General features: G+C 39.6%; 2 protein-coding genes across 2 annotated transcripts; one reads left to right on the top strand and one right to left on the bottom strand.

Moving 5' to 3' along the window:
- Positions 1-2431: 2431 nt before the first annotated feature.
- LOC135475075 (E3 ubiquitin-protein ligase MYLIP-like) lies at positions 2432-14154 on the top strand. Its single transcript, XM_064754819.1, has 6 exons — positions 2432-2455; positions 2964-3154; positions 7185-7592; positions 8593-8855; positions 9360-9553; positions 9848-14154. Exons 1-6 carry the CDS (start codon positions 2432-2434, stop codon positions 10127-10129), a joined length of 1362 nt encoding a protein of 453 aa, XP_064610889.1. The 3' UTR covers positions 10130-14154.
- A 2674-nt stretch (positions 14155-16828) lies between these two features.
- LOC135475074 (organic cation transporter protein-like) lies at positions 16829-30667 on the bottom strand. Its single transcript, XM_064754818.1, has 10 exons — positions 29221-30667; positions 27013-27391; positions 26227-26457; positions 24262-24458; positions 23826-24059; positions 23028-23162; positions 21842-21924; positions 19848-19962; positions 18957-19029; positions 16829-17133 (listed from the first exon to the last, which is right to left on the bottom strand). Exons 2-10 carry the CDS (start codon positions 27319-27321, stop codon positions 16936-16938), a joined length of 1575 nt encoding a protein of 524 aa, XP_064610888.1. The 5' UTR covers positions 27322-27391; positions 29221-30667; the 3' UTR covers positions 16829-16935.
- Between the last annotated feature and the right edge of the window lie 26018 nt (positions 30668-56685).

Below are 56685 nucleotides of genomic sequence, written 5' to 3'. Positions count from 1 at the left end.
TTAACCGACTGAGCCACGGAGGCCCCGACCGGTTTTGAACCCGCACCTCCTGTAGCCTACGTGTCCTAGCGATAAGCGCCTTAACCATGCGGCCACGGCCAACTCCCCAGTATAGTGTTGAGACCATCTTATAAATGGATTCAAGCTGGGAAGAGCATTGGAATGCTCTTTCAGATCCAAGGTCCATCCACAGCCGTTGGGTAAACCTATTCGGAAAGTCAAAAATCCAGAAAAAAATATACTAGGAAAGGACGTTAAACTACATTTGTCGGAACTATAAGCCTTCTTTACCAAGAAAAGGCTGATTTCATCCCCTTAGTCTAAATATAGTATTCAGGTCCTTTCTTCATGATCTGGGACAAGCAGTTGTGACTGTACAAAAGTAAACTAGGTCACGACAGATTGCTCAAACCAGCTGTAATGTTGTAAACAAATGTCAGAATAGGCTCCGCCCATGACCTGTATATCAGTGAAATTTAAGATCTGATTGGTCAGCGATGAGGTAAGAAAAGCTGCGCTTGGTGAAAACGAGGTCAGGTTTGCACGTGACCAGCAAGTGAAGTGAAAAAAGGGAGACAAAAATGGTGGAATACTTTGCGGGCTGTTCAGATTCTTTTAGTTTGTCTTGTGGCAACTGAAGATGCAACGTTAAATTCTGCAGGATGTGGTGCTTTGTGTCTCAGCCGAACTCAGTTATTCTTGAGGTGGAGGTAGATCAGAAGGCGGATGGACAGGAGAGTGTTTGGATCAGTAAGTTTGTGTGATGAAAAGTGAAGCTCAATTTGTTTTCAGCTGTTCATTTTGTGTTTATTACTCAGCTGTCCCGATTTAAATTGAAAGGGTGTTAGCACGGGAATAATTTTGGACAGTAGTGTGACGTGCTAATAAACGAGTAAGAATCTTACTGTGTTCACAAGCAAAGGTTTAAGCTAGGTGAATGGTTGCATGCTTACCGTACGTAGTGAAATGTCTTTGTGATCAGGCAATCCGTCAGTGCCTCGATCAGCTGGTCGCTCAGCTGGCAGTCCTCGTAGCCTGCAGGCTGCATGGCTTGTTGACACGATCGACGAATGCAGGCTGATGTCATTTAACAATTTACAAACGAAACTCTCATGAAACATTTCATTACATGATGAAATTAGTCCATTTAGGTAGACTTAATGTGCTGTTTTAAAATTCTGACTTTATTGTATTAAAATCTACAATACTACAATACTATGGACTATTAAATGATCAAATGTAGACCTATGCATGCAAGTACATACGTACATCTATACATATGTAGCCTTCGTGTAGTCCATCTAGATGGACTCTGTGTGCTACTCTAAATTCTAACATTCATTGTAACATTGAATGTCAGAATATTAAAATACCTGGTAGAGTTTATAATACAGTGATCATCAAGATGGACTAATGTAGCCTACATGAACATGTTCCTAAATAGAAGGCTCGTAATAGATCTGAGTCGCATACAGTGCCACCCCCCCCCCCCCCCCTCCCCCATCCTCAACAGAATCTGCCTGCAGTTTAGGGCATGTGGGACGAGTTAGAGAAAAGAAGTTGTAATTTTAATTTATTGGCGACTTGCAAAAGCTTGTGAGAAATATATGTTACGGGTTTGTTCTGCTGCCAATTTCAGTATAGAGCTTGGCAGGAAATGATCACTGTTCAGACTTTTGTAACAAAATTAATATTGAGCACATAGATTTTCTCTACTGTTAACAAGTAGGTGTGAGCCATATTCTTTTTGTTTAATTCCTTATGTATTGTTGTTTTAAACTGTTAAAAGACTAACCTACACGTCCTTTGTTGGAGTGTAAAATATACATGTACACATTATTCATGCGTTTTGTGCCTGTAACAGTATGTAAGGGTTACATTAGATCAGGCATGTGCTAAATAGGCCAGGCATGTAGGCCTACAAAAGTGGTGTCTTAACAAAGGGTCGGAGTTTGATTTTCCATTTGTCAAGCTGTTCTTTACTTACACTCAGCCATTGTTCATTATATCTTTTATCTGGAGGATAGAAGGATGTAAGGGTGGATTTCACCCTTGTATGTAAATATCAAGATGTGATAGGTTGGCCTGTACTAAACATGAACTTCCCTTTCAAGTTAAGACGTATATCAGTATAATTGTAACATTTGGCAGTCTGTAGTGAGTTAAGGTCAGCACTTGATGTCTGCATAAAGTCTTCAATTACTCAACTTAAGTGGATTTCCTGTACTTGACCTGCTAACTTTAGGCTTCTCTATCAGCATAAGGCAAACTTCCAGCTTAAATAACAAAAATGGCACAACTGCGAAGGTCTCCAACCAAGTGTGCTTGTAAAGGCTAAAGTTCATACTCTGGGTAATGTTGCGAGTCTAGATATGGTAACACTGTGCATAGGTTTTCAATGAAGTGTTGCCCTGCTTTAGTACCAGTGAACATGCACCTTGCTCATGAGTTCAATGTAAGGATTGACTTTTCTTGCATTATCATTTAGCTTGTAACTGTAACACGCGATGATGTCCATTTTGTAAATAATAGCCAATAATGAACATGAAAGCTCATTCGTCTTATAGTGGTATGTACTGTATATAATGTACATTTACATGTTGATGTGCAAGTTTTTGAAGTTGGTTACAAAAACAAAAAAATAGTGGACAGTAGACTATTAAGACCATCCTTCTTTGTTGAGGGTAACCAAACCCTTTCAGATAAAAAAGGGTATATCTGTAGGAAAACTCATATAAAAACTTGTTTTCCAGAAGTCTACCACTAATGATTTACACCTGGACATGCATCTGTATATTAAATTCTATTAAATGTGTAGTATGGGTGTTATTTGATCACGTATTTATGAATGATGTGGCATTGGATTTGCTACCTATACATATACATGTATGCCCTTGTGTAAAATGTGTGTCATACCATACATGTATTTGTAATTCAGGGCTATATGTCTGTTAAATTTGAAGGTCTGCCAACAGCTGGGTATCATCGAAGTGGACTATTTCGGCCTTCAGTTCTTGGGTAACAAAGGGGAACGACTCTGGCTGAACCTGCGTAACAGAATAGATGAACAGTTGGGAGGAACTTCTCCCTTCCGCCTTCAACTGCGGGTCAAATTCTTCGTTAAACCACACCTGCTTTTACAGATCTCTACCAGGTATGTTGTGTACATGAATTTGCAGTTAATAGCCTGCCACAGAATTTGACCTGGAATAAGAAACAAACCAATTACTGCACTAGTTTAGAGTATCTGTGTCTACCAGGCCTTTATTTCTTGGTGCTTCTCTATGTATTCATGCCTGAACAGACTGCTTGGTGAACCACTTGAATTAGACAATATTATATTGGACTAATATCATTGTACTTGATGCTCTGGCTTTTTGGCTTTAGGCCTACTGCCCATTTCACAAAGTGATTTCAGGCATTTTTTTTTTTTCAAAATGCATCCAATCAGTTAGATTTTAACTGCTGCTTCTGTGCAGTGATTGTACAGTTTTGTCCTTGTTTGAGCCTGCGCCTTCAAATAATTTGTTTTATAGGAAGATTAAAGCAGCTGTGTAAAGCAGGCCCCCTAGCTAGAATCCTGTCAGGTTGTATAAGAACTGCAGCTTTGTAAAGCAGGCCCCCTAGCTGGAATCCTGTCAGGTTGTATAAGAACAGCAGCTTTGTAAAGCAGGCCCCCTAGCTGGAATCCTGTCAGGTTGTATAGGAACAGCAGCTTTGTAAAACAGGCTCCCTAACTGCAATCCTGTCAGGTTGTATAAGAACAGCAGCTTTGTAAAGCAGGCTCCCTAGCTGGAATCCCGTCAGGTTGTATAAGAACAGCAGCTTTGTAAAGCAGGCCCCCTAGCTGGAATCCTGTCAGGTTGTATAAGAACAGCAGCTTTGTAAAGCAGGCTCCCTAACTGGAATCCCGTCAGGTTGTGTAGGAGCAGCAGCTTTGTAAAGCAGGCTGTCTAGCTGGAATCCTGTCAGGTTGTATAGGAACAGCAGCTTTGTAAAGCAGGCTCCCTAGCTGGAATGCTGTCAGGTTATATAGGAACAGCAGCTTGTAAAGCAGGCCCCCTAACTGGAATCCCATCAGGTTGTATAGGAACAGCAGCTTGTAAAGCAGGCTCCCTAGCTGGAATGCTGTCAGGTTGTACAGAAACAACAGCTCTGTAAAGCAGGCCCCCTAACTGGAATCCCATCAGGTTGTATAGGAACAGCAGCTTTGTAAAGCAGGCCCCCTAACTGGAATCCCATCAGGTTGTATAGGAACAGCAGCTTTGTAAAGCAGGCTGTCTAGCTGGAATCCTGTCAGGTTGTATTAGAACAGCAGCTTTGTAAAGCAGGCTGTCTAGCTGGAATCCTGTCAGGTTGTATAGGAACAGCAGCTCTGTAAAGCAGGCTCCCTAGTTGGAATCCCGTCAGGTTGTATACGAACAACAGCTCTGTAAAGCAGGCCCCCTAACTATGTCCCATCAGGATGTACAGGAACAGCAGCTCTGTAAAGCAGGCCCCCTAGCTGAAATCCCGTCAGGTTGTACAGGAACAACAGCGTTGTAAAGCAGGCCCCCTAACTGGAATCCCATCAGGTTGTATAGGAACAGCAGCTTGTAAAGCAGGCCCCCTAACTGGAATCCCGTCAGGTTGTGTAGGAACAGCAGCTTTGTAAAGCAGGCCCCCTAGCTGGAATCCCATCAGGTTGTATAGGGACAGCAGCTTTGTAAAGCAGGCCCCCTAACTGGAATCCCGTCAGGTTGTATAGGAACAGCAGCTTTGTAAAGCAGGCTGTCTAGCTCGAATCCTGTCAGATTATATAAAAATAGCAGCTTTGTAAAGCAGGCTCCCTAGCTGGAATCCCGTCAGGATGTATAGGAACAGCAGCTTTGTAAAGCAGGCCCCCTACCTGGAATCCCATCAGGTTGTATAGGAACAGCAGCTTTGTAAAGCAGGCCCCCTAGCTGGAATCCTGTCAGATTATATAAAAATAGCAGCTTTGTAAAGCAGGCTCCCTAGCTGGAATCCCGCCAGGTTGTATAAAAAAATAGCAGCATTGTAATACTTGTACATTTTGCATGTATACTGTCTAGTTCATGCCTCATGCCCAGAATGAAATAAGTTAACATAATCATAAAGGTACTCTATATCTATGAACTGCAATCTCCGTAAGAATTTATTTAGTTTTGATCGGTGTATGCTTGATGCCATGTTTAGGAATATCACTTCTAGACTAGGCCTAGCCATTGCATAGTTTATAAATCATGGATGAAGGAATCCATGCAGAGCCTGAGAATAAAACCATTGGACCATAACAGAGAGGTTTATGTATATATATAAATATACACACATTACGTGCACAGTTCTAAATTACTCCATGTATATAAAGTATTGCGTATAGTAGTATGTCTGTGGTAATACTCTGATTACAGCATATTTTGAAGTGTCTGTTAGGTTTTAAAATAATGGCAAGTCAAGAATGTAGGATTGTGTGAATGGGGAGGGGACTGTCTATAGTTGTCAGGTTACTGTGTTTATTAGACATTGTTGAAACTGTTGGATTAATTGAAGTTTGCTCACTGCACAGCATAGTTGTAGGCCTACACTCACTGTTTCAATGCCATATACAGACATATATGCCATATGTAGGACTGTCCGTAATAATTCATAGGAAAACACACAATCAGCCAAGTGTGGCAGTAACACATATGACGTTTGTGTTATTATTATATTATATGTATAGGTGTACCTACTACATGTATGTCAGCGTAGCTTTGAGCAGTCAGTTGTCATGACCTGTTTATGTTGTGACTAACATTCACCTGAGGCTCAAAGGAATTGGCCTGCAGAGAGGTATATGTGGGTGTACGCCCCTGGTGGGTAAAACCAAGTCATCGTAAGGATTCGTCCTGACTTGTTCAACCTTTAAAGGGGAGTGTGGAGGCAGGGGAAAACCCAGAGTCAGGTGCTGCTGCGTCAGGCTGAATAGTGTGGGCCGGAAATTGTTAGATATTGTGTCAAATTCTGTACTCTAATGTGCTATTCTCGCTGTGTAGGCCTCTATTGACTTGAAAGTACAACACTGAACCCCAAGCACTCACTCACTCTATTAACTTGAACAAAATTGTTTAGGGATTGATACCTGCATTAGGACTACATGGCCACCAGTGTGTAACACATTTAGGCAGACCTGTATCTTTGTTCTGGAACAGGCATGATAGGTGTTTGATTAAAAGGTTGAGTGGGATTTCCAGGCTTTTGATTTTGTCAGGTGTGTTTAACCAGCACAATTAGTCTTTCTTGCAGCACTGCACTAGTAGTGGGATGTGAAATATACTTTAGAACAGCAGCACTGATATACTGAAGACCAGACGCAAATATTTTGACCTTGTGTTTTTACATAGATGTCTAAGTAGTTCTTTCAACTGTATATATTTAAGTAGCAAAATATTATACAGGGCACCTCACCAGGCATCCTGCTCAAAATCTCCATCTAGTCATTTATTGTTTCAAAAGAACCATATTTTAATAATTTTCCACAATCTTTTTGACAAACTATGCTCCAGATCAGAAATCAATACTTTTACTAATCTGTAAACATGCAGGACAGTAAATATATAGGCCTACACTGTGCATAACACAATTAATAGAAATGAGCAACAAACATGTACGCAGCCAGGGCCTTTGTAGCAGAGGTGGTTAGTGTGCCAGATTGGCACAATGTCCCAAAAGCCTCTGGCTCTAAAAGCTGTGATTTTAAGTAAAGCCCATGTTGACTTTGAACCTTTCTCTAGAACCGTACTCGAGAAGGTCTGCCAGCGACCAGCAGACAGTCGTTGGTTTCCTACGGGCTCTGCCCAATTTCCTCCCACCATAATGCTGGTCGTTGTGATATAAATGAAACATTCTTGATTATGTGCATAATTAAAATTGTGTTACTTGAGGTACGGTGCAATGCTACATTGCTTGTAATTTTTATATATACACATACATGTGGAATACTTTAACAAGGGGTTTCATTGATTCAGCACTATAAATATGACAAATATAATGACAAATATACTTGTCAATCAAACAAATACATGTGCATCATGCTGTACAGGCCGTCAATGAATGCATCAATGATAGTGGATAAATACACAAGCTGATTTGTATCCATCTTTGTACATACTTTTATTTATACCTACTGTATATGTTTGTTTCAGACACCAGGTGTACCTCCAGGTACGTCAGGAGGTACAGAATGGCAGGTTAGAGCCCGTGGACCAGGAACAGGCCATTCAGCTGATGGCTATGATGGCCCAGGCCGATTACGGTGATTGCGACCGTCACAGTCTGTCCAATCAGTGGGCTCTGTACAAAACCCTCCTGCCCATCTCGTATGGCTCTTCGGAGGACTTCTGGCATGCGGTCATTAATGCTCACTTGACCCTACATGGTCTGGCAAGAGAAAATGCAGAGTACAAGTTCCTGGCCGTAACTTCTGACCTTTGTAATTATGGTGTGGAAGAACATGTGGCTAAGTCAATGGATACCACGCCAGTAACTGTGCGGATTGGTGTGGGACCAGAGGGTATCCTCCTGCAATACGAGGACAGGACAGAATGCCAGAGGTGGGTACCTATAGGTGTTTCTTATGGCTGCGACAGAAGTGGGGTCTGCTATATGTGTTCACATGCTGTCCTTGATCAGTGAATCAAGAATTCTGTATTTGAATGGGTCCCTGAATGTACAGGTATTGTAATTTTAATGAACAGTGCCTTAAAAGTAAATTCCCCCCCAACAGTGTTTGACATTTACCAAAGTATTTACCCAATCTTTGAGAAATTTTGCACAGAACATCTCAGTAATCAAGTGAACACACTATAGCAAAGATTACCCTATAGATACAGATGTGCTCCAATGAGCATGCGCAAACGCATTATCGTTTGGAGTGTGGAAATTTTACAAACAGATTGAAGATAAGTTTGACTACGTGTAAGACCAGATATTAAAAATGTTAAAATCTGGTGTAACCACCATGCTTTTGTATCACACGTAGGCAGCGAGCTTGCATCTTGTTAATGAGGTGGGTGATCCGAGTTTGAGGGATGATTTACCACTCCTCCTGAAGCAGATGTCTAACATGATTAAGATCGGACAAAATCGTAACACGGTCATACACCGCCTGTTTCAGCTGATCCTACTCAGTGTCTAAATGTTTTCATGTTGATAGAAGATATTATCACTCTGGCTCGATGTGGACGAGCATTGTTGTCCAGACAATAAAATTGCCATCTTGAATCTGTGAAATATCGAAAATCCAACTGATAATGCATATGCGCATGCTCATTGGAGCACATCTGTATCTACAGGGTAATCCTTGCTACAGTGTGTTGACTTGAGTACTGAGATGCTGTGTGCAAAATATCACAACTATTGGGCCAGTATCTTGGTATGCACTTTGATGCACTGTTTATTTTGTATGATTTCTGTGGTAAAGAGAACCTTATAATACTACATGTATAACATCGTAACATCGCCAGCAGTTGAAGTAAATTTTTGTGATTGTGATACAGGTTCTGTTTTTCACCTACATGTTTGTGAGCTGTAACATAATATTGTCATTTGCAGGATTGAGTACCCCATGATAAAGGAAGCAACTCACGCGGGGAAGTGCTTGTTCCTGACTGTCTTTAACAGCAATCTGGATGGAGAGGACAGCGTGGTGGCAGTGCGGTTAGTGAGTCAGCGAGGAGCGAACGCTCTCTATAGGTGTGTCACAGAGATGCACTCATTCTACCGCTGTGACACAGTTCGCAATGTGGTGCTCGACCAGTATAGTCGAGACTTGAAGGGGATGCTGGCATCTTTCTTCAACGAGAACACCACTCTAGGTAAGAAAACAAGTGGCGCATATGCATGCACAGTTTGCCAGGTATTGGACAAACCTTTGGGTGTACATGTAAAGTGCATCCTAAGCATCAAGAGCTAGATTTGAGTGTGTCCTGTTTGGTCAATGGCTCGACAGTCACAGCCAGCCAGCTCTTTATCGTTATGAGCCAGGAAGCTAATGCATGCTGATTTTTAAGTGTTAAATCACACCACCTTACTAAGATGGTGACCAATTATCATTAATTCAGGATTGATTTTCCCTAAACTACATACCTCTAAATTTCTCATAACTTTTTTTCTTAATGACATTATTTAACAAATGCTGTAATGAAGGAGTTTTTGTGAAATCAGACCCAGTGTGTTGGTGCATATTACTTTGTGATTTGTATATATGGATTGCCAGGATTTTAATGAATGGAATTTGATATGTAATATGTAATTTGACTGCTGTATGAAGACGCCAAACAATATCAGAATTCAGTTAATTCTCTTCATTGTTTTCACAGGTAAAAAATATGTGTTTGATATTCGGCGGACATGTCGTGAGGTGTATGACCATGCCAGAAGAAAACTGTACGCAGACGGCCTGTGTCCTCATGCTGAGCAGGCCTTAGCCAAGGGGACAGAGACGTCACCCCTTCAGCAGGAGGCAGGGCACGGGAAGATGGAATGTGCCACACCTGACCAGTGCAAGGTACATGTAAGTCTGCTTCCATATCTGAGGCTTTTGATGTCTGACTGTGATATTAAACTTTTTTTTTCTCTCTGAAAGTTGGTTTACCTGTGACAATTTCATAACAGATGTTGGCAGGCCAAGGGGAAGTGGACATATACATGTAGTTTATATTTGTAAATGAAAGCAAAAATGATTTGTAAGGGAGACAACTTGTCATGAGTTTCAACAAATTAAATGTGGTTGTCTCCCTTGATGCTCATAGCCATTCAAACAAGTGTTCGTAGTTTATGATTTCTTTATGTGTTTGTTGATGCACAGGATTTGAAGGAGAGACTGGATTCTCTTCAGGATGCCCTAACCTGTCGTGTGTGCATGGATGCTGGCATGGACACAGTTCTCTGTCCATGTGGTCATGTGGTGTGTTGTGGAGCTTGTGCCCAGTGCCTGGATCGCTGCCCCATCTGTAGGGCTCCCATAGAACAGGTACAAACAGTCTACCTTCCCTTACTGCCGCACCTCTCCCCGCAGACAACGGTGGAACAGTGTGTGAGATTAGACACTGATTTCGGAGCAACAGACACTGAATTCAATGAAGCTTAATTGAAAAGTTCCAGGCACATTTTTTTGTTTGGTTATTATGTCATTGAAGACTGATCATTTTTCACTGGAAAGATTGCGTGGTATTATGTGCATGTGCTTTATCATCAGAATCCACAGAGAAGTTTTGTGACTTTTACATGTATCACTACCACAAAGACTATATCACAATCTTAAACATTTTATTACATGTACCGTGTAAAACACTTGCCACAGAGACTACATGTATATCACAATCATCAACAAAATATCACAAACACTATATCACTAGTATCACAAAAACTTCTTGTGTCGCACTCACAAGCACCACCACAAAAACTGTATCACAATCATAAACACTTCATTGCAAGCACTGTATCACAAACGCTTTGTGGCAAAGACTGCCTCATAAACACCATTGCAAACACTGCATCACAAAGACCATTACAAACACTTCATCACAAAGACCATTGCAAACACAACATTACAAAGATCATTGCAAAGACTGCATTACAAATAACATTGCAAACACTGTGTCAACAGCACCAATACAAACACTGTATCACAGTCCCAAACTATGAAGATGCGAAACAATTTATCATTATCAATAACACTATCACAATCATAAACTCTATCACGGTCATAAACACTGTATCACAAGGCCAAGCATTTTGTCATAATCACAAACACTATCACACACTCTATATCACCAATCGCACACTCCGTATCACCAATCACACACTCAGTATCACCAATCACACACTCCGTATCACAATCACACACTCTCTGTCACAGTCACGCTCTGAATCACATAAGGACATGTATTTTTAAATCTGTGCATAGACATGAGTTGTATTTTATATTGAAGTTTTACAGAATACATTTTACGTGGTTGCAGATTTATTGTATGTGATCTCTGGTGTGGGGAGGTTTCTCAGGAGCTGATGCAGTTGAACATACTGCACATTCAGATTTTTGAGCGTTGTATAGGAGCTCAGTTTAACTGGGTTGTATAGGAACTCAGTTTGACTGGGTTGTATAGGAACTCAGTTTGACTGGGTTGTATAGGAACTCAGTTTGACTGGGTTGTATAGGAACTCAGTTTGACTGGGTTGTATAGGAACTCAGTTTGACTGGGTTGTATAGGAGCTCAGTTTAACTGGGTTGTATAGGAGCTCAGTTTAACTGGGTTGTATAGGAACTCAGTTTGACTGGGTTGTATAGGAACTTAGTTTGACTGGGTTGTATAGGAACTCAGTTTGACTGGGTTGTATAGGAACTCAGTTTGACTGGGTTGTATAGGAGCTCAGTTTGACTGGGTTGTATAGGAGCTCAGTTTGACTGGGTTGTATAGGAGCTCAGTTTGACTTCGTTGGACCATGATGTTCACCCTACTCAATGGTCACACTGCAGCATGTGCTGAGTATATTAGTGTCTGAAGCCCACATTCATCCACATTCCTTTGTTTGTATGTACATGTATAAGGCAGACATTTTGGATCTCAGATAGAATTTTAGGATGTATTATGTAGTGATACAAAGACTGGTTTGATCATTTGTCACATTCCTTCAGATAAAGATCTACCATATATAAAGGTACATGATAAAGTATAGTAAAATGACACAGTCTGAGGTTGTGCATACCCCAGAAGACCTTTCATAAAGATGTGTGCAGCATCTGTGTGCCATTTTAATCCAGTACAGCTTCATTGCTTTGCATGAAGCAGTAACTGACCTGATAATGTGTGAATACCATGTGAATACCAGTCAGATGGTTAACTTTCTGTGTAAATCACATCACCGTGTAGCGCTTTAACATTTGAGACAAAGTCAGTTAGCAGAAAGTTATGAGAAATTTTGCTTGAAAAGGTTTGGTGAAAGTGGTGAATAGATTGGTACATACTTGTACCTATTAAAATGACAGCAGTCCAGTGTGTACATTCCATGCAGATGAAAGGATAAGATAGATATACATATTATATTTACAACATATTGCTGCTGTTGTGTGGTAGGGCAGCTGTTTCCTGGGAACCTCGGCTATGGCTGCTGGCAGTTGGTTCCTAGATCACCCAAGAATCTCAGTATCCTGAAGAACTGAAAGGCCAAAAGAGTTTTGCTAGGGCTGCACATACAGAGAAAAGCCAAAAAAATTCTGTTATCTTTGAATGAAAAGAAGTAATTAAAATATGATGGTGAAAAAATAATATAATTATGCTATAGCAATATACTGTAAAATTGTTATTAATATAGATTCAAGTGTGTTGTTAAATCTATATTTTTATTGATATGCACAAAATAAGAATTAAAAAAAAGCCGTGTGAGAGTAGTAACATTCTTGCCATGTTGAAATGTTTGTAAGGCCTATAGAGATATGTTAAACATACCAGTCTTATTGTTAAACATTGAAATGCATACATTGTGTGGAAAAAATGTTATAGTTTGTGTACATCTAGGATGTGTATAAATTATGTGGTGTAAATAGTCAATTCATTGGCCATCACCTTAATTGTCAGTTGTTGAGAATTTTGCAAACGTTGTTGTTGTGATTATGTAACAGTGTAAACATGGCCATGCTATTGTTTATTTGCCAGCTACTCCTATAGCCTGTTGTGATAAGGCTTACACAAGTTGACTGCCTTGAAATTCTTACGGGCCTCTCATGGAAACCTTCCAGAAAAACATACTTCATTAGATGAAGATTATATCTCATCTGTGTCTATTGCATTTGATTGTTAAGGTTTTACATATCAAAGTTTGCTTTTAATATTTTCCCCAAAAATTTCTTCATTGTGGGAGACAATTTCATTCCTGTAATCTTTACATATTAAAGTAAACTTTTAGTAGTTCTTACTAAAATATTACAGAATTGAAAGCATCTGACATGTTTTATGAGTTCTGGTAGAGAGCACACACCATGAGAAATTTATGTGTTATAACACGAGTACAGGTACTCAGACTGGCATGTCAGAGTTACTGTTACTTCCTGCTCTCTGACAAAGTAAATCCCAGCTAGTTGAAACTTGTGTTCAACTTTGCAATGGTATTTCTGGATGGACTCAACTTTTTACAGGTCAAGTTATGTTTTAACACCCTAAGTGATCTATGTACGTATTTTTGATGGTCTCGGATGTGTAGGCATGTATGTGACAAAAGATACTGGTTCTTTTTCAGCGAATTAAATTTAAAACTATAACAGTGCATGTACAAGCTTCCGGTGTGCTTGCTTTTCCTGGTGCAGGCTTTTTGATAAAATCCATGTTGTACAGAATACTTAAAAAGGTTTAACAAAAAAAAGTTAAATTGTCGTGAGAAAAATTGGTAATGGGGAATTCTTGTGATATATTCATGCGTGTATATTATGAACTAAAATTTGACTAAGTCATTGAAAGATCATTGTATAGTTGGTGATGAAACCAAGATATGTGAAGGTGAACAGAAAACAAGAAAACAAATGTCTAATTTATGAATGTGATGTTTAAAGGTACAGGTGTTCGTCAGAAGTCATTGCGTGGTTATAGATTGCAATCTTACTAAATTTTATCATGTGTGTGCATTGGTGAGGAACAAGAATATGTGCAGAGAAAGTCTTTCATGCCCGTAGCGTATGGTTATAGAGTACAAATTGTGTTATTGTATAAAATGGACTTGTACACATTAAAATGACAGACGTCATTGATACGGGTTTTGAAGGCCACAGAAAATATTATTGTTATATCCTGATAGTGTCTCTCTCTCTCTCTCCTTTTTAGACCGTGCACGTCTCTGTGGCAAAACTCAGCAGTTTTAGGCTACTGTTGTACCTGTTAGTGAAAAATGTTGGGCGACAGAGATGCGCAGGGTCTAGTCCTTTTAGTCCTTGGTGGTCGCATTAAGTTGTGTACTGCCAGGAACCGCTGTGTGTGTAATGTATGTACGTGTCTATGAAACCCTCGCTGTTTTCTCTATCTTTGTCTCATTACATCCTTTATGAAAGAAATTGCCTGTGATATTTTGCGTTGGACGACATCGAATTGTTGGTATCAGACAGCAATAAAAATTGAAACCTCTGAAAACGTGTTACCGTGCTCGTGTGGAAATTCTTTGATCTAACACAGGTGTTGTGTTTTGTGTGTAAAATGCTCTATTTACAAGTACACCAACCATTGTTTCCCTTTAGCTACAAAAAAAGACATTAGATAGAATCCTGTTTTTTTCAGAAGTGTGCAAATCCATATTTTGTGAAGCGAGCGGGTCGTGACAAAGCGGTTGAAGGCGCTTATCTTTCAAGCCCAAGTACACACTTGGTCTGGGTTCGATCCCTCGTCCATTCCCTCGGTCCCTTTCGATTGCTCAGACCTAGGTGGCATTTGCGTTTGTCACATATTTCCCTTGGGCCATGTACGGATTGCTATGGACGTTCACGGATATATGTCAATCGGGGGTATCTCAGGGGACTCTGGAATCCTTGTGCAGCCGTCACATCTTTGACCGGGTCTCCGCGGTACCGTTTGAAGTTTTCTGGACAATAATCGCTTTGTCCGTGTGTGTAAGCCGGAGTTGGGGAACCACAGCGTAATCCTGCGAACTCTACTCTTGAGTGAGATACTATTTAAAATCCATTGTACCAGAGGTACTTGACTGTGTACCAGGGGTACACGAAAGTAAAACAAAAATGAACATCGAGGCCCTACACTTTTGTGTAAAGTCTCTACAGGCCTATAGTCTATTTCTTTTAGCGAGTCGCCAATATTCATCTGAGCGCCTCCTTGGCTCAGTTGGTTAACGCGCTGGCGCAGCGTGATGACCCAGATGTCTCTTACCAATGCGGTCGCTGTACCAGTTTCGTCCAGCTCATGATGGCGCCCTCTCCGGCCGTAAGTGTGAAGGTCTGTGCCCGGTTTCCTCCCACCATAACGCTGGCCGCTGTGGTATAAGTGAAATATTCTTGAGTACGACGTAAAACACCAATCAAATAAATAAATAAATATATTCAGCTGTCTGTAAAGTCAGTCATACTCCCCACTAAAGTGGCATGATGCATAATGGGCATGTAGAGTAATTTGTTTTACAATAGGCGCACGATATGTTGTTAGGACAAACTGCATCCAGCGACACAGCCTTCACTACTATCTCCGGAATCGACCGCATTGTTTTATTTTTTAAATAGAATTTCCTGACATGCAACTCTAAAATCACATACTACTAGATATAAAATATAACTTACCTATTGAGGTTATATTATACTAAAACCCGTAAATAATTTCACATATGGCCGAGCCAGAAACAGGGTTTAGAGTGAAGTCAATAGGAACATACAAAGCTGGTGTCACTTTCTCTCAAAACATACTGGATCCCCCATTCCCCAGGATGCCACATGTTTTTGAATAATTATGACGTATGACGAGGCAATGCGCTGTTGCCGTTGAAACTGCTTATTCAGTTTAACATTATGTTCTAACTTGATTTTCTTTGCAAGGATATGACTTTTCAACATATGGATGTGTAGAGCTTGAGTTGTTACGTGGCACTGGATAAAAACAATTTCTGTGGTTGATATGACTGATTTTACAGACAGCTGAATATAGGCGATTCTGTAATAGATGTAGACTTTACCAATACACACGGTGTTTGCCCAAGTACCGGTACACGTGTTGTGTACGCCCATCACACAAAAGACATTCAGTTTTGTCAGAGTTGTGTCGACATACTTAATTACATAGTGGTTTTAACAGAGCACTCGTACGGTTTTTATATTGCGCAAGGAGTTTCCGAGGGACTCGAAAGGACATTGTAAGATACTTTCCACGACGAAGATAGAATGTCAAGGTTCTCATGAGAAATGAGGGCCAATAAAAGAGCGTCTTATCTGGAATCGGTGGATAGCCTATATGAGTTAACAAGAAGTGGTTATTTGCGCAATCTGCTATTCATCGAGTACGAATAGCCTTCCAAAATATGGTTTGCTTATCTGAGCGTCAAACCTGGAGAAGTTCGTCAGTAACTTGCTTAAGGCCGGTGGGATAAGCCGCAGTTTTCCACAAAACTGTGGTGCTAAACAACTATCAAATAAGAGGAAAAAATCTATACTTTTTGTACAAAACTGCAAGCGCATCGAACCTAGTGACGTCACTTAGTTTTCCTTGTGGTCATCGCGTAACACTGATGGGTAATGGCACATGTTATAAAAATATACATCTATATATGTAAAGAATGGATGAATACAACTGAACGCCGTAATGGGTTGACATCTGGTTGAAACATCGCGTCAGTGTCCATGAGGTATCTGATGTTGAACAAGCGAAATAAATGCACTTTGGGGTTAAAAACTGACAGGTTTTGAAATCACCCTACAAATTAAAAATGCACTTTTGCACAGCTGACGTTATAAATGGCGTCCGCATGAAATCGTAATTCTCTAATGTCGTTTTTATTATGTTTCCAGTACAGTTTTAAAAATGTGGAGTTGTAGCAAAAAAAAATAAAAAATAAAAACGATTGAAATAGACCAAAAAAACACACATTTAAATATTATTTTGAGATTAGTACGCGTTAATCTTTCTTAACAGCGCTATATATATATATATATATATATATATATATATATATATATATATATATATATATATATATATATATATATATATATATATATGACCCTCCACCTCATCAACATTCTCTTCGAAAATAAATATTACACAAGACAAGCTTGTTTTTTTCATAAATATAAAAGTATTTATTTGTGAGAAATAATGCTTTTATTTTAAAGCAGACGGAGTGTGAGCTGGGTCTTGAGAGTTTGTACATGTATACTTTTTTGCGAAGTTATATGTTTAAATTCAGAAAATGACACCATCAGGTACTGAATGTAGTTTCCATCAGTTTATCAGCTGTTGTTTCCTCAGTCTTTCCAGGCGGTTCAATCTCCACGTCTTCGATCTTATCTGGCAGTTTGCTGTTCAGGGTTTCTGGCAGAAGGAGAGTTAGCCCCCCTGCCACCAAAGCAAACCCTCCAAAGATAAGAATGGGCAGTTGTGTGAAGGTTATGCTTCCCTGAAAAATAAATACAGCAGACATTATCTACATTCATTTGGTCATCAACTTATGTAATCAAACGAATAATCTTTCTTTCGGCGAATTATACCCCCTGCTGTGTTAAAAAAGGTACGGGAATATCCTGAGTAAAGGAGCTACAACTGTATTCATCATCAGTATCTTTTACATATATGTGCTTGGAGTTCAATATCTTTACTTAGACAAACTGTTTTCCCGTAGAATTCAGATTCAGATCCAGATTTTTATTCACCACCAATAAAGTACACATCATTCAATATCGGATGAGAATGTGGCGGGAAATTAAACCCCATAGGGCTTGAGTCGTCCCTAATCTTATTCACAAGGAATTGTGATTGATTGGTCATAGTATATACTTGGTGAAATAGATACGAAAGCATTTCTGTATGTGTACCTATCCATGTAACAAACACGTGATCAAAACAAAGAACACGAAAAACGTAGTTATGATATTCAGCGTGCAAGTACTGCTTAATTATACACTTTTTAAGACCATATTTAAAAGTGGACATTGGCAATGTTGGTTTAAGGTTTCTGGGCAGTTTGTTCCATACTTGAGGACCTTCTTTGGACAATGTAGTGACAATGAAGTTCTATAGAAAGGTCTGTACAAATTTAACGTGTTATCTCTGGTCAGAAAAGAGAGTACATTTGAAACCTTCTTGAAATATCCTTTAAACAATTTGTGTAGTTGAAAAGCACAGAAAATTTAGTAAGAGTAAGTATCTCCACCTGTTAAGCTAACACAGATGAACTGTGGTAACCACCAGGAACATTTAATCATCATTTGTTTTACGTTTTTGGTAAACTGATATGCCTGTTATTTCTGAACATAAATTTGGTCTTTCTAACATTAAGCGAGAGCTTATTTATAGAGAACCAAATAAACAGTTAAGCTCGGTAAGGGTCGTCATAGTTGGACGGGGTCATCGTCATATAGCATAGCACTGGTGTCACCGGCAAACATGTAACAACGGGGTAACATTCTTTAAGTCATTCATGTATAACAGGAATAAAGCTGCCCCAAGTATTGACCCCGGTGGGACACCGCCTGAAATATCTTTAAAAGAAGATCTGTACCATTATACTAGACACAATGCCATCTCCCAGTCAAATAGTTTTTAAAGCATTGGCAACGCCCCTGTATCCATAGTGCTCCAGTTTTCTGCACGCGACGTCGTGGATGACCGTGTCAAATGCCTGGAAAGGTCTAGAAAGTACTCTATACTGAATTGTTTGCTCTCCTTAGCTTTCACTGATTTGTATATTTGTATATCAGTAACAAGACAATTTATTGCATAATAGTTTACACCATCAGGCTTCATACAACTCAGGCATAAGGCGAGGTTCACGTACTTGACCTAGTACTTGGCCTATATATACTCGCAGATTCGCCTATCTCGACTTCATTCTGTGTTGATAATGGAAATCCTATATCCCTCTATTTACACAGAAACCAGTACTCTCCTGCAGAGTCACGTGGCCTTCCATCTCCTACCTCTGCTGGTAGAGCCCACAAATCTGACACACATGGCTAAGTAACATAATCAGCAATGACCAATGGAAACGACGGTACCATCGTAAATTGTAACATGTTGCTGTTGTAAAGGGTTTCATGGTGAATATTAATGAAGATACACCTCCACTTCGGCCAATGAAAATCGGTACTTGTTTGCCAAGGTATGTCACTCGGTGTTTTCATGGATTACGTGACTTTTCATTCATATCAGAAAACCAGGTATCTTATGACAGAGTACACAGTCAGTAGAATCGAATGGTATGTCATATGGAGAGCAACTCACCAGCCGTAAGACAAGAGGAGCCACGAGTCCACCAGCCTTCATGAATATCGCGCATGCTCCACAGCCTACTGCCCTGAAATTATACACAAGTGCATGTATATTACAATCAAATGGTTAAATGCCGAAGAGTTTCCTTTGTTCCTTTTACATGCATGACGTAATAACATCTCTCAGATAAGAACATCTTTATATTTAAAGGTTGGCTTCTATTCTGTTCTTTCTTGTCTACTTGGGAATTTGGACATAAACAACATTATACTTATTCTATTCCATCTTACATACTTATTTATTATTTGTTTAGATTTGAATGGTCTTTAACGCTGAACTCTTTGTTTCCCTTATCACTACGGACATCAGTGTGCGTAGAACATAAACCACTGCCCTCCCTAAGTACACAACAAACATCTAAAAGCCACAGCGCACACAGTGGGGGTTGTATTTGAGCACGCGACCTCAATGGTCGAAGGGCCGGCTGTTATGCATTGCTTGTTACAAAAATAAAGCATTAGCCAAATCAATGTATGTATCTGTACATAATACTATAATTTTAAAACAATATTTATCTATATGTTTACCTATAAACATCTAAAATATCTATTTATATATTTATCTTAAGTTTTTCACTTTTATGGATAAAGCACGGAAACAGGACTGGTTGACCCAGTATAATGCCAATGGACATGATGTCTGGTGTCTTCGGCATAATACATCAGTGGTGGCAACACTTTGTCATATGGACACGCCTTGCCACAGGAAGACGGTATAGGGTCTGATGAGCCAAGGGTCTGATTGTTGTGTCAAGGCAAGGCTTTGATCATCTGGGTCAGCGAAGAGCTCGTATAATCTATATGTGATATGACTGAGTGTACTATATGTGAAAAGGGCAGGCACCTTACTACAGTCGGGTAGAGTTCAGCTGCAAAGAGAAAGAGGACAGTGTACATTCCAGCGGTACAGTACTTCCCAAACATGAACAGGGCCAGCGACAGGTGCTGGAGACTTGTGTCTGAGAAAGGCAAGAAAATGACTCGGATTAGTTTTGACAGTAAACAAAACACGATCTGATACAGCTGAAAGATAAACCATGTAAGAGTAAATGCATATAACATAACTTCTGACAGTCATGTACATGTACATTCTACTCCCCCTCTCCCAGATCCTATTGACATGGAGGGAAATTGTACAAATATACCTCCATCCCCATCCCCCCTCAGTTCATTTAAGCCGCGTTTTAACCTGTGGTGGCCATGTACGACAAGTTTTAAGCTTTATTGATGCCGAGCTTAAAGAATAATGAATCGCTTGGTTTTTACTTCTTAATATGGAATTTAAGACATGGCGTAATACGTGGAAGTATAAAAACTTCTCAGCTTTCTTCTTGAAGCGTAAAAATGACTTTAATCTACAGTTTTCCTTAAGTCCCAGCGGTGAGTAAATTCAGTGGCTTACTCTAGTGACGTCAAACAGTGATACATGTAGCTGTCAAAATAACTTTGTTTCGGGGGAGCTGAATTGCAGGCGCTAAACTGGTCCAGCGTTTCAAGTCTGTTCATCCGTGACGTCATTTATGAACATTCCCGAGCAATAGCAGAAAATATATATACAGCAAAGGGGTTATTAAGGAATATAAAATATACGGGTGCATCAAAAACGAAAAAAAGCTCATTGTTTTGGTATATTGCTCTACATTTTCCTTCAAACCATACTCTTCGTTTTATAATACAGTAAACCTTTTCATGTATCCTTCAAGTGTATGCCGCATCTGGGACCAGGCTCAGTTTCACCAAGCTCTCCTAACATTACGAGCTCGCAACTACCATGTCGACGTAATACCTACACTACTGGTTGCCGTGGTAGTTAAGTGAACATAACGTTAACAGCGCTTCATGAATTCTTAATTCTCTCTAGGCTAAAAAATCAACAGGTGTTTTAGAAAACACAGATTCTTTCTTGAAATGTCAGGTTGATGTAGCATAATAATGTATGTAACTGTCAACTTTTTCAGATATGACACGTTTTTGACTTAATACGTCTAGACGTAGAAGCCTATAGCCCTACACTCAAAAAATTAATCTATCAAGTTTAACAGAAAGTCTGTTGTCTGAGTGATGCTAGAATGCGAAACTGATTATTCTGTTAATGCAACACGCATATTCTATTTATTCAACATGAAGATTATAGCAGACGAACAGGATATTTTGTTAAATATGACAGAGTATTATGCTATAATAACAGAATACATCGCTAAGAATACAGAATACATCGCTAAGAAACTGTGAGTTCAAGTCCAGCTCATGCTGGCTTCCTCTCTGGCCGTAAGTGGGAAGGTCTGTCAGCAACCTGCGGATGGTCGTGGGTTTCCCCCTGGCTCTGCCGTCGCCGTGGTATAAGTGAAATATTCTTGAGTACGGCGTAAAACACCAATCAAATAAATAAACAAATTAATAAATAAATACATCGCTAAGACAACAGACTCGCTGTTAAAATTAATAGATTGATTTTTTTGAGTGTATACATGCATGCAGACTAACGTCAAAGAAGTACAACAACCCACGCGTTGTCAATGCACATTCCTTCATGTATAGGGCTGGTATTGACAACCCACGGGCTGTCAATTCACATTCCTTCATGTATAGGGCTGGTATTGACAACTCACGCGTTGTCAATGCACATTCCTTCATGTATAGCGCTGGTATTGACAAAACACGCGTTGTCAATGCACATTCCTTCATGTATAGGGCTGGTATTGGCAACCCACGCGTTGTAAATCCTGGTATTTTTTGTGACTCTTAACAGGTGTAGAAAGATTTCAACGACTGCATGCTTGTTGTTTGATAAACCCCCCAAAAGACTGCATCTCTCACAATAAATTACCGGTTACACACCTTTTTTGGAAATAAATCCCGAGCCAATGCATGTCAGTCCGCATGCAAAGAAGTATGCGGCTTTAGGTCTTCGTCTTCCAAAGCTGAATATACACAGTATTAAACAGTTGCAAATACATTTGTATGTGTCTAATTCTGATTCGAGTGGCGCTGCCACGATAGTTACACTGCGAAACGGACTCAAATGGGTGGTAGTCCCTGAAGAAGGATAGTTTGTGCGCGGTTTGTTCAAATGAAAGAGACGACTTCATCTGCAACCGCCATCAGTAACTGTACATTCTATCTGAGTAGTTATTGCTAAGAAAATCACATTTTTTCCCGCCCTCTACGCTCTCCCTGTTTTTTTATCCTGGAGAGTCTTATGCGCTGCTACATAGATTTCAAAGGAGTTTGGTTGTAGTTTGGTGCATTGTTCCCCTGTGCAATGCAACTGTGGGGAGACAAAGGTACCACACTAAAATAAAACTCTTCTGCACAAAAACGGTATATACTATCCTGTATGTACGACACACTTAATCTCGTTACGCATTGTATGTACGTGTATGTATACTTGTGTCGTACAAGTTCAGTCATATGACGACGAGGAGTCATTAGGTATGTGTACATATACTGTGCTTTCTTGCGATAGGGCGAGTCCATATGACGAGGAGTCATTAGGTGTGTGTGTACATATACTGTGTCTTCTTGTGACAAGGCGAGTTCATGCCGCCAAACTGCTGCCGACACTGAAGTGTCATGCCAAAAACACCAGACATGACACCCCACGCAGTCACACTATACTGACACAGGATCAGTCGTGTTTCCTTACTCCAACCTCTCAGTACTGAGGCGAGTAGCATTATTTCAGTCTTGGTATGATCCGACCCGGGGTTTGATCCCATGTTTTCCGGACTTCGACATTCCGTATTGTAACTTAAGTGGCTGGGCCACTCGAATCAGAGTTACATGTTTGCATATAAGTACATGTGTTTAACTATTTGACAAACAGATGCTTACTAGTATCTTGTGAATATAACACAAAGTTAAAGATCGGATTCACTTTCCCATACCGTTAAGAAGTCCGTTAGGTAATGTGTAGTAATCAATGCAATGTTAACACACGAAACTGTTACAACTAATACACCGTTTCTTAATCTGCATTTATCTTTGAGGTTAGAAACTGTACAGTATAGAAGCGTCTACATACCGCTTTAGTATGATTAAGGAAGATATGTACGCAGGAAATTCCACAGCACCGCTGATGAATAGGTTCAGGAATTTGTTTCCCGCCAAATCTGTAGCTCCCAATGACAGGCCAACGTACACAAGACTCGCCGAGAACCTGGAGAATTCATACGACGATAGGACAAATCTGTAGCTCCCAGAGAAAGGCTAGTGGAAATGTACAGGAGACCCTAGGAGAGCCTGTAGAATTCATACGAAAACAGGACAAATCTGACATGAAACGGTCTTCCTTTCTCAATTAATGAAGTCATCAAATTTACTTAATTAAAATAATTAAAAAGAGCTTATCTGCCCCATCAGGACTTTTAATATGGATTTCTTACGAGACTATGGGATACACCATATTAGCGAAAACGGAAACACGATGCCAGGTACCTCATACCCTTCATCAGTCCACATGTACATGACAAAATGGTAAAACACGGGTCATGAAAATAAAATAACGCGCACAAAGGCTAAAAGGTGACAACGGTGTTCTCACTTATTTTTTTTTATTTTTTATTTTTGATGTTCGCCCTTTGATATACATGTTCTGCGATATATATATCACTAATTGTATCCACACATTTACATGTTTTATACTTTAGGTGGGATACTTTATCGATGCTTGTATATATTGGGCACGTGTATATATACTGTCTGTTCTGTTAAACGTAACAAAAAGTGGGTTACTTACGTAATACCAGCAGACATAGGCAAACAACCACTGATCATGTAATTCATGTCTGGTATACATGTATCACTGGGTGAACGTTCTTACCATGTAAAGGAGAGTATGAGTGACCTTCGCCGGATCGTCGGTGTTCTGACAAGGTCAAGGACGGTGTAGCTGTTTGTCTTGGTGTCAGAGGCGGCCACGACCTGAAGGCGGACTTGTATCATGGCGGCCTCAGGGTAGTCCAACTTGTTGTACTTCACCAGTGTCTTTACCAGCTTCTCTGCCTTCAGGAATTTCTTCTTCAACAAAAGCCATCTCAAAGATTCTGGCAACACCCTGCAATTATAGTGTGGTAAAAAGACTGAAAGTTCGTACACGTGTTGGAAAACGAGCACGTGTGGCTAGACATGTGTATTATTTTACTGATAGATACAAGCACCATACTGCGAGTGCATGCGTCTGAATGGACATGAACGTCCTCTGTATACATGTATTAGAACAGGTGCATAGGTGAATAGAAATACGCTATGTCACAAACCATATGTAGACTATGGTGACGGCAGTTGGTAGAGTAATGGCTAGCTGTATGTATCTCCAGTTCTGAATGAGGTACCAGATCCCGGCTAAGGTGATGTAACTTGTGCCCCAGAAAATTTCCAGCGATACCCCGACTACAGTGCGATGACCAGGCTGAAACATCTCCATCAGCATAGTATGAGAGGTGGTCTGCAAGCCCTGAATGATACAACAGATTGCGAGATATATGTAGGTGTATGCCAGTGAGATACCTGTACACGTACGTACATTTCAGTGAGATTTTAATTTAATTTACTTCTTTATTTATTTAACGAGGATTTCTCACAGCCGAATGGCTACCACGGAGATTTCCCATAAGCATTAATTAAGAACATAATAGCTAACGAAGTACATACATGTAAATATGGGAATACATATTCTAGATAACAGAATATAAGTTGAAATAAATTAATTATTATTTAGAATGTTAACATTGTTATTACCGTTACCATGGTCATAAATCCTTTCTGTATCATTGATAAATTTATGTACATATTGAAAAACAAGTTTATTATCTTCGTTATTTAGATCCGTAGAGCCAAACAAAAGTATTTTACATATATATCGTGAACATTGTGGAATAAAAACAGAATAATTTACACCGGGTGAAATAATTTATGTGAGAGTAGGTAGTATGTGCTTCCTATGGGTGGTAAATTGAGAGCAAATGAAAAAAAATAATAAAAGGTATCTTCACATGCATTATTACAGTAATGGCAAGTAATATCTTCAACAATATTACACTTAAACACGTCTGCCCGAAGAGCACTGAGTCTCATTCTGTCATTACTGAACAGATGAAAAGTTGCTAAAGTCATTACATAACGACGTAGTAGTAATTGGTGGAGATAGAATTTTTTAAAGTTCTTTATTTGAAGAATGGCGAATATGTTTAGGTAAATCATTCCAGTCCTTAGCTATTTTCGGTTGAAAAGGAAGATTTGTATATACTAAAGCGGTATCTAAATATACGTAAATTTTCATTATACTTAAAGTTATTTGTACTATACTATGTTGATCGTCTTGGTAATAGGGATTTAGGTAAGGCGGGGAAAGTCCATTTACAATTTTAAAGAATAGCAGAATCCTATGTTGTCTACGTCGAACATATAGCGGTGTCCAGTTAAGCTCACTCAGCAGAGCTTTATCTGATGTACGACGCATTCCGCTTATACAAGGCAAAGCTGCGCGCCGTTGAACATTTTTCAGTTTTTGGGAAAGCGCAATACTACAGTTATCATATAATATGTCGCCATCCTCTACTGTAGATCTAATGAGCCTGTTGTATAAAGTTATTAAACACTTCCTTGTTAATATCCTCTTCACTCTATTTATAATACCTAATTTCTTATTACATTTATTTACAAGTGATCTTATATGTTCGTCCCATTTACCATCGTGCTGTAGAATGATATCAAGGTGTTTATGGTACTGAACGCTCTTCATTTCAATACCATCTAAATACAGTTTTGGGTACATCGGGTTCTTTTTTAAGGAAACAAGCAAGTATACAGTTTTCTGTGGATTAAATGTTATCATTTAATACATCGGCACTTATGTTCGGGAGATACAAGTCATGTTAGTGATAGTTTCGTGAAGTTTGAAATACAAGTGGAAACGTCTGTCCATGCACATATATGTCAGACAGTGTACCAACAGATCTAGAGGTATAGGGAGATGGACGAATGAGCTAACTAACTAGCTAAATGCTTATCTTAAATTACAGGGAACCAGTCAAACACTGACGTCACACATAAAATTTTCAAGTGGTGAAAATGGGGATGGCCTTTCTGGAACGTCTAGTTGGGTCGACAGCTGCGACCACTTTCCAGGACTGCTTTGTAGAACGGGTCACTAATGTACACGTGTTTTCACGCCTAGATTTCTAGCTAACAGAATATGTTGTTCATGTTTAAGCTTATATTACCTGCAAGAATATTCCTTGAATGAATCGGAGAACAGCAAACAATGTGTAATCTGGGGCAAAAAACATTGCGATGCCATTGAGCAGTTGACCATACAGTGTTATTAAAACAACAGGTCGTCTTCCGATGGAGTCGGAGAGAAAGCCGAATAGAAACCCCCCAACCATAGTACCCGTGAAGAAGATGGATGTCGACAAGCCGATCAGGTATTGATTTCCGCAGATCAAATCCCACTGTCAAAGAGGAAAGAAATGTACATCTTTAAATATTTTTAATTCATCGATCATTTTTGTAAGAGAGTATTTAATCTGTGCTACCGAGCAAATAAAGAGTGAGCCTTATTTCGGCAAATGAGTACCAATCTATATAACGTTCTAGAAATAAATAAGTTTATTATATAAACCATACCCTTTTACTGCATAAATTCTACTAGTAACTTATATACATATATGTTTTCCTAGATACGAGTGTATTACTATATACTTGTACGTGTATGTGTTAATATCTCTGCGCGTGCTGTTTATTGTGCAATTTTAGTTGAAAATTTGCATGTTATGCATATAAATCACAGTTCAAGATTGTATATATCTGTACGTAATTCTAATTAATAATCTGCTCTATGAAACTGTAATCATGCAATATCATTTTTATTTATGTTTGATTTTGGAAAATTTAAATAAATGTGATAAATAAGTAAAAAAACCCAACTGAAATTTAAATGAACTGTATCAACTTTTGAAATGTATCGCAGTTTTCGTCTTGTACAAAATTTAGGATTTATGTCATACCTCAGTTAACATGGACACTTCCGTTGTGTTGTACACCCAAGCAGACCTGCAACACACACACTGATTGGATGTTTCATTGTCACATGGCAGATCTGAAACGTTATAAGACGTCAGGTTGGTCCAGTTGCTCATGTGTTCATCGTTACCTTGATCTGCACAGTAAAATGGCACTCGTGATCCATAGACAGCCATGATGAGCGAGTTGACCACCACTGGGAAGTAATTGAAGCCGAGGAGGAAAAAGACAAAGATCTGAAGGCGCCCAGGATTGCCGAGCTTCTCGATTAGTTCGTTCAGAGCCACGGTCATCTCGATGGCGCCTTCTCCGAGTAAACAAAGAAAATGAAGCCGGTATCAGGTCTGGCAAAGTACTCTTCATCTGATTATTAGTGATGAAAAGAAATAGAACAGTTTCATGTTAGAAACTCTGTTAATGTGTCGGCCCGGGTGTTTGCTGGATGTTTAGTTTCCATGCATATCACGACCGTGTTTTCCTCAGTAGCTAGTTCATCTCAATGCCTAGATATTTAATTATATATAACGCTGCCTCATGAGAACGTCATGCTGAGGACACTTATCCAGTTCTTGAACAATAGCTACCTCCCCTGTTCTAATAACAAAGTTCAGTAAATGTTACTGCCATTGCAAAAAAAAAAACAAAAACAAAACCCCCCGCTGTTTCACTAGGATATTCTCTATAGGCAGAGGCAGTAAATTGTGAACAGCTAGGGAGAACGGCATAAATATAGAATTCTCCTTTCAGAAGCATCTGTGCTATGATAGAAAATATGCTAGAAAAGTTTGTCTCCTCTTCGAAAGGAAGGAATGCCTTCCATGTTTGGGTTTAAATTCTACGTTTCTTGGTTTGCTAAGGCACTGCCTTATTTTCGTTTTAAGGGCAAATGTTCCGTTACGGATGGTTGGATTTGAAAACGTTGATGCTGAAAAAGACAAAGTTGTCATCTTAGTAAGGAATTCCCTATACCCTTGATCTAAAAATACCTGACTTGTTTGCGAAAACGAGGCTCTCACGATTTCAAGAGAGATTTACCAACAACCAATAAAAAAGCTACCTGGGACGCGATGGCGGTGTAGTGTACTTGACCCTGGTGTCAAGAACACTAACTGAGGCCACTATAAACATGACACAAATACCTGAGCAATCATGACTGTCTAACCCCTTTTCACCTGGCGTCAAACGACAAACTACAGAGTACCTACAGAGTGGCAAGTTTAAAATCTGTTACAAGACTTGCGCTTGATAAGAAGCTGGTGTTTGACTGCTCAGTTATATATAGTATGGTCCATATGCGTTCTGCAGCTGTGGCCAAGCCCGTGTTATCAGCCGAGAAGAGTATGGTATTAGGACCAAATGCCTACTCTCTAAAAAGGGCTGTCTACAAATTTGAATAAGCACTATGGCATTTGCATCAGCGGCACACAGAAATTTCACCATTAATGTCCTGTAAGAACACTGTGTTATTCGGATGTATATTTTCGCTACATTACACTGTGTACCGCTTGTGCATGTAAAGGATAGTTTTTCAGAGAGTATATTATACTAGGAAATGTTAATCATTTCCGTTTTTCCCGTCCCCCAGACCGCCAATTTGCACATCATTCCTCTGCTATTTAGATTGAACGCATGGTGTGATTTATTTCATGCAGACTACACGGTGACTTACCTAAAATGAATGATATATATGTTCATTTCACAGGATTTTCACACTTGTGCACACGAAATACCAATCAAAGCCACGCGGAAAAAAATGCCGCTCTTGTAAAAAAAAAAAAAGAGGCATCAGTTCTAGCAAAATTCTAGAGTTCCCATTTGTTACTTGGCAACAAATAAGCAACATGGTGAAAGGCATAACATTACTGAAATTGGAGGAGGTGAGTGGTTGGGTGGGGTGGGGGTGGGGGGAGGCATTGGGTATCCATGTGCATGTGGGCCCGTGGGGGTGGGGGGTGGAATTGGGTATCCATGCGCATGTGGGCCCGTACACTTCTCTGTATGTTTAACCAAGGACGGGGACGGGGGGTTGAAGATCTACGTTACCGGCCCTACTTTTCCAGTTTTCACTCTCTTGTTCTACGTCCGCGTCAGTATGAGAGCTATACTGTGCCTTGTCTACAAGTAGAACAAACAGAACTGTCTAGCACAATATCTCTACAGAGCTAATCTTTCATTCTAACTGAATTATTTACCTGTTATTCTCTCATCGACAATACACGAGACGTTTGCCGATTGGGCCCGTCCTCTGGCTCAGCTATAGCAAAAGCGAGGATGTCAAATAACAGACGTCCATTGACCGACTGACGGGGAATTATAACCATTGAGAGCAATCAGCTGGGTTTAGGATGACCCGCCCTCCCAGGCATATATTGTAGGCCTTGAGCTATCATCAGCGATAGAGCAGCCAGTGATCCAGGGTCAACACACCAATGGTAAGCCACTTTAATTTATTCAGTTACCATGGCAACACGTGTTTTTCATATGTCCCTCTGCCTGGTCTTCTAACAAGCTTTGTGTAACAGAGCTCTGAGCTGTTCGATTATAATAATATATTAGCTTTACGGTAGTTGATTTCTAATTGTGACCTCGTTACCCCGTCAGCACTGGGAACAATTAAATCTTCAAAAGGCTTAAAGCATACTTGAAAATCGTGGCGTATATATCTTAATTAATACCGAGTATATGATGTTGCCTAAGATGTAAAACAAGCTTCTCAGCTTTCTTCTTGGGGCGTATTAGAACGGCTTTAAGCTTTCTGGCTTTTCTAAGGCCCTGTAGCGGTCAGTCTGGACTTAAGGTAACTTGTTGTGGTAACGTCAACTGTGACAGTTGTCAAAAGACCTTTCTTGAGGTGAGAGCCCGAATTGTTGTTGGGGTTGGGGGGGGGGGCGCTTAGCAGGCCTCGAGTTCCCAGTATATTCATCGATGATGTCATTTCTGAATATCTGCGACCACTGATGGAATAGAAGCATAAATTAGAGGGGTTATCAAGAAATATAAAATATGCCTCAAAAATGAATATCTTTTTTCCATTTTATATCATGGAAATCTTTTTTCATTTTCCTTAAGACCATACTCTTCGTTTTTTTAGTACGGTACCTTTTCATTTATCCTTTAATGGAACACGCCAACCTTCCACAGATGTGAGTATGTCTTATAACCGACAGAACATTAGCGCCCTCTACCCACTTGGGCCACCAGGTATTTTTTATAATCGCTTGCATATTTTTTGATTGAAAAGCAAACTTCGTGTAATTCAAGTAGACAGAGGACAGGTACTGCTGTTCCATCATTTACATGACTTGTTTCCCTTTGTAGAGTGCTCCTGAGCCCCAACATAAGGTGAAAACGTTCACCTGTTCAATGCTAGGTTTTTCTTACCTGTTTGTCGCACATAGTAATCCTTATAGGCCTATATATAACAGCTGGTCTGAAATACTGCAGAGAGCATTGATACCGTCTCGTGTGAACCAAGCGCCAAAGCCGTTAACATCCAAGCAATTGACGAGATCCACGTAAACACGCAAACAACGCTCGACCGCCCCCTTGTGTGCCTGACCCTGTTTTCCCACGGTGGCCATTGAACCCTAGCAGAGGTGCTCTCGACCATGGCAGCGAAGAAGTCCTGGTTGTCCTAGATACCGCAGAGTTATATCTAGTTATATCTCACTTGCATGTGATATGGTCTATTAAGAAAAAATAATCTGTCGTTGAGGCTTTTCATTTTGCTGCAAAGCAATACATTCTATGTGCAAAAAATACACACACACACACACACACACACACACACACACACACACATATATATATATATATATATATATATATATATATATATGTATGTATATATGTATATGTATATATATATTGTTACGACTCAAACTGTCTGTATTATAAAGAGATGGCTTGTTCGAAATACACGACAATTTAGCCGCACAAAAAAGTAACCCAAACCAGTAGATTTTATTTTTCAACAATTTATTAGGTTTAACAAGAACAGAAGACTTATACAAATACTAAAGTACTTAAGGTTAACAAGAAAAGATAGCACTATCTATACAAATACCAAAGTACTTACATGTATAACGGTGTCAAGTCCAAACGGACGTATATATTTCACAATGCTGAAACCCACACAGGCATAAATGCACAGAAGAAATATTCATAAGAGGGAAAATCCACAGTATAACTGAGTGTATGACGAAATATACACAAAATTCCACAGACAGGGTCCGTGTACTAATAAGCACTGTGTACACAAGAGCACAAATTAAATATACAAGTTCAGACTGAAACAAGTGCTCGGTGGAGATATGATATAACAAAGCCAGAGGCTATAAAGACACCAAAATTCAGCACAAAAGGCCTACTAAAGTAACACACAGCGAAAGCATCCAAAACTCTCAATAATTTTCCTTTCTCCTCCTTGACCTGCTTCCATAGGTCTTATATAGACTGGTGGAATTTTCTAGAATAAGAAAATGCTTGAACACTCAGGCCTCGAACTGAGTGTATTCTGGAACATTCTGAGGCAGAGGCGGACAGCAGGCCCTGAGCATATGTAATCAAGCTTGACTATATATGTCAAGCTAGTGTTATTGAATAAGCGTACAGAATACATTAAAAAGGATTTACTGAATCCCAAATGTTCAATATTTTGCTCATAAAACAGGTAACAAGCTGAGACGGATAATGTTACGAACCCCGTCTTTAAATAATGTACTATATTTTTTAAAATTTGTCAGGAGCTGACCTACATTGTTCCCCTCTCTGTTTGTTGTAGCCTGCGCTATTATTCAGCCTAACGTTCTCGAGGCTTCAGTGTCATTGTGAACAGAGTGTTCACTCTGGAAATATGTATTTGTGTATTATTTGTCTTTTTTGTTAAAATATATGTATTAAACTTATTCAAACGTCTTCGTGTTTCTTTGTTTGATCTCGTGTAGGGTCTATCACTGATCTGAGAGTTAAACACGTCAGTTGTTTCTCATCTTTACTCTCCGATAGTGGTACGTTTACAGATAACAAGTTCTAGTTATTTCTGTAGCGACTTTTCGGTATAAATAACGCAATACCTCCATTCATACTGTCCAAAAAAAAAGAAACTTCACATTTCGAGAAAAAAAAATACGACAATTGCAATTGTGGTGAACCATGCGGGGTACATGTGCTCTTTTGAGACAACGCCACACTTTAATCCCTTGTGCGAGGTCACATGATCACAATTTCATGTGGCTCAGCACTAAGAATTTGCTGGTAAAGATAAACAATTCTCGTGCCTCACAGATGGTGAACGTGCAGTTGGCATGCTATAGGATGGTCAGTCCACTGTGGCTGTGGCATGTGTCACGAGATACATTAGACGAACCATTCACAACCTGAGGACAAATCTGCATCAAAGGGGTACAACATCTGATCGGCTCAGGCCAGGACGGTCACGTGTGACGACAAGCCGAGGGCACTCATGTTTGGCTATATCATTTGCGTAAATTTTACGACCGCAGTGTCAACAAGTATCGCACTGTTTTGAGGTTGCTTAACTGCTCAGAAACCGCTTGCACGGTGCCCATCTTCGTGTCCCACGTCCCTATGCTGGTCCGATTCTGAATCGCGGAATGAACGTCCAGTCTACGCTGGACACAAATTCACCTGCACTGTAATCAGAGGCAATAGAGTTGGGTTGTGTTTAGCGGGTATTTACCTTCATAGAAATGCCATCGAGATCATCTGACCTCATTTCCTGTGACCACGTATGGGTTGCTCTTGGTAAAAGCCTTCGTGCCTTGCGTCGTCAGCCACAGAATGTTCAAGAGCCGGACGCCATGTTGGACGCTGTGGTCACGGACAATCAATGCGATAACTATCCCTTGCTGTTGTGACTGCTCTCAAATGGACTTGAGTAAATGACTGCCAGCATGCGCTGTACTGAACAAGCTCCAATACAGGTGGCTAGTCCCTTTGAAAACAAAAAGTGATCCCATCGTGCTACCGCTGACTGTAGAGGGCGCATCATTAATGCCTAAACCTGTTTTAGTGTAAGAGCATTACGTCCAGAAACCAGATTTGTTCACTTTCAACACACTTGGCTCTATATGGGTATGTTGATACATACCCATATAACCAACGTAATACATGTGAAGTTATACATGCAACGAGTAATCACAACCATGAGAACTTAAAGGTAAGTTTCTTGATCTCAACACACGTGGAGTGAAATGAAGCGAACAACAGAATAAAAAAAGATATCCACATAACCTGGTTATGAGATACTTATTTTGTTATCCACACCTTATATCCTACTATGGTACACGATTTTAACCGAGAGACATCTTTTGTTATCGACGACTTATATTTTAGCATGGTACACGATTTGAACACTGATTTCACTCAGTCCCCTAGAACATACCTTGTGTCTTTCCAATAGTACTGAAAGCTGTTTACTGCTTCTTTTTGCATGATTTCTTCCTATTTTATGTACTTTATGTACTTTCCTAGTTCTTTGGTGGGTTGTGCTGAACAAAGTTTTGGGTATTGGCCTTGTGGTTATTGATCTGCAACGTCTTTATTGATTGACGGCTTATATACGAATGTCTGTTTCGACGCATACATCCACTTGATCTTCCATTTTCCTCTACTACCGTGCCTTGACTTAATGGTTCAGTGTGCTTACTTTTCAGTCCCCAGGATACACAAGTTGCGGGTTCAAACCCAGTTTGGGACAGGGAATTTGTAGATTCCCGCGCTGTCACTTTTATTTGAGGAACCTTGGTGATAACAAGCAGTCGGCAGCACTTGTACGGACGTTTACCCAGTCTAAGGTTTGTTGAAATCCACTTGTCTTCCACTGGTATGGTGCACAAGATTTCATCCACCAGTGAAACTGACCCTCATCGTATAAGTGAAAAATTCTTGAGAATGGCATTAAACAACAGTCACATTAGAAAAAAAGATAAATTTTTCATATCACTGAATGAAAACAAGTTTTTAGAAATGTGAATTGAAATGTTAAATTATTGGCATTGACAAAATGATGATCTTATAAAAAAGAGAAGTCTAAAACTTGACGGCTATCTTGAACAATCACTTCCACTTCTGTTGTTCAGTGATGAGCAAGCAACAGTTTATGCTATTTGCAAAATTTGCCGGAGAAAGATAAACGTTTTGGCGCAAATAGGTTAGAAAGAATCTCAGTATAATATTACTTTTTGTTGCCCTGAAATAATACGCAATTAAGTTTGTTATACGTTTTTTAACTTTTGTGATAAAATAAAATTTGATGATACAAATACGCAGGGCTACACCTGGTCGCCATTATCGAGTGTGATGTCACGGTTACCAAGTTCTCTAGCGTTGAGTTATTGTCCTTATAATCGACCTACCTTTGACAGCATCAAAATAAATACAAATTTAACACTTACTGGTTTCTTGACTTTCATTGTGAATAATTCCGCTGTTTAATAAATGTATATTTCTGAGTTTATTTCTGTGGCAAAATATAAATACAGACACGATGCTAGTCATACTGGAATACAATTACAAGTCCTACAGTAAATTGCAAGTAGGCCTGTATCTAATGGCAGGAGGTATGGGCCCACCTCAAATGTGTTGGGATACACTTTCAAATTCGCCCTCAGTTTTAATGTTATAAATTTGTTTCACCATGTTAAGTTTACTGCTCTGTACTGTACGTTGCAGTTTTAATTTAGATTATGCACATGTTGAATAGACATTGTACTGAACAATGCATCCCCGCATAGCGTTTATTATTCTTTATAACCCAATCATGCAAACTTTAGCATAACCAGGGCGGTAGAACAAATTCTATTCTATCTATACATGGTATAACCGTGAATACATGTGTGTAACATTATACTATGTATAGATGTAATAATTAGAAGGATGTGCTTCCAGGTTTACCCGACATTCAACCTAACCGACTTACCCTGACATTACTGGGTACAAATCGCAAGCTTTACTGACCAGGTTCATTTTATGTGGCTTTCCACACTCCTGACCAATTTCACGACAAATACTACCGCACGGGCTAAATCTCCCGGCTACCCACTGGCTACACCAAGTAGCTGACAAGTCAGATAACAGTGTACGCCGTACAAGGCTACACACACTCCTCTGATAAAAAAAACTTCGGCGGTGTTCGGGTACAGAATATTATTAAACTCAATCGTAACTTCTCCGTTTATTGTCCGACATGCAAGAACTTGTAATGTAAATTTTCAGAAAACTCTCAACAATCCAACTACAGTTATTTTTTTTCATTTGTGGGAGGGGGGAATTTTTTTGCCCTGACTGTCGGACATGATTTCAGCACTATCTGTGGTATTTTAAGCGCGCTTCCTGGCTGGCTAGAGGCATTTCTCGAGGTGAAGCCGTCGATTGGTTAATTGAAGTACACTAATGTTCCATAACAGAGTAATCTCCCCCTGATTGTACCAATGCGCTATTCCACACCAGTGCATGACATTAAGCAGAAAGTCCCTAATGTGTCACACCAGTCATATTTATAGGACATTTCAACTTGAAAAGGGTGACTTCGCATTATTGCATCTTGTGGAAATGCCCGTAAAGCAAAAACCTTAATCACAAGAACTGCACCTTAACAGAAGAAAATAATGTGTTTATATACACAGCTTAGAACCCATTATGGGGGCCTCCATGGCCGAGGTGATAGCGTGCCAGCGCATCTCATTGAGCCTATTACCAGTGCAGTGACTGTGAGTTCAAGTCTTGCTAATACTGGCTTCCTCTCCCGTACGTGGAGAGGTCCGACACTAACCTGCGGATGGCTGTGTGTTTACCTCAGGCAGAGAGGTTCCTCCCATCATAATGCTGGCCGCCACGGTATAGGTGAAGAATTCTTGAGAACGGCTGAAAGCACCAATCAAATAAATGAAGTAAAAAGAACCCTTAATTGTATACAGAAATGTACATGTATAGCCGGAAATATGATCCGATCACGCCTATTACTGTTATGGGTACTGTATTCACGCGTAACCTATGCGTGGGATCAGTTTTAGTCAGGGTCATTCATCTACTGTTAGATCAAGAGGCAAGAACGGTTATAAGTATTTAAGCTCATTTAGAAAGAGGGCATTCATGGTGACCTGGTGAAAGAAAAAAAAAGATTAAAGAAAGGGTCGAGTTTGACAGTCTATCCAAGCACATTTGATAAGGGTCCAGGAGGCGCATGGAAGCTCACCAACCCAAGACTGTCGCATTTTGAAGAGTGGTACCTAAACGGTGCGGAACAATAAAGGGACACACCGCCGAAAGAAATTAATTTTTGAGTTGGTTTAGCTAAATATAAAAATGTATTGCATTTGACTCCTTCTGTACCCTCGTGGCCTAAATTTCCCAAAAATGTCAACTGAGAGAATTGCAAGGGGAAATCCGTCACTGATCTAAACTGTGAAAAAGTCGAATTTTTAGAGGGCATTCGTGGCTTAGTGGTTATAGCGTATTAGCCTAGCACTATCACTCAGGGATTTTCAAGTCATGCAGTCGGCAGCACTTGTGTGGTTGTTTGCAAAAGTCTAAGGTTCGTTAAAATCCCCTTGTCTTCAAGTGGATTCAAGTTCAAGAAGTGTTTAGCATATCAAGTGCTGAAGATGTGAATAACGAGTCAGAATCCGATATTTACGTATCGCAACCCAGAATTAAGCGTAAAAGTGACATTTAAGCTGCAAATGTGTAACAGTCCATCAATAAATTCCCATTCTTTTGTCAATCTTTATTTTTATAGACTTTATTAAGCGCACATACCGGCAGTATATTGAACAGTTTATACCAGTTTACGAAAATTGTTCAAAATTGTTAAATAAAGACCAACGCTCGGCCCTTAGAGATGAGTGTAGCAATAAACACGTTTTAAAATTGATTATAGCATTGATGCATACTACATCTGTTATACCTACCGCATGCACATTGGAAGAAAGACAAGACATTGCTTGGGTAGTGCCCATGGAAATATAGGGAAGACAATTTTCATCCCTGTGCTCACAGGGCTAGTATAGACTTGTAAAAAATCGTTTTCCGTCTACACGGTTAAGTTTTATAGAAGGATAAGATGCATTTAGCCCGTCAGCATTTTACAGTTTAGTTTACCTACCGAAAAGCATAATGCAAATAGGTTTGCAGGTAGACGATTTGGTGAAGCCTGGTCATCTTCCTTAACAAGACAACTCGACGACAGAAATGCCCAGAAAAAGTCAGGCATATATGATACAGCCACAATAGTAGAGACTAATAATTTAGGTAGTTGTTTCTGCTTTTTTTCATATCAGTTTTTTTATTCGATTCGTGTCCTAATTCACTGGCACAGAAATGTATATAGTGTACATAATGTAAAAATAACGTGTGCTTTAGAAGAAGAGCTATAGAGAACTGTAATCATAAATACTTAATAATAATACTATTATTAGTATAATTCGAAGGTCACATCGACAAATAAGTCGATGTGACCTTATATCACTTGTATATGAGGTCAAAAATGGCCACTATATTTTGTAGTATTTTAAAAGCTTTCTATTGCATAGAAAATAGTTGTAGGGGCAGAACTCAAGCGGCTAATGTGCCCGCGAAAAGTTCAACTAATCGGTTGGATCTTTTATTAAAGTTCAATAATAAGCATACGGTTAAAGCTGATATGCTATGTTTAACTTTAAATTGAAAAACATTTACATATAGGCAGGGAAAGCATTTTAAAGTTAGGTTTACACGTTGTACTAGTGTTGGAAATTACACTTTTCACTTTACTAGTGTTTAAAGATGGAGGAAACATAAAAATGACAAAAAGTTCAGTTGAAAGCATGGGAAAAGTACATTTTTCTTTAAAGAAAAAAAGACACTTGAAACTTTTGTGTTGTGGGTATTTTGACCACCCTTTGGCGTGTAATCTTTTCAGCTAACAACCTATGTGTTCAACCTAGATTTGGATGATATTTATATTTTTAATACGTTCCTAAATATTATCATAATTCAGATCAAATTCATATGTTTGGATATAATCTAATTGAATTGATGAGACATACATCACATCCTTATTTGGAACATTATGCAGCGACGATAAATGCCAAATAAAGGTGGCCTCTAATACCCACCCTACAAAAACATTTGTAAATGCCCCTTTCTCTTGAAAAAAAAATGAACAAATATAAAGCACGTTTACAAATACGTTTTGACGTTCTTATATCTGATTTTGGCATCATTTTTATGTTTTCTTTAAAACGGTAATACGCTTGCGAATGCTGTTTTCCTCCCTATCATGATACATTTAACATTAATTTATAAATCTTACAAAATTGCAGTATTCAAACATGCAAACCGTCATTACGCGACGAGACATTTCAAGATATTGACACTCTCATATTTTACATTTTATATTTGAATCATTATACCCGGTTTCTTACCACCATAGTGCTGACCGCCGTCATATAAGTGAAATATTCTTGAGTACGGCGTAAAACATCAATCAAATGAATGAATAAATGAATCATTATAACACTTGCTGACATTGTATGGCCACGAGAAACTCGTACGTTCGTTGAAGACTAGAATAACGTGCAAGCCTGTAAACTAAACGTGGAAATCTTTTGGGTCTTTATCCCAAGTAATCTGGTTGCCTCCATCCATAAAACTGTCGTCCATCGGATACAAATGAAAAATGTTTGAATATGGCGTTAAACAACGATGAATCAAATATAAAATATCTGTCAGAGGTGCGCGAACATGTAATCAGTGTAGATGGTTACGTTATACGCCCTGCTTTAGTACGCTCTTGGAGTTTTCAAATCTACATTTGCTGTAGTATATCCTGTATGTGCGAAGAGTTTGTATCCCCACAGCTTTGTTGCAGCACGTGCATATCTGGCCTTTCCATTCAACGCTCGTTTGCATTGTGCGTTTCCTTCTTCAGTGTGATGCACTATAGGCGTGGATTTTGGATTCTGGGTATGCGCTTGGAATTTTCAACCGGGAAATGTACTGAGGCATAGATTTTCGTCTCTGCAGGATGCTACAGTATGCGCATGGAATTTTCGTTTCTGCAGTATGATGTAGTATGCGCATATAATTTTCGCCTCTGCAGCATGCTACAGTATGCGCATGGAATTTTCGGCCGTAAAATGTACTTGTAGTTCCCTGCATCCCTGAAAGATTCGTCGTTGTGTTCCTATCCACAATGTTCACGCCCTGATCGTTTTCTCTAACATATCCGCCCTCGTATAAGTGAAATATTCTTGAGTACGGCGTAAAACATCAATCAAATAAATAAATAATAAATACTCTAACATATAGTCTCAGCGTAGCTGTGATCGCCATGACATCCACCATCATGCCCAATTCTACAGTGACAAAGCTAGAGGTAAGTATAGAATAGTTTCCCATTGTGCTTATTGACTTAGCTATGTATATCTCTGTCAGGTTCAGACGCCTTCGAAAAAATTTTGGTCACTTTCTACCATTGGAAACCATCCAGAATCAGTAATTTGTTTATAGCCAAAAAATGTAGGAAGTTACATTCTTTTGTGAATATAAGAATAACTTGTTTTCCGCGGATTTTTTCATCACTGGTAATTGCACAATAAATGTTCATTCAAAATCGTTTGTCTGTGTAAAAGTGGAATTGCACAAAGCCATTATTGGCTTAAAACAAAATGTATATACGGTATATTCGGTATAGTGCATGATTTTAGGCCGATTCGTTTGAAGTTTGGGTTTTATTTTAAGAGAACACTGTTTGTGTGTTCCTAATTTGAACTAGTATACGGTTAAAAGGTAAGCATTTAAATAAAATTTAGGCACGTATATAGAAATAATGAAAATTACTCACAAAGGAAGACATTTCCTGAATATTTTTGTGTATATACCCACCCATGATAAATTGCAATGTTTTGCTCCACCCTACCGTAAAGTGACGCAGTCAAGAAACAGAGGGGCATTGCCATGATGTTCAAACATGGTAACTCAAAACTCTCGTACTGTCTTTGTCCTAGCTCTCCTTACCCCAGAGGGTGCCAGACTCTCCATATGTTCTCATCGGCATAAGGCTATGTCAGAGTTTGGCCAAGGTGGCTCTCAGAATGCAGGCACCAAACGCTTACTGTTGATGAGTTTGCATGAACAGTTAGAAACAGTTAGTTGTGACCATAGACAACTGTTGCTCTGATGTTGCAGCTCTAGTCTTACACTTCATGCTGCAGTCTTTGATATCGATGCAGGATAACTTCTGTACATTGCATGCAAAGTGCAAGTTTGTCTTGACTCATGGGTAGTCCTCATTACATAATGACGGAATTCATATCATTAAAAAAAAAAAACACCCACACACTAAAACTGCACTTTGTCAGCCCTCAGTGGAACTTGCAGTGGAAAATGTCTGTATAAACATGTACACATCAAATTATGTTGTATTTTACAGTAAATTTACAGTCAAAAGAGTGAATGAAGATTATGGGTTATCGCAATAACTTCAAGTAAGTTTAAGAATCGCTAGCAACAACAACGATTGAAAGATTACATGCAATCTATAATGATGAGTTTATTAACTGAGTTCAGGAATGTTATAGAAACGCAGTGCTGATATCAAACAAGATCTGGAGAATGAGACACATCTGAACCGCGTTTTCCCTCATCATTTGAACCCCGTTTTGCCACATCCACCTACATGCGTATACAAACTGCCTGACACGGACCCTTTTTGGATGCTCGGTCTGTAGTTTGCCCTCTTACCCTTATGACTATCGTGTGCAACTATCGAAGTTTCTTCCAATTGCAGAGGTGGCGCCATCTTCCAAGCGAGATATTTTCTGGGCCAACGTGTAAATCACATGACTATAAGTCTGATGTCATTATCTTGCATTCATGAATGCTGTGCACTCTGGGTATAAGCCAAGACAAATCTCTCGCAAATTCTGTCAAAATCTACTGACAAACCAATCAACGCTGCTAGTCGAGTTTTTCTTTGCATATTTAACCTTGTACATGGGTAAAACGTTAAACTATTAGAGTACATTTTCCAATACTATTTGTTGTTTCAAATTATGTGAATTCGTCTCTGGCTGTTATCTTAGGCACCCTCATGTTTATCGCTTTGTCGCAGGTTTTAGCAGAACTCTTAAGTGGCTCGTGTTTCCTTGATAATGGCCCTCAGTCTTTTATGTTATAGGTATGATGGACAAGCATGAGTTCTTTGAATTCCACATGGCATAAGGTTATAATATGACAACCCCAGGAAACATTTGTCATGAAAGAAACCTGAACATTTGTCATGAAAGAAAGCGGAATATGACGCTTTTTGTAACAACCAAATCCTGTTTCGGTGAAATGCTGAATGCCCCTTCACTTTCTATACTTTTGTAGCTATCATACCTACATGTATGAAATGTATGTGGCGAACGAAAAGTATTGCTGGATCATTTTTTTAATTATTGTATGATTGCAAGCTGTACTATCTACAGAGCTATAGCTCTGTCACTGCCTTGTATTTATTCATGTATTTAAATGACATAACCATGAAGGTCACGATGGCGGCCAGAATCATGGGTGGGTGAAGTATAATAATCTTTGGCAAGTTTCTTACAGACAAACTTTCCCAAAGGTGAGTTACAGACTTGCGCGACATATTGGTGGAAGTCAAGTGGCCTTTAAACTGACCAGACATCACCATAAACGGCGTTAATCGCTTTTTATCGCCCTGGCCCCATGAACAATGAAATTATAGCAATCTACAAATTCCCTGTCCAGGGCAAGGCGGAAATGAAGACCCACATCGTTTGCTTTGTACTTTGAGTCTGTTACATTGTACATGCCTTTTACCTTAAGGAAAGACTCTAAACTAGAATTTTGCTATAATTTGCTGAAACCAATAACAAAAATGATTCCTACACAGAATTTTGAAAGTCATTCATGGCTATCAGTTGTATAATTCACAATGCATTCAATAATATTTATCCATACTGTCTTTTTAAAATGTTTTTTTTTTTTGTTCTCCTGTATTTTTCGAAGATTCATGCAGCCTGCTAACGGCAGCAATCTGGATTTTATTCTTCATTAACAGCCCGGGTGTTCCCACTAGCATTAGCCAGAAAGAGTACAATATTAAGTCGCTGAGAATATATTAATCTGTCAAAACATGGTAAATTTATTAGCATGGTATACACTTTGATGATCAAAGGATGCTCTTTTGATAAGATGATTTTACAAGAAGCAATTTAGTTTCTTACTTTTCCAAATTTTCATACATATTCTCAATGATTAGCACGTTTACAACTTTCTATAAGTTTTTTTGTTTTCCTATGACACCGACTTGTATAGCTTGAATCTCCTGTCTTACCGGAGACAATTGTGATATGTTGTTTCGCATGACACGTATTTATAATAAAACACACGCATTAAGGTGCAAACGCCTTGCTGCTTTTATTTCAACGCAGACGTCTCATCCATAAACGCGTTACGTGTATATGGTGGGTCTATACATAGGCCGGCATCTTTTTTTTTTTACAACATTGGTGTTTTATAGAAAACATGTCACATGTCTAATGTAGTGGTCAAAAAGCCGTTTTTAGCATGTATATGCCTATCAGTGTTTGCTGTGTTTGGATGAATGCGAGGATGAAAGATCGAGGTTTCACGCCACATTGACATTTTTCAGAGCAGGAGCGTGTTATAACCAACAAACAGTTATGGCTTTCGACATAAAAATGACAACATCCAAAATCAAAAGCTAACAACTGTGATAAGTTTAAACCCAGCCAAGAAAACAAAAAGAAATAAAAAGCGAAAACAGCATCAAGACTAATGAGAAACCCGGTGAACATCTGTAACAACCATTTTTGTACTAAAGAGGTATTTTTTCGTTCAAAATTTACATCAAATAACATCATACATCGGCCCATAACATTGAACAGGCTCAGAAAATGTAGATCGATGTAATAAGCTTTTTCTATACTTTTAGCCGAATTGAAAAATTTGTTTCATTCATTGGAACCTTGCATTTTGTATTTAAACTAGATATCTGATGTAAATTTTGAAGAATAACAAATTGATTGCTCTATTGTGACTAAGATATTAGAGTTGTCAGAAAGTTGCATTAGCTGGACAACATAACTATGTTCAGACAGTTTAGTTTATGAACAATGCTTCAGTAGGGTTAACGCCGTTCTGATGAAGATTTGACAACGTCCCTCAATTTTATAGGTGCAAGTGCCCGGAGTGCACCGACCTTAATTCGCATGTTCATGAAAAACATTCCCACCTGCGAAACACTGTTGTTCGTTATAATGATGGCAGGCATGTGGCCTCCAGAAAACTTCCTATAAGACCACATAGGCGGTCCTATACAACGGCGGTTGACCGTTTTTTGCCACTCAATCACCACACGCAGTGGAGTCGGTGAAATCATTGGGATCCGGGAGAGAAGAACAAACATCTTAACCACTGAAACAAGAAAACGCAAATATGTGATTTCCCAAACACACACACACACGCAATTATTCATACCTCTGTTTAGGTGGATTCATAACTGACAACTTACTATTCCTGAATTTGTGAATGGCAAACTAAATATAGGATGGACATATTACACTTGATAAGAATCGGAGATGTTATTGCGTGCAAACGAATTATTCTATAGTTCGAAAAAAGAGCTTCAGAGCTTTTGGCATTTTTTGTGTAGATTTATTCTTCGTCTTCGTACAACTGGTTCCTGTGAATGCATAACTTATATAAATGAACAGAATAAATCAATGTGAACCAGAGTCTACTCAGCGATTATTGTTGACAATATGTATCTCTTTTCATTCCTAAGGTGTTTCCGTTTGGCTGGCTTTACCGGATGTAACGTCACAGCAATGTTCGCCGGCCTACTAATAGTTGTGGGTTTGTGTGGCTTTGCTGTTATGCTGGTCCGAAGGTCAACCGTTTTGACATGGCCCTACATCAAACAGGTGTGGCTATGTTATCACACGAGACTTGCGAATGATGAGAATACAGGCGTTTCGCTCTGAGACCCCACACGTCATGACGCTATCAGACGGTAACCACACCTACAGACCCTCTTGCCCACGTGTGATGACGTGTCGTCTAAGTCTTGACGAGACGAACACAATTTAGATGTCGAGGCATCGCCACGTAAATGTAAAAGGTGACGCTTTGATTTATTTATTTGATTGGTGTTTCACGCCCTACTCAAGAATATTTCACTTATACGACGGCGGCCAGCCCAGGGGAAAACCACGACCGTCCGAAGGTTGCCTACAGACCTTTCCATGTATGGCCGTGATGCTTTGAGGTGATACTTTGACGTGGGGAAGCGGGAGGGGGGGGGGATTGGTGCATACTGGAATCATCCTGTCTGTCCGTCAGTCTGCTTGCCTGTCTGTCCGTTTGTAATTTCATAATTACCCCCATTTAGGACATTGCATAATAGTGCCCTTCCATGTAATCAGATTTTGATTCACAAATACTGAAAATATTTCCATGAAACTAAGCATACATAAAAATTGTGCATTCTTAAGTTAATTTACAATCGGGTAATTATTGTTAACTCCTGTTCAGGTACTTAGGGCAAATTGGATTTTCATCTACACAAATATTGACCATGCCACTCCTGCATTGCATCAGTTTCCCTGGAACTTTGTGTAGTGCATACATACAAACATACATATATCAGCTTACATGGCGAATCCTTTCCCTGGCTGTTGGGTGAATGTGTATTAAACATAGATTTCTCAGTTAATAAACCTCAATAAACCTCAATAAACCTTGGGGTCTCCGTGGCTCAGTTGGTTAGCCAGTGACCCTGAAGCCTCTCACCAATGCGGTCGCTGTGAGTTCAAGTCCAGCACTGCTGGCTTCCTCTCCGGTCGTACGTGGGAAGGTCTGTCAGTAACCTGCAAGTGGTCGTGGGTTTCCCCCGGGTTCTGCCCGCTTTCCACCAACCACAAAGCTGGCCGCCTTTGTATAAGTGAAGTATTTCTGAGTACGGCGTAAAACACCAATCAAATAAATAAATCAATAAACCTGTACCAAACTCCCATGCACATCGGTGGGACCAGTGTGTTGTGCAAAGCTGTCATTCTTGTGTGTGGGCGGTAAACAAAAATCGAAATAAATATATAAACCTGAAAGCTACCAGAACCCAACGCTTAGGGCATATGCTTTGGCGACGTGTATGTATAAACTCACTTTTTGTCGCTTTGGACGATAAACCAGGCATATTTTGCGAGTGCTTTGTAAGACGAGAGCAAAACGTATTAAAATACTTCACCAAGCATACTTAAGAAATAAAATGCGTATCGGCTGTGATAACTGCAGTAAAAATGGAAGTGTCCATTGTTTTTGGACGAGGCCACAAATGTAATGTAATGTAATTTTTACGTTAAATTTCAGTCTTCACAGCTATATTCTCTTGTGTTTCATACCAAATCACCCCTTCATATTTAATACACTTCCCCTGTGTTGATTCTTCCGTGGGCGAGTCCACATCAAACAACCGTAGGGTTGATACGTTCACAACCAATCAGTATACAGCATTTCTCATGGGATATGTATAAAAGACCTGTTGCTAGCAAGTTCAGTATAGTATAGACCCACGCAAAAACTTCAGCTGGGTGTTTGAAGTTCAGTGTGTACAGACCGACGAGAAACTGAACAGGAGACAGTTACTCAACAATAGCCAACAGTTTTGTTTTCAAGTTTGGATTTCTCAGTGACCCGCAAGGTAACCGCAAGGTAACAAGTGCTACACGCACTGGGTCACAGAAGCAATGTGCTTAAACGGAACAGCCCTTCACTGACGGAAGAGTCATGCATTGACGGAACTCAAGAATTAAGCTGAACATTATTATTTACCATGGAAAGTGTTATGTATGACTATTTAATGTCTTCATGTACTGTTAGTCTGCGGACCTTTTTGAAAGCATAACAGGCCCTGTTATATATGTACAGCACGGACCTGGCCGAAAGCACCTTGTTCAATGCTCTGTTTATTTAACTGGATGTTCATTGGCTGTTAGTTCTGTGTCTAAGAATAGTTGAATCCACCTGGCACGTATATAAGCCGTGTTTTCTGTGCAGAGTGGAGGTATTTTGCTGCATCCACTGGGAGCCAGGAGAGTGTGCGACGCTCTCGTATCGAGTCCATTGTATTTATATGAGCTGGTGATGCCAGTTTCATTTGGGAGGACAGATTTTTATGCCGGCACCGTTTGTGTACCACAGTAGTACTGATGTCTGGTGTATGTGAATTTCTGCGGAAGTCACGTTTATTGGTGTTCGGATCTTTATTATGATTATACAGTGTTGACTGTGTAATTTGTTTAACACGCTGACCTCACCTGACCGACAAGGTCGTCAAGGACTCTAAACTGAAGTTTTCAGTTTTGCAAAGGACGTTCGTTCTGCCACAAGGTGACATTACTCTACGTCTCTGAACGGCTCGTTTGTGAGCTGCTGCGGGAGCTGTGACTGATCTGAAGTGGATTATACCTCCATGCCTGTATTTACCCTGTGTTGTGCTCTGCGGGTGTGACGTCATTCAAAGGCTTGACTGTTCCAGTTCTGTGTAACCTGTGTACTGTGTTCGTGTTCGCTAACCTGGCCAAGTACCTGTCTAGGACAATTTGTGACTTGTGTGAATTGTGTGTTTATCCCATGGTCTTTACGTTGGATTTCCTGGAATACATTCCTTGGGATGCAAAGGTGAACTGAAAACTTGTAAAGACCGGTAGTACTGATGTGTATGTTGTTGTTGTTGTTGAACTGTCTGTAAAACTGTACGTCTCATTTTATACATAAAGCATTGTTAACATTGTAATATTGAGTCACTGAGTCTGTTTTCTGTTGCCGTTTTCAATACTGTAACAAAAGAAATATTGATGTTCCCGCCATTTATTGTGGAATTCTGAGTCGTGTGGGGGAACGCGGTCACGCCGGGGTTAGGGGCAGATATCTTAACAAATGAGTTTTCCTCGGTACATGTATGTGTGGCCTAAACAATTTGTTTTGACACCTCCACACCCAAAACGGCTTGGTGCTGAATTAAACTAAATGTGGGGCGTTGTTGTACTGAAGGCTGAGAAACGTAACTTCGCACAATGGCTTCGTTACGATGCCCTATAACCGACATTATCCCCTGAATCCCCATCCCTGCGTGTCTCAGGGCGGTTGCAGATGAAGCGCTGAGACAGTGGTTTGTATATCTTCTGCTCAGGCCGGCAAGACTCGAAATTTCGGACATCATGTCACCTAATGTACGCGCAACAAGCGGCATGTTACAATACCAAACATCGGCATAGGAGCTATGAGTTTTGAGTTGCCGTGGGAAGAAACTGTTATCATTCGGATTACGTTTGGCGAGATATGGAGGAAGGCTTTTGACAGGGCACTCGTCATCTTGAATCGCGCACTTGCCGACGTTTTTTCACGTTCGCGACTGTCTACACCATGATGAGTTTGGTCCGCCTCGTTGTAAGCCATCCTAACAAATTCAAGTTTACTGTCATCTCTTTCAAATACGAAAGAATCTGGACGCAACTCGCGTAGACCCTCTCTACTCCTATGGTCGAAATGGTATTCTACATCGAACCAAACTTCACGAAGAAGACTGTGGCTTTTACGGTGGCTAATGTCACTTCTATATGATGCAGCTAAATTGCCAGCCGATATGAGCTCTTTGTGCTTGGTGACATCTTTACCATTGCGTTTTTGATCTTTGATGACACCGAAAAAGGCATGATTACTGGGCATAAATTCACGGTCATGGGAAAGATTCACTTGTCTAATTATGCGAAGGAGTTGTCAGGTGCCTATTAAGAACGGCTGGTATGCTGTGTGGAGTACACCTCTCCCTTCCTTGTATAAGTAGGGAGCTGTAGATCCAGGATCAATCCTGGGTCGAGTCACACCGAAAACTTTAGAGGACGTTGTAACTTCCTCGCTTGGCGTTCAGCATGAAAGGAGATAGTGCACGACTGGTTGACCCGTATCAGCATAATGAATTGGGCGGTGCGCCTTACTTGCCTCGGTAAGTCGTCTCAATTTAGCAGCACTAAATAAAGAACAGTGGAAATATACTGTTATATACCGTTATATACCCTAAGGATCCCTTCGTCGTCATATGACTGAAAATTTGCTGAGTACGACGTCAAACCCCAAGCACTCACTCACTCACTCACTCACTCCTTGTATAAGCTTCAGCATAAAACCGTCAAAGTATGCCATTCAGCTCATCTGGAGGAAACCCTTCAAATTCAGCGGACAATCTACTTACCATAAGTCAAACTGCAACGTAGCAGATTCAAAGGTAAGGCACAATTTCTAGTTAGGCGTAGTTTAGTTATCTAGAATAACTCTCTGTGAATAATCCTTTGTGAAAGACACGTGTTTATGTTTTATCAATTGTTTCTACTTTACATCATCCCTAACATCGTAATCTTTTCTAAAATGGTTGGCCTTGTAATTCATTAGTTCATTCAGACTAAACAATCTCCCAGCAGTGATTTTATCTGACAAACTTTCATGCATTGTGTTGAGTAATTTTATTACAATAAACTTAAATGGGAGAATACCTTTGAAAACACACACACCACATTCTGTTGTTTTTCTCATTTCTTTGAAGTTCTGTGTCATCTAGAATTTTATCGTCCGCTTTGGCAAACATCTCCGCTGTTGTAGCCATTTTTTTCCAACTCCAAATTCATGTCACACGCCAGCAAAAGGTCGCCATCGCCATAGTCAAAAAGTTTAGTTTTAGTTGATATCTGTAGAAAAATTATTACGTTTGTTAACTCAGAAAAGTTTAGTTCTAGTTGATATCTGTAGAAAAATTATTACGTTTGTTAACTCAGAAAAGTTTAGTTCTAGTTGATATCTGTAGAAAAATTATTACGTTTGTTAACTCAGAAAAGTTTAGTTCTAGTTGATATCTGAGAAAAGTTTAGTTCTAGTTGATATCTGTAGAAAAATTATTACGTTTGTTAACTCAGAAAAGTTTAGTTCTAGTTGATATCTGTAGAAAAATTATTACGTTTGTTAACTCAGAATATAACATTCTAATTCATTTGTTTCACGTTGAATTTTAATTGTCTTATCTTCGTTATTTTATTAATTTTTATAAACATGAATCTGTAATTTTTGTGGTGAATAAAACTGTTGTTTACTGACAAAACCATACTTCTTGTCATTGTTATTTACGGAGTATGTTAAACGAGCAAATTGCTGGAAAATAAGACCTGGAAGCTTACCTAACTGTCGAAGTTGGAATCACTTTTCACCGTGTACACTTCATAGTTGCCAAGAGGCCTGTCCACGTTGATTATCGTAAATGATTTCGCCTCAAATTTCACATGGCCTACATTGTGGGGGTTCCATTTTTAGGCTACGAGAGGTCTGTATTGATACAGTCAAACGACATGTGCGTACTAACCTATCCCCCCTGTCAGTGTATGCATTTGGAACAACCCTTTAGAGAAGTTTGACGTTACTCTTTAACAACAGTGTTGTCAAATAGTGTAATAAAATGTGAAGTTTAAAATTGTGACGAATCCTTAACTGAAATGATTGAAAGACTGCAAGTCTATTTCGTCGTGCACTTAATACTGACCCATGTTAAAAAGCTGGTAAGTAAAAGATAGGACCGACGGACCGTCTAATTGACAGACAGTCACACAGAGGTTTTTTGTGTACAGGCTTGGATCATTCATGGGTAACGTTCCCTGTGATAGAATTTTAACGTTAAATCAAATGGCATTCTTTCAACAATAGATTTTGTGTTTAAATCGTGTGTCTCTTAAGAATAACATTTTGCCTTCTTTGTTCACAACATCCAGGTATAAAAAAATAGCTATTTTTATCTTTCCAAAAATTGAATAGCTAGTTCAGTATGTCTTTATTACTATTAATGTCCTTCCAATAATCAAGCAACGGGCAAAGTTACAATAGAGAAGGAATCCCAAAGATTAAATCTGGTGAAACACTTTGGTCACCATCAAACCTCTGTCAATGCTTTTTGTAAACTAAAAATTAGCTTTAAAATCATATTAATGGTTCTTAAACCTATCACAATGGAACTTCCTGCTGACAAATGATTTGTCTTAATTGTCCTTAACTTTGTCCGTCGTGTTATCCCATATAAAACTAAGCAGGTTGTGATTAATTTCTATTTATGATAATGATTACTAACAGTTAACAGACTAGCCTGATAGGCCATTCTGGACCATACCTGCGTTAAATTTCTTTACGTATTTTGGATGCTCAACAGATCTCTTGTAAGTTAAGTTTAATTTTTAACTTCTAACTTCAAACTACAATAGGTAATCTAAGTTTGTACTTGTAGCTTCTAACTGAAGGTATCAGCTGACTACACTAGCACGTATAGTCGTATTTTTCAGAGTTATCTCCCCTCATCCAGCAATCGATGGAGTGGTTTTATATGCATATATATCTATCAATCTACTCGGGCAGCTGACCGCTGTTTCTCCGCTTTTACTTGAGTGTTTATAAAACCACTTCACTTGAATCAACGCAGTAGCGTTTTTTTCCTCAGCACCGTATATCTGATCAACATTTACGATTAACACCATGTTCACCTTAAATGACTTATATGTTACCGAGCTGACTAGCTTTACTGTGCAAAGCGTCACTCTCGATCACCACAGTCCATCCTCTCTTAACAAGTTCAGCTTTCGGGGTCAGACTGCGGCCTTAGGTTAGCAGGTTGTATTGATTTATTTATTTGATCGATGTTTTACGCCATGGTCAATAATATTTCACTTATACGCACGACGATCCGCAGGTTGCTGAAAGACGACTGGAGAGTAAGTTGACGAACTCACAGCGGCATCATTATTAAGAGGCTCCTGGGTCACTGCGCCGCACTGGCAGCTAGTTAGGAGATTCTAAACACGAGCGTGTTTTCACCATATTTTCATGACCTTTGAGGCAATGTGTACAACAAGTTGACGAACGGCGTGGCGGACGATCTAATCCTGGCGTTTGATTGGCTAGCTTTACGTACATGTATAGCAAAGGCTTCGTAATGGCCTTGTCAAAAGCTTGATCAACAGGCTGACAGACAGGCAGACACTTAGAGCTGTTTGTATCAGCTAAAGACTACCATGCATGAACACATATATACGATTTAAAAGCCTTTTGCTGTACAACGTGTAATGAGTGTGACTGGCTTTCAACGAGAGGGGCAGAGATAAAAATTAAATATGAAAATAAGAATAAATTTTTATATTTCTGGATGCTCATTTTAGACCAGCTCAGTTTATGAGGGCGTGTTCTGTGTGGCCCGTTAGCTTAATACAATCTGCTCGTAAATGTATTTTTTAAGGTAATGGATGTTTCGAAGAAGATAGATTATCTCAACTTTTACTCTCTGTAACGTGTTGTAAAGAGCACAGCTGTAGCCCAGATGTGTTTGTTTATAAAAGGAGTATGCCTATAACTGTTAACATCAGCACAGTGCTATGCACGCATGTAAGTATTCCAGGCCTGGTTTACATTGCGTATTACACACAACAGCATGCCAGAAGTGATAAATGAAGCTATATATACAGAGCCAAACATTTTAAACTCATAGTTGTGATAGAGATCCTGCAGGTATGTTCAAAAACATGTATCAGGTATTCAGTTATGTCGAGGGTGCGTTTGATTCAGAATGACTTCGTATCAGCGCAATTTATGCTTATGTTACAACGAAAATCATTTCCATAACCTCGTGTTTCGTCCCTGCATGAGAACAAGTAGTATAGATGACCCCAAACACGGATGATTCTAAAACGCTGTTTGCACTACTAATAAAAGCAGATGAGTATAATTCTGGCTCAACTTAAAGTTAGCTAATTAAATAGAATAGTAGGTTAATACAGCCAATATACGCCAGTAACCGTGTACTATCGCTCATACTTACCAACACGATGTGAAACAAGTTCCGGAACATGGTTGATCGCTTGAACACTTGGACTCTATTTATTTACTTGATTGGTGTTTTAACCCTACTCAAGAATATTTCACTCATCCGACGGCGGCCAATTTTATGATGGGAGGAAACCGGACATAGCCCGAGGGTAACTCACGACCATACGCAGGTTGATGACAACTTTCCCGTCACACAGGTGACACATTTGACATTCTCATCACAAAGGTAAAACAGTTAACTTTCTCGTCACACAGGTGAAAAAGTTAGCTTTCCAGTCACACATGTGACACAGTTAACTTTCTCATCACACAGGTGAAACAGTTAGTTTTCCTATCAGACAGGTGACACAAATAGCGTCCTCGTCACACAAGTGACACAGTAAACTTTGCATGGAAAGGTGGACAGGTGACTGGATTAGCTTCTCGTCACAGAGTGACCATAGTACCATGTCGGGCGCAGAGAATAAAGGTATCCCTCGGGTATGACAACTGTATGAGCTGTTTTAACACTGTTATGTTACTTGTAACTCTACTGACATATACGCATCTATGTTCGAAAGAATTGTCTCTGGTTTCATCCACATGTTATTTACATGTATTCATGATAGTTAAATGTCAGAGGGCGTCGCTGGGTACATTTGTTTCCGTCGTTGTTATGTACACCTTCAACAAATCTTCACTGCCATCTAATCACACTTTTATACTCACTTCCTTGGTTACAAAGCTTGATTCCTGAAAGGTCGTGAATTAATCTCTCTCCAGGACCGCAAGTGAGAATTGATAGTGATTCGAGCTGATAAGTAGACACTAGACAGGGATCTTGGTTTAATTAGGCTTTAATTAGACTCGAATCGATCGGATTACCTCCGGTCTGATGACACAAAGAGGGAACTGTCTGCCATTTGCCTACTCGAAGACCGGTGCGTGGACGGGTCACGGTAGAGATGGCAGATGCATGACATGACCCAGTCACTTTCTTACCCAGTCTCATGATATGAAAAAGTTAATCCACCGGGAAATGCAGTCTTTTAGTCATTGTTAATTACAAAGATGACCGTGGGTCACTTGGACAGAGATGACCGCAATAAAGTGGCAATGTTAGGCTTAATCATGCTTGCCTATTAGAGTAGTCCCTTAAAGCAGAGTTCACATACATAATGCAATTCGTAACATCGACAAAGCTTTAGGCCATATGATTTGCATCTTTCGCCTAAAAGAGACTGACAATTTTCAGTTGGCAATTTCTCTGAGTCCTTATTGCAGTTCCCCAAATTGCATTCTGTTAAAGGAGAACTAGAGAGTTTTATACTGTCTAAAATACTGTGTACGAAACGTACACTGTGGTGGAAATGCACATCCACACAAATTGTGTGATTCGGAAATAGTTTTTTCACCCATGTACGAAGTACTTTTTTTGAAGGGTAGAGGAAACCGTTGTGCCCGAAGGAAATCCCACTTTCCCTTTTGGTCAAACATTTTTCGGTCTTTGAACTGACATAAAATGGGACCACGCATGACAACCGGCTTGGGCCACACTTTCTAAGAACACGACAGGGCTTCGCAGTGAATGGCACACTTTATGCAATGGTGTAAGATCAGGCGCTTTCATTGGTCAAATTTCACAGGTCATTTCTAAACAGGTAACACAGGTCAGATGGTCACGGCCTGTACCGAACGGACGTGGTGTTCTGAGGATGTATCTGAAGTATCAGTAGATGGGGAAAAACCTAATATCACTTCTCTGAGATCAGATCACAGATCACTCGTAATCTTCTTTTGGCGACGCTCTCAAGCATCAGTGTGTGCACACAATCTGTCTTGACTCTTTCAATAATGTTCCAGTCACATAATTCATTAAAAATATTTCCTATGAAGCTCACTGTAATCCACTTCAGTAACTTCTCGTGGAGTCTCTGCCAACAATCTAATTCTGTGACGATATTAGTGTGGCGATCAGGAGAAAGCTGGGCACTGCCCCCATTTATCTCTACAGGACAGCCCCATCGGCACTGGAATGATAAATTTGTGCGGATCAACAAATCATCTATTTCGAATTTGCTTGAATCTATTAAACCTATATATAATTCTACAACGGGTGCCTAACTGATAGACTGGTCAGGAACAATGCATTTAAACATTCCACTACGTCGATGTTTTTATCCACGCCTTATGTATATTATTTTCTGGTTTTGAAACCGACCTGGATAAACCGAGTAAAATAAAACATATTGACTTTCATAGTCCTACTTTTTCGTCTGACGTCGACAAAGTCTAGACAGACCTTGTAAAACGTTGAAACAGCCTTTTGTCCCTCGGTTGTGGGGTTGCTTCGGTCTAAATACACTTACGGACTGCATTTTAAGATAGGCACTATCCCAGGACATTTCCGGCACTAAATGCTAGGAAGAAGCAGTTCCTTGTCAAAGGTTGAGGGACAACATGGACTTTATCCTTAAAGCAAAGGAACGTTCACTGAATACAATTTGCGAAGATTAAACCGCAACGAAAGACTCCAATGCGATAGTCTCAATTGCATGAATTTTATTTGTCGAGTATTTCTGTCATTTCAGTGGGGGTATAGCTCTTGGCATTAGGCGTATTTGTGATGGCGGTACACTGATTGATTTGGGACAAACGCCACAGTTCATTTCCCAACTATTCCCTCTAATTTGTTTAGAAGTAAACAGCTTGTGGTTAATCCAAACTCTGGTCACACAGGGACATGAACTTTAACACCGACCTATTTGATCTCGCGGATTTACATTTCCTTCTGACGAGAGAGGGTCCATTACCTAGCTCTCAGCACTGGATATGGAAATACAAGGCTGTCTGTTTGCCCTGATGTGATGGACATCAAACTCGAACCAACGGTTGAAGGGACGGCTTAGGCTAACGGTCCATATAGTACACAATGTGTCCCAAATGCAGGCCAAAAGATTTATCATCTATTATCCAAGAGAGATATACGAGCGGGACTGATCGTCAATCGTCTTCTAATGAAGACCTATTAACCCGGCCTTGAGAAGTCTGTCGGACGTATTACAACCGCACTGGTATGCCGTCGGTGGTGCATGCGATGATCAGCTGGCAATATACCAGTTTTCGTCTGCCTTTATCAGAATAGGGAATAAAGATATATATGAACAAGCATAGGATGTAATTTCCCACTCTCGAACCTTTACTTAGAGCATCTGTATAATCCTGTCGTACGTCACATCAGGTTTTTTATACACACTAATCAGTTATCTTCCAGCAATCTAAAATCTTCCGATTTTGTTGACCATTTTGGTGCTTTAATTTTGGAGCATCGTGTCGAAGTCGGGAGATTACAATCAAACTCATGTTGGATCGTACTACTCTTTAAATATGGTACTTGTTGCTGACTTGCTTGGCTCTCAGTAATGAGAGGTTAGAACAAGGAAACAGGATTGTTTTGCTGGGTGTCAGTATGATGTAACTCAGTGGGGGGTCATGCCATCCGTTTTCGGCAGCATACTTCGCTTGTGCCGACAATATCGCAGCATGGACTCGCCCTACTACAAAACGAAAGGGTGCATGTACACACATCTAATGACTTCTCGTCGTCGTATGACTGATAAATCGATAAATTATACGACGTAAAATCCCAAGGAAAAATACATACATACATACATACATACATACACACACACACACACACCCCACACCACACATGCACACACACACACACACACACACACACACACACACACACACACACACACACACACACACACACACACACATACACACACACACACATACATACATACATACATACATACATACATACATACATACACACACACATACATACATACACACGTATATACATGCACACACCCCATACACCAATACATATAGACGCAGAAGATGGGCTAGAATCTAAAATTTAAAATTTTAAAATTATTCTACGGGATGTGATTATATGTCACCGTAATGTAATTATGTAAAATAAAGTGTAGCACTGAAAACTGTTTTCTAAAACTAATGGCTTTTCACAAAAAATCTGTTTCTATCATGACCACACTGACACTTAGAGATACGCAAGACAAACAAAAAACAACTCCAACACATCTTGCAAATAATGACGTGTTGACGCCTGATTACATCAACACCGTTAAATAGTATAACATGATATATGTGTCAAATCAAGTATATTTTAATATGGCCACTGTCCACTGGCCAACCAATAGAAGTAAACACACACGTAGAACAGAAAATAGCATTGACTTTTTTCGCTCATAAAATTTACCACCGCTGGGTAAGTGACGAAAGACCTAGAGAGCGACGTTAAAGACCAATCAAATAAATAAATGGATGGAAAACAAAGTGGGAAGAGCGTATTGCTCTCAGAATATTTCCCCAAGCTGACAGAGCTGTAATTCAAACATTTCAAATCAGTTTTGTATAATGTAGAAAGATCCATCCATCATTCTTTGCCACAAATTAATTTTTTTATGTATTCCGTCGACAATTCTTGCCTTATTCCCTTCCACTGTGTAAAGGTATTGTACATAAGTCCACACTCAATATACTCTGCAGTAAGGGTATAGGTTTGGGTTAAAGGTACATCTATCACAGCTGTCCAGTCCGCAGTACTGATGTGACGGGCTCGTCGATTAGAGACGGGCTCACTTTGTTACTGATTAGACGACAAGGGGATCCGTAGAAACCTTAAGGCCACCGAGATAACAGGT

This window comes from Liolophura sinensis, chromosome 9 (assembly GCF_032854445.1).
Source record: "Liolophura sinensis isolate JHLJ2023 chromosome 9, CUHK_Ljap_v2, whole genome shotgun sequence".
In the NCBI taxonomy this organism is placed as follows: domain Eukaryota; kingdom Metazoa; phylum Mollusca; class Polyplacophora; order Chitonida; family Chitonidae; genus Liolophura; species Liolophura sinensis.
This window is presented reverse-complemented; position numbering and strand designations above follow the sequence as displayed.

Bases quoted from the DNA above. Each gene is read 5' to 3' on its own strand.
- LOC135475074 (XM_064754818.1), bottom strand. From the start codon at position 27,321: ATGACCGTGGCTCTGAACGAACTAATCGAGAAGCTCGGCAATCCTGGG. The intron at 26,458-27,012 runs GTATGACATAAA...CCTCTTTGACAG, and splicing joins AAGTGTCCATGTTAACTGAG to TGGGATTTGATCTGCGGAAA. The intron at 23,163-23,825 runs GTAAGAACGTTC...TGAATTCTCCAG, and splicing joins CTCATACTCTCCTTTACATG to GTTCTCGGCGAGTCTTGTGT.
- LOC135475075 (XM_064754819.1), top strand. From the start codon at position 2,432: ATGCACCTTGCTCATGAGTTCAAT. The intron at 2,456-2,963 runs GTAAGGATTGAC...TTAAATTTGAAG, and splicing joins ACCTTGCTCATGAGTTCAAT to GTCTGCCAACAGCTGGGTAT. The intron at 8,856-9,359 runs GTAAGAAAACAA...TTGTTTTCACAG, and splicing joins CAACGAGAACACCACTCTAG to GTAAAAAATATGTGTTTGAT.